Genomic DNA, 72,089 nt, shown 5'->3' with positions numbered 1-72,089 from the left:
TGCACAATTTATGATCTACAATAAACTTCCGGGGAACAAGGAAGCAAGGAAACATCTCGCCAGTCGATCATGTTGAAATTGTACACAGGCTTGTGATCACAGCCCCAGTATAGTTTGTTTTCGTTAGCACTTATAACAATATCACTAATTTGAGGTAATATTCAAATTACGAAATGTAAATGGAGTATCCTTGGCGGTTTTTGGATGGTTATTTATTGGATTTTATGGGCGAATTAGAGGACCTCCCATTGGCTACACTGTAAGCAGACTTTTTTTTTTTTACAAGTTACAATGCATTAAAAACAATTTCTTAAATCTATCCGTCGTCATTTTTTTCATCATGATTGTGAACAAAAGGCAAATTCCAAAAAAAGTGCAGTTCCTCTCTATAGTCTATAGTTCACCCTTAGGTCTTGTTGCTCCCATAAATTCTGGAGCATGTAAATTATATATTTTTTTCATTATAAATATCCAATAAAAACGATCAAAATTCAGCTTACAATGGAGATTAATGGACCCACTCTATTCTGCCTATAAAGCCCTTAAAGAAAATTTAAACTTCTTTATTAAGGTTTTATATACATGATGTAAATACATATGAAATGTTGAAACAGGCACATTTTTGTGTCGTTCTGGCCATTTCCAAGTCCTAAATGGCTGTCAAAGTGTACCAAGTTGTTGGAATACCTACTCAAACTTCTTCTGTTCCAGTGATTTATGATCTACAACAAACTTCCAGGGAGCAAGGAAACATCTCGCCAGTCGATCATGTTGAAATTGTACACAGACTTGTGATCACAGCCCCACTATAAATAGTTTGTCTTTGTTGGCACTTATAATAACAATATCACTAGTACTTGGTTAATATTCCAATCAAGAAATGTAAATGGAGTATCCTCTGCAGTTTTTGAATGGTTATTTATTGGATTTTATGGGCAAATTAGAGGACCTCCCATTGGCTCTGCTGTAAGCAGACTTTTATTTACATTTATTTACAAGTTAGAATGCATATATATATATTTTTTAATCCATCCATCAAGTTATTCATAATGATTGTGGACAAAAAGCAAAATTCCAAAACAAGTGCAAACCTTAGGTCTTGTAGCTTCCCTAATTTCTGTAGCATGTAAATGTACCTTAGAAAAAATTTACTTTGAATAAAGGCTGACAGCACATATGCATTTATCACTCATTTCTGACAAATACACAATGAGCAGGAATTCACTTATTATTCACTTTGTCAGAATTGCATAATTTAATTAGCATTTTCTTTTCAAATAAGCAGAAACAGAAAATCTATTTCAACAAACAAATGGTCACTTCTTTAAAAATAAGCAGCAATCACAAAGAAAAAAGACTTTGAGGCTCTGAACTAATCTTTTCAGAGATTTGTGTACTGGTTTAAGTTTAGATAAACAACATCTTAAGCAGACTAGTTTTGTCCAATAACAGAAATCCACCGTTTAAACAATATCAATGTGAGCTTTCGCAGCCTTGGGAACTTCAAACCACTCAGGTCATGTCAAGTCAGTTGGAGTTATTTTGTGCCAATACATAATAAAACAAACAAATAAGTTGCCAATGATGACAGCAACAATGGCAATGGTCTGCATCCAGCGCCACATTAGTCTTGCCACCAACGATAACGAGCAGAAGTCTTGAAAGGGCAATGGTGCTTTTGCAGAGAGCACAAACCAATCATCACCGTTTATTTCAAACTGTATGAGGTATCCACACTCAGAGATTTGTAATGGATATTGTAATAATTTTTCACCAATCCTGCACTGAACTTGCTTGATTCAAGGACTTCCAGGATTCTAATATACTTTCCATTTGCACGTTCAGGCAGCACAATATTTGATTGTAATCAAAGTAACATCTTTCGGTCTACGCTACTACAAACCATGATGTACCGCTTTACTGTATAAATCATTTAATCAAACATGAATTTAAATGTACTCCATAACTTTGTCCTCACTGATAACCTGCAGTCCGTTTGTATGTTTTCTTCTTCTTTAGCTTTAATGCAGGGTACAAGAGGGTTCACTCTGTGCATCAATCTCAGCACCTGAGCGTGTTCATTCAATAGCAGAATTAAATGAACAGAGTGAATCCTCTTGTCAGTCAGCTACAATCTTTGTCTCACACACATAGAAAGTGCAGCCAGGAAGCCTCGCTGGTCGCGACTAACTCGTGACAAGCAGACAATAATATTGTTTATCAACAATAATTTGTGAGACAATATATAGTCCAGCAAAATGTCCTTAACGGCCCATGACTAGTACTATAGCACTTATTCAATTTGTTGATTATTGCAAAGTAAACAACTGGTAGTATGATTTTAGCATTTTGACCAAGAAGCTCAGTGTTACTCAAATAAAAAGTATTTATAGTTACATTCAAAGGGAAGAAAAAAAAAATCCCAGAAGAAGGTAGAAGAATTTGAGGACCAAGTTAATCTCCTTTGGATCTTTTACATAATAGCCTACGTCATGTTAAAACAATTTGCAAAAAAAAAGCCACAATTCAGTCCAGTTAGCTCTAACATGACAAACATCAGCTAACTCAGCCTCTGGAACCCGTCCCCCATTTACTCTACACCATTTAGAGTGTACTTGATACTGATACTTTACAATTAACTTTGTTTACTTTTGATTTACACCAGGGGTGGCAAACTCATTTTAGATCGGGGGCCACACAGAAAAAAATATACTCCCAAGTGGGCCGGACTAGTAAAATCACAACACGATAACTTAAAAATAAAGACAACTTCAGATTGTTTTCTTTGTTTAAAAATATAACAAACACATTCTGAAATTGAAATTGTGCAAATCATACTGTTGTTTTTTTTTACACTTGCATGTTACTGTCAATAGTACTCTATATCTATTTGTCGTTATTTATATTTTCTGAATAAATTGTGTGATAATGTTCATCAGTCAACTCATTGGTGTTAATTTTCAATCTATCAAGATAAAATTACAGTATGTTATTTGGGGTGAGTTTTTCCTTGCCCTTATGTGGGTTTTACCGAGGATGTCGTTGTGGTTTGTGCAGCCCTTTGAGACACTTGTGATTTAGGGCTATATAAATAAACATTGATTGATTGATTGATGTAGTTTATAATGATAATAGTACATTTTACTTATAAGGCGCCTTTCTGGGCACTTAAGGACACCGTACAGAATTAAAACAATAAAATCAATTGGATAAAAACAACAACAAGAACAACAACATTATCGATAGGATTTACAGTGAATAAGCAGTCAGGAATAGGTGTGTTTTGAGTCTTAATTTGAAGAGCGATATTAAGTCTAAGTTACGGAAGTCTGGTGGTAATTAGTTCCAAAGATGAGGGGCAGAGCGGCTGAAAGCTCGGGCACCCATGGTGGACAGTTTAATTAAGTTTGATCATTTTCCTCGACTAGTGTACTAAAATCATGTGGTATATTTTGTACTATGTAGCATCATCTACAAATATACAAATAATTGCTCTTTGGACATCTAGTGGACACATTTAGAACAGCACCTTATTTCATTAAAAAAATTAAGGTTCATTTTTATATTTAGCAAAGTCATCCCGCGGGCCGGATAAAACCTGTTCACCTGCCTGATTAAAAAAAAAATAAAAAATTATTGAGACAAATATTTATGTGTTTAACTATTGTTCACTTACTACGGTATATTATTTGTTTATTATTTATTTGTTCACAGTTATATTTCACAGAACAAGGATATAGGATAACATTGATATGGTATGAAAAGGGGTTGGATTAAATAAGATCAGCTTCTTCCTACTCCTTTTCGGACGTGCCGTAATTATACAACTGGAAATTTTTGATAAATTGCATTGTATCGTATGCTTGTTCAAAATGAACTGAAACTGAACTGAACGTTTGATACCCCTAAATACTCATGATTGGGAATCTTTAGGACTACACTGCAACAAAACATGTACCATATTTTTTGGGATTATAAATCGCTCCGGAGAATACGTCGCACCGGCTGAAAATGCATATTAAAGAAGGAAAAGAACATATATAAGTTGCACTGGAGTATAAGTCGCATTTTTGGGGGAAATTTATTTAATAAAACCCAAGACCAAGAATAGGCATTTGAAAGGCAATTTAAAATAAATAAAGAATAGTGAACAACAGGCTGAATAAGTGTACGTCATATGACGCATAAATATCCAACTGAGAAGGTGCCTGGTATGTTAACGTAACATATTATGGTAAGAGTCATTCAAATAACTATAACATACAAAACATGCTAAACGTTTACCAAACTGTCACTCCTATTCGATAAATCCGATTAAATCTTCTTCCTCGGATGTCGCTTCTAAACAACTCTGTCAACTCCGGAGGTATGCGCCGCTTCTTCTTGTCGTTTTCTGCTGCCTATTTCAGTACGTCCAGCTTGTAATCTGCAGGACATGATTTCCTTTTCGGTGCCTTTTTTGTTCAGCCCTTCTCAGTTTTTTATAAGTTACCGCCAACAATGAAATGATCCATTTTAAAAGCTACGGCAGTAGCATATAGCATACAGTAGTTAGCATTCCGTGACCCACAATGCACTTCTGCCATGACCCTACCCCGCCAAATTCTTATTGGTTGACTTGTATGTGACGATTGCTGACGTGTGTATGATGATTGCTGACATTTTCTTCGTCTCTTCCGCGAATTAGATAAATATTTAATATTTTACGGTAATGTGTTAATAATTTCACACATAAATCGCTCTGGAGTATATGTCGCACCCCCGGCCAAACCATGAAAAAAACTGCGACTTATAGTCCGAAAAATACGGTACTGTACTCTACAAATTCTTTCAACCAATAGAAAAGTGTTCTTAGTCATACTTCCACACAACTTTTTGTGGTCAGAAAGCCTTTCAGTCTTATGTTTTTTAAAACCATCGCACACTCCACCACTTGGTTCCCTCACTCCGGAATCTACTTGCCGCCGGAGACTTTCATGTTTCCTCCACTTGGCCTTTTTGCTCTGAGGACATCCTTCATGGGCCTATTCCTCTTGCACTCCATTAATATCCTGCTCTCTCTGCCAATTTCACTGTTACTACTTACTGTAAGCTAACGTTAAAAAAAAAATTAAATAAGAACCCCGTCACCTTATGTCATCAACCCTATGACCTTTTCTTCCCTTTGCTCTGAAGCGACAAATAGAGCCGTTTTTCTCGGGCTTTACAACTCTGTCAAGAACCGTTTTTAACAGTTTAACCCAAACCTCCCCTCCTCTGTAATTAGACATCACACAGGAGGGCAGTGGGAATGTTGGGGGGTGCCGAGCTGTGATGTACCCCTCCTCTGTGCTAGGCTTCCCTGAAAAGAGAATCCGAGGTAAAGCCAGAGGGAGACTCGGCGTTGCTTTCGGGCTGGTCGGTTGTGTGAGAAAATATGGTGGCCAGATGATGCTGCATTTGGGACGAAGCAGCGAGGGGATAAATCATTACTGCTCTGTCACTTTTCATGGAAGGGGGAGAGGGTGTTTCGTCAGGACAGGATGCCAGAGGGCTCGGCGGTGGGAAACAAACCGTCCTGATGATGGAGCAAATGCGGACACAAGGGGCTTCGCAGGAAATGGAGGGGGCAGAGGGCCGCCACCTGCAAATATCACACTACAACTGGACAACACAGCCATTTGCTGTATGCTTGTCAGCTACTGACCACCCCAAGGCAAAAAAACGGAACTTTCCTCCAAAAAGTATTTTGTGATGTCAGATGAAACCAAAATTTAACTGTTTGGCCACAATACCCAGCAATATGTTTGGAGGAGAAAAGGTGAGGCCTTTAATCCCAGGAACACCAACCCTATAGTCAAGCATGGTGGTGGTAATATTATGCTCCGGGCCTGTTTTGCTGCCAGTGGAACTGGTGCTTTACAGAGAGTAAATGGGACAATGAAAAAAGAAGGATTACCTCCAAATTCTTCAGGACAACCTAGGTGCAGATGGGTGTTCCAACAGGACAATGACCCAAACACACGTCGAAAGTGGTAAAGGAATGGTTAAATCAGGCTAGAATTAAAGTTTTAGAATTTCCTTCCCAAAGTTTTGACTTAAAAGTGTGGACAATGCTGAAGAAAACCAAATAATTTAGCTGAACTGCACCAATGTTGTCAAGGGGAGTGATCAAAAATTCAACCAGAAGCTTGTGGATGGATACCAAAAGCGCCTTATTGGAGTGAAACTTGCCAAGGGACATGTAACCAAATATTAACAATGCTGTATGTATACTTTTGACCCAGCAGATTTGGTCACATTTTCAGTTGACCCATAATTAATTCATATAAGAACCAAACTTCATGAATGGTTTTTTGTGACCAACAAGTATGTGCTCCAATCACTCTATTTAAAAAAAATAACGGTTGTAGAAATGATTGTACACTCAAGACAGCCATGACATTATGTTCTTTACAAGTGCATGTAAACTTTTGACCATGACTGTACATGGTATGACAATATCAACCCCAGATTCTCTGACACTCATTGATACTTTAACTTTAATAAAGAAGGCCTCCCCAGGGAGGTGTTTAGGCGCACATTCAACCGGTAGGAGGCCATAGGGAAGACCCAGGACACGTTGGTAGACTATGTCTCCCAGCTGGCCTGGGAAATCCTTGCGATCCCCCGGGAAGAGCTGAACGATAGATAGATAGATAGATAGATAGATAGATAGATGGATGGATAGATAGATAGATAGATAGATAGATAGATAGATAGATAGATAGATAGATAGATAGTACTTTATTTATTCCGTCAGGAGAGTTCCTTCAGGAAAATTACAATTTTCAGCACAATCCCATTCAAGATCAGACAAACATTATAGGGAGACAGAACAGGATCGCTGACGGGTCTGCCGGCTTCCAGCGCCCCTTACAAAAAAGATGACATACAGGTAAACAAGGGGGGGTAGAGAGAAAAAAATAGAAGATTAAAATAAAATTAAAAAATCGGTCTTAGCCTGGGCCCTGGAGTGGGGGTGCAGACTGAGGCCAAGGGGAAAAAAAAAAACATCAAACATCAAAGAACACAGAGGACATTGAAGACATTAAAGCAGCAGATACAAGCAGACACTTCTACATACAGCTATGAATAAAAAGTAAAAGAAACATATCCACTGTGGTGGCCTCTGCGGTGTTCCACACCATCGTCTGCTGGGGTGGAGGGAGCATGGCCAGAGACAGAAGCAGACCCAACAAGACAACCAAGACAGCCGACTCCACTCTCGGCCAGTGTCCAGTGCGCATGGATGAGCGAGGATACGTCCAAGGTGACTGAGGTGTCCGACACCTGCTCACCCAGTCAAGACACCGCGAAGCCTCTCCGTCCCAGTAGCTCAGTGCTAGCTCCACAGTCCTGTCCCTTCATCCGCATCTCCTCCAGTACATCCAAACAGACTCTGGTGTAGCAGAGACCCTGCAGCTGGTCTCCATGGCCAAAAGGCTCCCGGGAGGCAGATCCAGAAGTCCACAAAAAAAGCACCACAGAGGTCACGAAAGTGCCACCCCTTGTCACACAGTCCCAAAGGGTCCCGGACCAAAATGCGAAAAAAATATAATACCACATGAAAACAAGAGGGAAACACAAAAGGATGACACAAGAGCACAGAGCTCCTGCCTACAGCAGCCACTACAGCAGCGCCATCTTGGAAAAAAAATGTGGCTGGGGAGAAGAAAGTCTGGGTTTCTCTACTTGGGCTGCTGCCCCCGTGACCCGACCTCAGATAAGCGGAAAAAGGATGGATGGATGGATGGATGGATGGAAGAGAAACCATGGTTCAGTGCTCTTTCCTTTGATGCATATGTCACACAGTGTATGAAGGTGGCATTTTTCTCAAACTGATAGCTGCTGGGTTCGATACCACCGCCCCCCCCCCCCCCATCCTTTGCCAAGACACTGAACCCCCAGTTGCACCTGCTGCTGCGTCATAGGTAGGTGTATGAGGAAACAGCGTCCAAGCAAGTACCTCACAGGTAGCTGGATGGTCTTTTTTCCATTGGCTACAGGACTGAATTGCTTGACGTCTACAAATAAAACAAATCTGCTAGAAATGGTATTTCAATTTGACAAACATGTACAATGAATCGTGTTTTCTATTAAGCTTACTGATTGTTGTCCCATTTAAGTCTGAATGGCTTATAACAGGGCTGTCAAACTCATTTTAGATTGGGGGGCCACATGGAGAAAAATCTACTCCCAAGTGGGCCGGCCTGGTAAAATCATGGCACGATAACTTAAAAAAAAAGACAACTTCAGATTGTTTTCTTTGTTTAAAAATGGAACAAGCATATTCTGAAATTGTTGTTTGTTTTAGACCTACATGTTGCGGTAAACTCTGCCGAGGAAGACCGCAGGGGGGCAGTCCGAAGCCCCTGCATCACGTAGGGGTCACCAGTGTTGCGTTTGTAATGCGAAAGCAAGACAACTTGAAGTATCTTTGACACACAAAAAACTTGTGCACCGTTTATTCCATCAAAAAGAAGACTGAACGACTGCGTACATCAAAGAGACTCAAAAAGGCGGTCACAAAAAACCCCCACCTTTGGGTAAATCTCCTGACGGTCCCTTAAAGGGGCCACACCGGCCTCACTCTTAACTGCATACTGTATATGAATGCTGAAAAATAATTACATTGTTAAGTGCACAATACAACAATGATGGTGAATAATGACGACAAAGTCAAATAAGCCGGTGTGGTGTATTATGTCCTTAAAGCAACCGCAACACAATATACTTTGTCGTTTTTTATATATTCCTAATAAATTACCCCCCTATGCAACTGGCTCCTTGACTTCCAGTCTGTGAGAGTGGGCAACAACACCTCCAGTGCCATCTCCCGGAGCACCTGCTCCCCTCAGAGCTGCATCCTCAGTCCACTGCTGTTCACATTGATGACCCATTACTGCTGCACCAGGTTCACTACTAACAACATTGTGAAGTATGCGGACGACACAACAGTAGTGGGCCTCATCCGTGACAACAACGACATGGACAACAGGGAGTAAGTGAAACATCTGGTTGACTGGTGCAGAACCAACAACCTGGTCCTGAACGTCGACAAGACCAAGGAGATCATCAACTACTTCAGGAAGCACCAGTCCAGCCACGCTTCACTCTTCATCAATGGCACAGCGGTGGAGATGGTAAGCAGCCCCAAGTTCCTGGGGGTGCAGATAACTGACAATATAACCTGGTCCCCCCACACAGCTCTTGTAGAAAGAGCTCAGCAGCCCATGCACTTTTTGCGTCGGATGAAAAGAAAACCGCTCCATCCCCCCATTTTCACCACATTCTACAGAGGCACTATAGAGAGCCTGCTGACCAACATCATCTCTGTCTGGACTGGAGCCTGCAGTGCCTCAGACTGGAAGTATCTCCAGAGAGTGGTTAGGATGGCGGAAAATATCATCAGGACTCCTCTTCCTCCTATCAAGGAGATCGCAAAAAGCCGCTGCCTGACCAGGGTTCAGAAAATCTGAAAAGACTCCTCCCACCACCACCAAATGGCTGTTTTCACTGCTGGACTCTAGAAAGAGCTTCCACAGCCTACGAAGCAGAAACACCAAGTTCTGTAACAGCTTCTTCCCCTCAGGCCGTAAGACTCTTGAACGCATTATAATTATCCCCTCAATTCCTCCCAAAATGGATTAACTCACTGGAATAAAAAGACAATACAACATATCGTATTTTTCGGAGTATAAGTCAAACTTGCCGAAAATGCACAATAAAGAAGGAAAAAAAAAACATATATAAGTCGCACTGGAGTATAAGTCGCATTTTTGGGGGAAATGTATTTGATAAATCCCAACACCAAGAATAGACATTTGAAAGGCAATTTAAAATAAATAAAAGATAGTGAACAACAGGCTGAATAAGTGTACGTTATATGACGCATAAATAACCAACTGAGAAGGTGCCTGGTATGTTAACGTAACATATTATGGTAAGAGTCATTCAAATAACTATAACATATAGAACATGCTATACAGTTACCAAAAAATCTGTCACTCCTAATTGCTAAATCCCATGAAATCTTATACGTCTAGTCTCTTACGTGAATGAGCTAAACAATATAATTTGATATTTTACAGTAATGTGTTAATTTCACACATAAGCCGCTCCTGAGTATAAGTCGCACCCCTGGCCAAACTATGAAAACATTTAGTGCACACATTTAGAACAGCTGTTTTTTTTTATTCAAAAATGTTAGGTTATTTTAATACTGAGCAAACTCATCCTGCAGGACGGAAAAAACCTGGTACCGGGCCTGATACGGCCCTTAAGCCTTATGTTTGAGACCCCTGGCATATAATTTATACCATTCAGACATACATTATATATTACATGCATAGATTCCATTCACCGATGGATTAGCACCCTTCTTAGATGAATATTTAAAACAAGAGTGTCAAGATTGGGGGGTCGCAGCTTGCTGTGGGGTTGTTCTCCCAGGAAGGCAGACGGACTACTCAGAACATGGCGTGCAGGTAAAAACATGATTTAATCTTTAACTCAGAAGCGATAAAAAAGTACAAACAAAAGGCGCGCATAAGGCGGAAACACAACGTAGACAAAACTATGGACAATAAACAAAACTTACTTGACAGGAAAACGAGCATGGATCTATGGCATGAAGTAGCAGCATGAACTTTGGGGTGAAAAAACTAGCAATGTCACCAGGCCGACCGACAGACAAAGACAAGTTTAAATAATGCCTCTGATTAGTGCTCGGCAAGCAGGTGAGCGGGTGAGCACTAATCACAGGCAGGTGAACACAATGAGTAACCACGGTGACAAAGCAAAAAGGGAAGTGCAAAAACTGGAAGCAAAACAGAACAAAACTTAACAAAACATGATCACAAGACATGACACAGAGTAAATATTCAAAGCGCTCTTTTCGAGTAATTCTCTTAATTATGTGTCAAACTTCCTGGTCCTACAGGCATGTATCCTGCGAATCCTGCCCAGCAACAAGAATCCTCCCTTTTCCCTGCATATAAATGTCACATATTAAACATTATATATGTATGAAGTCATATTCCCAAGCTATTTTGCCTTGCTTTGTAAGACTTAGACATCTTAAAATAACATTACTTTGCAATCTGCCATTTCTAATTTCCACTTCTGTGACTTTTATTCACCAGCCTACCAAGAACAGTATGAAATTACATCATTTTTGGCCAAGCTCTGGCAGGATAAATGCCCGCCCTCCCCAATTTGGAACAGTAGCATCCCACCGGCACACCTACTCGCAAGTCGCTCGTGGAAGGAAAAACGGCAACTTTTAAAACTTGATCAAGTTGAAGACTTGCAAACTCACATGTTTTTTTTAAGTATTGTCACACTCAGCAGCCATCGCTTCCAAGATAAAGACCAGATGGAAACAATGAGATGAGAATGAAGGCTTTTGTTGTGTAACTGAAAACAGTCCTTCTTGTTAACAGTTTCCAAAGACTTGCTCCATCCGTCCATCACGGGCCAGATGTTCTTTGGGGCCTTTCTCCTTAACTCCTCAATTGGGGCCGATCCTTCTGGAAATTAATTTACTTCTCATTTCAGGCCACAACATAGGCATTCATGAAAACATTCATAAAACACGTATATATTCAATCAATTATTGATAGGTGACCCCACAAGAGCATATGTTAGTTTTCTTCAATCAAGAAATATTTTTGACATTCATCCATCCATTTTATATACCATCCATCCATCTTCCTCCGCTTATCTGAGGTCAGGTCGCGGGTGGCATCCTGACCAGATGCCTAAACCACTTTATCTGGCTCCTCTCGATGTGGCGGAGCAGTGGCTTCACTCTGAGCTCTTCCCGGATGGCAGAGCTTCTCACCCTATCTAAAGGAGAGACCCACCACCCGACGGAGGAAGCTCATTTCGGCCGCTTGTACCCGTGATCTTGTCCTTTCGGTCATAACCCAAAGCTCATGACCATAGGTGAGAATGGGAATGCAGATCGACCGGTAAATTGAGAGCTTTGCCTTCCGGCTCAGCTCCTTCTTCACCACAACCCTGCCTTTCGATCTCACGATCCTCTCTTCCCTCACTCGTGAACAAGACTCCGAGGTACTTGAACTCCTCCACTTGGGGCAGGGTCTCCTCCCCAACCCGGAGATGGCACTTCACCCTTATCCAGGCCAACCATGAACTCGGACTTGGAGGTGCTGATTTATATACCGCTTGTCCTCATTAAGGTCGCAAGTAAGCCGGAACCTATCCTCGCTGACTTTGGATGAAAAGTGGGGTATACCCTGGACTTGTCTCCCGCAAATCGCAGGACACATATAGACACCAGGGGTGTCAAAGTCATTTTAGATCGGGGGCCACATGGAGAAAAATCTACTCCCAAGTGGGCCAGACTGGTAAAATGACGGCACGATAACTTAAAAATAAAGACGACTTCCGATTGTTTTGTTTAAAAATAGCACAAAGAGCACATTCTGAAAATATACAAATCATAATGTTGAGGGTTTTTTTTAACACTTACATGTTACGGTTAATAGTGATCTATCTTTTGGTCCTTATTTATACTTTCTGAATAAACCATTTGACAATGTTCATCAGTCAACTCATTGGTGTTAATTTTCAACCTCCATCCATCCATCCATTTTCTACCGCCTATTCCCTTTCGGGGTCGCGGGGGGCGCTGGCGCCTATCTCAGCTACAATCGGGCGGAAGGCAGGGTACACCCTGGACAAGTCGCCACCTCATCACAGGGCCAACACAGATAGACAGACAACATTCACACTCACATTCACACACTAGGGCCAATTTAGTGTTGCCAATCAACCTATCCCCAGGTGCATGTCTTTGGAAGTGGGAGGAAGCCGGAGTACCCGGAGGGAACCCACGCATTCACGGGGAGAACATGCAAACTCCACACAGAAAGATCCCGAGCCTGGATTTGAACCCAGGACTGCAGGAACTTCGTATTGTGAGGCAGACGCACTAACCCCTCTGCCACCGATAAAAAAAATAATATCAATATAAAATTACTAAGGGCTTCACGGTGGGAGAGGGGTTAGTGCGGCTGCCTCACAATACGAAGGTCCTGAGGAGTAAGGGTTCTATCCCGGGCTCGGGATCTTTCTGTGTGGAGTTTGCATGTTCTCCCCGTGACTACGTGGGTTCCCTCCGGGTACCACGGCTTCCTCCCACTTCCAAAGACATGCACCTGGGGATAGGTTGATTGGCAACACTAAATTGGCCCTAGTGTGTGAATGTGAGTGTGAATGTTGTCTGTCTATCTGTGTTGGCCCTGCGATGAGGTGCCGACTTGTCCAGTGTGTACCCCGCCTTCCGCTCGATTGTAGCTGAAATAGGCACAAGCGCCCCCCGCGACCCCAAAGGGAATAAGTCCTTTTCAACCCATATTCAATTGAATGCACTATAAAGACAAGATATTTGATGTTCAAACTCATTAACTTTTTCTTTTTTTTTGCAAATAATAATTAAATTAGAATTTCATAGTTGCAGCACATGCCAAAGTAGTTGGGAAAGGGCATGTTCACCACTGTGTTACATCACCTTTTCTTTTAACAACATTCAATAAACGTTTGGGAACTGAGGAAACTAATTGTTGAAGCTTTGAAAGTGGAATTCTTTCCCATTCTTGTTTTATGTAGAGCTTCAGTCGTTCAACAGTCCAGGGTCTCCACTGTCGTATTCTACGCTTCATAAAGCGCCACACATTTTCGATGAGAGACAGGGCTGGACTGCAAGCGGGCCAGGAAAGTACTCGCACTCTTTTTTACGAAGCCACGCTGTTGTAAAACTTGTCTTGCTGAAATAAGCAGGGGCGCCCATGATAACGTTGCTTGGATGACAACATATGTTGCTCCAAAACCTTTATGGACCTTTCAGCATTAATGGTGCCTTCACAGATGTGTAAGTAACCCATGCCTTAGGCACTAATACACCCCCATACCAGCACAGATGCTGGCTTTTGAATTTTGCGCTTATATCAATTCGAATGGTTATTTTCCTCTTTGTTCTGGAGGACAACATGTCCTCTGTTTCCAAATATAATTTGAAATGTGGACTCGTCAGACCACAGAACACCTTTCCACTTTGCATCAGTCCATTTTAGGTGAGCTCGGGCCCAGCCAAGCCGGCGGCGTTTCAGGATATTGTTGATAAATGGGTTTGGCTTTGCATAGTCGAGTTTTAACTTGCACTTACAGATGTAGCGACCAGCTGTAGTTACTGACAGTGGTTTTCTGAAGTGTTCCTAAGCCCGTGTGGTGATATCCTTTACACACGGACATCTGTTTTTGATGCAGTACCGCCTGAGGGATCAAAAGTCCGTAATATCATCTCTTACGTGCAGTGATTTCTCCAGATTCTCTGAACTTTTTGATGATTTTACGGACCGTAGATGGTAAAATACCCAAATTCCTTGCAATAGCTCGTTGAGAAATGTTGTTCTAAAACTGTTCGACAATTTGCTTACAAAGTGGTGACCCTCGCCCCATCCTTGTTTATGAATTACTTATTATTTCATGGAAGCTGCTTTTATACCCAATCATGGCACCCAACTGTTCCCAATTAGCCTGCACACCTGTGGGATGTCCCATATAAGTGTTTGATGAGCATTCCTCAACTTTATCAGTATGTACTGCCACCTTTCCCAACTTTTTTGTCACGTGTTGCTGGCATCAAATTCTAAAGTTAATGATTTTTTTTTTTTAAATAAATGTTTATCAGTTTGAACATCAAATATGTTGTCTTTGTAGCATATTCAACTAAATATGGGTTGAAAATGATTTGCAATTCATTGTATTCCGTTTGTATTTACATCTAACACAATTTCCCATCTCACATGGAAACAGGGTTTGTAGCTTGCTAATTTTCCTCGACTGATGCACTGACATGTGGATTATTATTTGTGTTTTACTGTATGTAGCATTATCTATAGAGATAAAATAATTCCTATTGTGACTTGACACATATAGAAATGCAGTTTCTTTCATTCAAAGATTTCCGCTTATTTTTATACTTAGCAAACTCATCACTCAGGCAGGATAAAACCTGTTTGTTTGACACCCCTGATCTAAACTCTCATTCATGTCTATAGCCAAAGTTTGGCCAGAGTGACAATTTTCCGCCACCAAGTGGTTTTGTTTTGCCTGCCAAAGGTTGGCTCCCTAAATGTAATACATATTCATACTGATCAATTTTAAACTCACACAATCTTTGATGGCAATGTTTGCAAGAATAAATATCTGCCATCAATGGATCATGATGACCTCCACTAACTCATTTATGGTGGTGTGAGACTAAACTCCTCACTCATTGTGCTGCTTTATGCTTGAAATCACTGTGTTTGGCCTGCGGCCAACTGGCACATTTTCACTTTGGCCCTTTTCAGGGAAACAAGTCTGGGCACCCCTGATTTAGTCTCCTATTAGCCTAACATGCATATTTTTGGAATATGGGAGGAAGCCAAAGTACCTACAGAAGACCCACACACGCACAGGGAGAAATATGCAAACTCCACAAAAGATGCCTAAACGGAGAACCCAGATCTTCTGATTATGAGGCCTACATGCTAACCACCGGGCCACGGTGTGGACCCTACTTTTAACATTGAAGAATTAAATGCAAAGTGAAAAAAGGCTGCAAAACTTAAGACTCCAGGCTAATCTCCGCTGGATGTGTCTGTACTAATTTACAAACCCCAAAACCAGTGAAGTTGGCACGTTGTGTAAATGGTAAATAAAAACAGAATACAATGATTTGCAAATCCTTTTCAACCGACATTCAATGCAATAGACTGCCAAGACAAGATACTTAACGTTCAAACTGAAAAACTTTGTTATTTTTTGCAAATATTAGCTCATTTGCAATTTGATGCCTGCAACATGTTTAAAAAAAGATGGCATAAGTAGCAAAAAAGACTGAGAAAGTTGAGTAATACTCATCAAACACATATTTTGAAAATCCCACAGGTGAAAAGGCTAATTGGGAACAGGTGGGTGCCAAGATTGGGTATAAAAGCAGCTTCCATGAAATGTTCAGTCATTCACAAACGTGGATGGAGCGAGGGTCACCACTTTGTCAACAAATGCGTGAGGAAATTGTTTAAGAACAACATTTCTCAACCAGCTATTTCAAGGAATTTAGGGATTTCATCATCTAAGGTCTGTAATATCAAAAGGTTCAGAATGTCTGGAAAAAAATAACTGCACGTAACATTGAATGCTCTTGAACTTGGATCCCTCAGGCGGTCCTGCATAAAAAAGCGAAATCAGTGTGGAAAGGATATCACCACATGGGCTCAGGAACACTTCAGAAAACCACTGTCAGTAACTACAGTCCGTCGTTACATCTGTAAGTGCAAGTTAAAACTCTACAATGAAAAAGTGAAGGTCATTTATCAACAACACCCAGAAATACCGCCGGCTTCGCTGAGCCTGAGATCATCTAAGATGGACTGATGCAAACTGTAAAAGTGTTCTGTGGTCTGACGAGTCCACATTTCAAATTGTTTTTGGAAACTGTGGATGTAGTGTCCTTCGGAACAAAGAGGAAAAGAACCATCCGGATTGTTAAAGGCTCAATGATTATTTGCAACAACAAAAAAATAGCTTCTCAGTTTGAACATTTAATATATTGTGTTAGCCGTCTATTCAATTGAATATAAGTAGAAAAGGATTTGCAAATTACACACCGTGCCAACTTCACTGGTTTTGGGTTTTGTAAAACCACCATAGGTTATCAATTGTTTATCGATGTTAATTAGTTCCGTGCCTGACCGCCGTAAATTGAATATTTTCATATAGCTTGGGCATGAAAAAACCTTCTAAATACAGGTTTTCACTTTATCAGTGCTCTTTCAACATGAAGTAGCACCCACTTATTCACCTTCACACTATTTCGGTCTAATACAGTATTGATGCTTGAGGCTGTGAGTAAATCGGTGGCCACAATACTGAACAGTGTACTATGACTGGTTTGGTCCAATCAAGTGGCTAATATTGTAGTATAGAACTTCGTACCTGATTGAGCCATTTGTGCTTGAAAATGCTTATTTTGGTCAAAAATATGTCAAATATGCTTACGGTATTTCGGAAAAAAATATCTGCGATACAGTTGAGCCGCAGACTTCAAAGAGCGATGGATATCTTTAGCTTCGGCAACCTCAGTTCACACACTTCATTTTGACAGATTTATACCATGAACATTGTAATGTTTTTTGTTGTTGTAAACAATGCTTTCTGTCTCTCTTTTAGCAGCATATTTGCATGCAGCCCATCTAGGCAACAAACTAGCTGATTCTTGATAAAATGATTGGTTCTGGCCAAATAGCGACACCTTGCTGTCAGACAAGTATTCTACACAACTAAACCCTAAGAAAGAGGTATCGTTTGTATTTTATACTGAAACGCTTAGAGTTATTTAATTTTAAAATTGTTACCATTAACATGTGTAGGGAGAATATACCTCTATCACAAAGGTTGATTGCACTTAGCTGATTTTTTTGTATACTGATGATTGCACAGTGATTGTCTGCTTTACTTGTACTATTCACAGTGGGTCAGTCCTTCTCAAATAGTTGGGCGGGGCCCCTTGGGAGGTTGGGGAGGCGTGTGCGACCTTGGGGAACATGCTTTTGTTTGCCGTACCAGAATATGATGAAGCATGCGTAGCACTTGGCTTCATTGTAACCACGGTGGGAGACTTAAAAAGTTATGCGGAAGTATAGTTATAACAATTTCATAGACAAATTAGACTATTCATAGTCCTGGTGGAGCGTGGGGAGGGTGCAAAATATTTTCTTCTTCCTGGGGTGGGGGCGTAACAGAAAATATTTGCGAAACACTTCAGTATGTCAACATTTTGGGCAGCACGGCTCGGTTGGTAGAGTGGTTGGCATTCAACCCAATGGTTGCGGTTTCGATCCTCAGTCCCCCTGTGCCTATGTCAAAGTATCCTTGAGCAAGATACTTGTGATGCTGCTTCTTCAGTAGGTCCATCCATCCATTTCCTACCGCTTATTACCTTTGGGGTGGCGGGAGGAGCTGGTGCCTATCTCAGCTACAATCGAGCGGAAGGCGGCGTACACCCTGGAAAAGGCGCCACCTCATTGCAGTTCATCAGTAGTTGAATGTGGTAATTATACACCTTATTATCTAGAGCCACTCAACATCCATTACACTGGTCGCCCAGGGGTTCCCCACATCTGGGGTCCCCTCCAAAGTTTCCCATTATGGACTGGACTCTCACACTATTAACTAGATCCACTCGACGTTCATTGCACCGGTCGCCCAGTGAGAAACGCTCCAAGGTTTCTCATTTGAGTTTTTTCCTGCCCTGATGTGGGTTCTGAACCGAGGATATTGTTGTGGCTTGTGCAGCCCTTTGAGACAATTATGTGATGATCTGTCACTTCATTTCTGTTTGTTTCCTGGTTTTTGTATCCCATTGGGTTGAGTTTTTTTCTTGCCCTGATGTGGGATCTAAGCTGAGGATGTCGTTGTGGCTTGTGCAACCCTTTGAGAGAATTCTGTGACGATCTGTAACTTCATTTATGTTTGTTTCCTGGTTTTTGTATTTACTTCCCGTCAGTGTTCTTATTTTGTTATATTTCCTGATTGTTCCACGGATCAGTGTTTTTCCTCATTTGTCCGTTGATTGGCAGCCGGCCCCCACCTGCTGCCAATCAACATAGGTCTATTTATGTTTTCACTCAAGCACTCCTCAGTGCTCGATGATAAACCTATGTTTGGAACATTTTTGCTAGACTGGTTTATTTTCTGTTTTTGATGAGTATTAAAGTCATCTTACCTGCTCTCACCTCTCCTGGTTCTCGCATCACTGGGGTAACAAAACGGCAGTCATGCTGTTTCATAACAAATTCGTGATTAAGGGTTATGTAAGTCAACTTTGATGGATTGGTTGATAATGGTGTCAAAGAGCTTTGTGTACCTTGAAGAATAAGGTAGAAAAGCGCGATACAAATCTAATCTATTTACCGTATTATCAGACAAGCCATGTACTGTGACTCAAACAGTACAGACATTAGCTTCCTTAACACTCGGAACCTCATTCCATTTTCTAGTTTAAATGCACTATATTGCTACATGTTTGATAAGGATTGCCGTTTCTGTTGTTGTAAATAGTTCTTGCTTTATTACGATCTGCTGGCAATTTGCAGTGTAGTCCGTGTAGGCAGCCAACTCGTTGAACCTAAATAAAAGGATTTGTTGTTACCAAAAAGACACAATTTAGGCCCGTGACGTGAACGCTACACATGACTTTAAAGGGGAACATTATCACAATTTCAAATGGGTTGAAAACAATAAAAATCAGTTCTCAGTGGCTTGTTTTATTTTTCGAAGTTTTTTTCAAAATTTTACAACTCCCGGAATATCCCTAAAAAAAACTTTAAAGTGCTTGATTTTCGCTATTTGCGATGTGACTGTCCATTTCCCTGTGACGTCATACAGTGCTGCCTATACAAACAAACTATGGCGGATACCACAGCAAGATATAGCGACATTAGCTCGGATTCGGACTCGGATTTCAGCGGCTTAAGCGATTCAACAGATTACGCATGTATTGAAACAGATAGTTGGAGTGTGGAGGCAGATAGCGAAAACGAAATTGAAGAAGAAACTGAAGCTATTGAACGAATAGCTATTGACGCTATTCGGCCATAGCATGGGTGTACCTAATGAAGTGGCCCATAGCATGGCTGTCTTATTAGCATCGCCGGTAAAATGTGCGGACCGAACGATCAGGACTTTTGCGTCTTGTGACACTGGAACAACTTAAATCCGTCGATTGGTAAGTGTTTGTTTTGCATTAAATGTGGGTATCTAGTTTCAAATGTACATACAGCTAGCGTAAATACCATGTTAGCATCGATTAGCATAGCATGTTAGCATCGATTAGCTGGTAGTCACGCCGCGACCAAATATGTCTGATTAGCACATAAGTCAATAACATCAACAAAACTCACCTTTGTGATTTCGTTGACTTTATCGTTGCAAATTCATCTGCAGGTTATCCATACATCTCTGTGCCATGTCTGTCTTAGCATCGCTAGTAAAATGTGAAGACACTCGGGCACATTCAATGGGGGTCTGGCGGCAGATTTCTTGCCAGTGGTGCAACTTGAATCCCTCCCTGTTAGTGTTGTTACACCCGCCGACAACACACCGCCGGGCATTATGTCTCCAAGGTTCCAAAAGATAGTCGAAAAAATGGAAAATAACAGAGCTGAGACCCGGTGTTTGTAATGTGAAAATGAAAATGGCGGCTGTATTACCTCGGTGACGTCACGTTCTGACATCATCGCTACAAGACCGTTAAACAGAAAGGCGTTTAATTTGCTAAAATTCACCCATTTAGAGTTCGGAAATCGGTTAAAAAAATACATGGTCTTTTTTCTGCAACATCAAGGTATATATTGACGCTTACATAGGTCTGGTGATAATGTTCCCCTTTAAAACGGTGCAATCAAATCCAAGAGACGTTGACCGTTTACATGACTCTACTCCACTCGATCCTGTCCGTCCATTGGAGGCTGCTTTCAAGATTTAAGTGGGGACCATTTCCTTGAATAAACAACCGAATTTGTTTCCTTTTGCTGCCAACTTCCTTGAGAGAATTCCAGTGGAATAATTAAAAGTAACACTGGAAGAGAAGTGGAATACTTGTTGTGTTTTAGCAGATCCTTTTTTCTGCAAGATTCCACACTGCTGCACAAATCAAGGGAATGGCGTGAGAGCCCTCCCAAGAACCACTCAAGGTATGCCATTATGTCACCCACAAAGGAAGGTTTATTCCATTTAGGGTCAGAGCCACAGGGCACTTGGCCCACACACGCAAATCACAAGGGGTTGGACTTTCAAAGACCAAAAACACAAATATAGAGACCTATTCTTCCCTCACGCTGACCCCTTGTCGAACATGAAAAAGGGGAGCCGGGACCACTTGTTGATCCCTGGTCTCTGAAGTGATGGCGGCGGGTCACTGCAGGGGAGAGCGAATATGCTGACTCAGCCTATGTTTGAACACATGCTAACTATAGAAAACCTGACATTGCAAGTGTCAGCAATAGGGGTTGTCCGTGCCCATCTATTATAATAAAGGAAGGATTTTTGGATGCCAATATACCAGTTTAAGGCGGGCAATATTTCCAAGCAGGACAAGTGTCAATGGTGTTAAAATGCTACCTCGCAGGGCACCCATAAAATTAAAGAATAATATTTTTTTTCCCCCTTAAAGATGCTGAAACCAAAATAATCTATGTCAAGATATGCTAAGCTGTCTGAATAAAACACTGACAACTCTGTGTTGTAATTGACACAGCAAATAATGATTCAGTCTGATGTCTTATGATACAAACACAGTTGTGGTCAAAAGTTTACATGCTGTTATGATCCGCTGCTCGAATCATAACATGATTACTTAGGTGAATCTATTGAGTCACTATGGAAACAGAACAAACCAGGAACTAAGGAAGTCAAACACTAACAGAATATAATACAAAAACAAATCAAAACCAGAACATGATATGATCCGAGCAGCGGATCATAACACATACATTTGTAAAGAACATAATGTCATGGCTGTGTTGAGTTTCCAATAATTTCAAAACTCTTACTTTTTAGTGATAGAGTGATTGGAGCACATACTTGTTTTTCACAAAAAACATTCATGAAGTTTGCCTCTTTTATGAATTTCTTATGGGTCTGCTGAAAATGTGAAAAAATGTTGGAAACTCAAGACATTATGTCCTTCACAAGTGTATGTAAACTTTTGACCACGACTGTAAATAAAGATTAGTTCATACAACGTTCAGAATATGTCGTGGACCAATAAAAAACAACAAGCTGCCGGCCAAAAATGGCGACCGGGCTCTTTGGACACCACTGCACTAATGCTACAATTATGTTTCAGTTCCTTGAGGTACAACCTACTCAAATATGAGACACCTAGTGCTCCAAGGTGTGTGTAAAGTGTGCATCCTTGGAGGGTGCTATCTCAATGACAAGTCATTGTACCCTGGAAGCTACAACCATGTTTTAGCCCTTCAAGACACAACCTAAGAATAATTACTGTACTCCAAAGGCTCCACCCAACCATTAAACTCTGAAAGCAACAGCCATTTTTCAGTCCCCCAAAGCACAATCTTCAATAACGTGAGACTGATTTCAGCCATCCAATGTGTATCAGTTGTAGATTCAAAAAAAGGTACAGGAATGTTTGCAAGTTGGAAAATTGTCAATGTGCTGTAGTGGTACCTTTGAAGGTGCTACCCTAATAACAAGCCATTGTACCTTTGAGGCCCCAGCTATATTTCAGTCCCTCAATGTAAAATCTATACAAGACTCATTATTGGATTCTGAGGTCTGAAAAACTTGGTGAAATTAGGTTGCATAAATCCATTCTGATCCCACTGATATTAGAGGACTGATTATTGGACTCCAAAGAAACAGTTTACACCAGTTTCTCTGGGACAGAAAATGTACAGGTATGTACCCAGACTAGAAAAGTGTCAAGGTGTCAAGTACTATTCTTTAAAGGTACCACCCCAATAACAACTGATTGTACTGCTAAGTCACAAGCATTCCGCAAGATATTCTAAGGTAACAGATTGAATATTTCATCCCAAAAATATGTCAGGTATGTCATTATGTAGTAAAATTGGGCATTTTTCAATGTGACTTTAAATAGCAATTATCATCCTTCTTCTTATGTTGCTGTATCGATCAGAACTGTCTTACCTGTGCCCAAACCGTCAAAAGAACCAGTCCAGTTGCTTCCCAGTTGCCCCCCTTCATTGCCCCCCCTGAATTCCCCCCGCTTGCAGACTGAATGAAGACAGTGTCTCTTGTCCCTGAGAGTGCCGCTGGTGGTTGAGTGATGGGAGCGGGTTAGAACCCCCTCAGCTCAGCTCCACGCCGCACTCCGGCACCACTGAAACGACCGTCCTCAGGCTCAAAAGTGGCAGGGCAAGCAAGACGTGACATTTCCAACAAGCCGGTCCGCTTGCAGATATGTTGTTCCCGGTGCAAACACGTTGCTGCTAAATTTATGTTTGCATACCAGGCGTGCGTCAGGAAAGAGGGGGGAAAAAAAGAAAAAGAAGGGGGCTCAACCCAACTGACATTCTTAAAGAAACACACGCGCCTTACGCCCTGACAGGTTGCACAGTTTAGAACTTGCATGCATTATTTCCTATCCACTTCCATTCCAACTCATTCATCAAAGTTTTGTTTTCCTTTTAAAACTTCTATCTAGTTTTAATTTGATTATTTGCGTCTCCTCCCCGTGACTGCATCCCTCCGGGTCCCCCGGCTTCCTCTCACCTCCAAAAACATGCATCTGGGGATATGTTGATTGGCAACAATAAATCGGCTCCAGTGTGTGAATGCTGTCTGGCTATCTGTGTTGGCCCTGCAATGAGGGCCGACTTGTCCAGAGTGTACACCGCCTTCCGCCCGATTGTACCTGAGATAGGCTCCAGCGCCCCCCTCAACACTGAAGGGAATAAGCGGTAGAGAATGGATGGATGGATGGATGGATAATGTAACATTGAAATCGATAAATTTTTTTAGACAAAAACAATTGTAAGAAAAGTTGCATGGCATTAGGCAAAATAGCATAATGAAAATGTAGATTTCTTTTTTGAATTAATGCATTTGATGTTGATATTATAATAAAATGTTAGAAGTAAAATAATAGTTGGATGCAAATTATTAAATTGAATTAATCATGTATCATAAGTCATATACAAAGTTTCCAATATTTTAACTCCAATGTCGCAGAATAAGGTGAAACCCAAAATAGTATCTTTGTATTTTTTGTTGGTACAACATCCAATGTTTGAATCTGTTTTTTTAAATGAATTTAATACTGAAGATTGTCTGGAAATATGTAAACAGCAATAATACAAATAATAAATATACAATACATATTTATGCATCTTATAGGGAAAACTGTTTCAGATATTTGTGACTGTAAAACTACACACCCTGGTAAATGAGTGGAGGATGTTCATTCAGTTGTTTAATTTTGTAGAAAAAAAAAACAGACATTACACGAAACTATGGTAACTTTTAATTTAAGAAACATTAAAAGCAATCAAGGAAATAAACTGTGGTAGTCAATAATTGTTTAATTTTCAGATCAGAGTGAAAACATTATAAAGTCGCTCAATTCAGAGGGAAAAACTTTGGAAACTGTTACCTATCTTTGTTTTGGAGCCTCCTGCTGGCATAGTCTCTCCACTGTGCCTTTTTCTGTTTCAGTTGCCATGGTACCCAAGGGAAGGAGGGAGTGACGAGCACAGCTGTAGGCAATTTACCTCTACCTATTTTGTCTAGCTTCACGCTCTTGTTTGTGCCAGATCTTTCCACGTCATCCCCACTCGAGACTCCACGCCTATTTAGCTCGCTTCCAGTTCCTCAAGCTTGTCGAGTATATTCCTGTGCAATTTTCCAGTTTGTTACTTTTGTATTTGAGTGCTCAGTCCTCCCGTTTTTCCCTTGTATTCTCCTTTTCTTTACTTGTTTTCATTGTACATTTTTTTTGTCACTGGCTGTTTCCCTCCAGTAATGTTTTTTCGTTTCACCTTCCAAACCTAGCGTAGTCAGCAGTCTTTTATGATCCTGCCCTTTTCTATCATTGCTCCAACGCAAGAGTTGCCAACTCAAACAAAGGAGAGGATTATCAAACTTCAATCATCACACAATGCTGATTGTTCACAGTCAGCTGTGTCTAAAATCTGGACCAAGTACAAACAAAATGATAAGGTTATAAAAAGCAAGTATACCAGGGAAAACATCAAAGCGTCAGGACAGGAAACCGAAAGCAATATATCTTGAAAACAGAAAATGCACAGCAAAACAATTGAGGAACAAATGGGCGGAAACTGGAGTCACTGTCTCTGAACGAACTGTAAGAAACTGCCTAAAATAAATGATATTTAAATACAGAAATGCTAAAATGAAGCGCTAATTAACATCCAAACAGAAATAAAAAGGTAATAAAGTGATAAAGAAAAGCAATCGTGGACTATGGGTGACTGGGTGAAAGTCATATTCAGTAATCCATTCATCCATTTTCTACCGCTTGTCCCTTCGGGGTCGTGAATCACAAATCTGCATTGTGCAAGGTGATGATGCTGGTAGGTTTTTTTTGGTGCCGTTTCAGGGAGATTTATGCTTAAATAATTGAGTTGAGTTTTAGTTTATTTTGAACATGCATACAATTACAACATGATACATCACATGCTTTTGGTGGAGTAGGAATTACAGTGCGGGGTTGTTTTTTTTCAGTAGTTGAGCTTGGCCCCTTAGGTCCAGTGAAAGGATCTTTAAATGCTCCAAAACTTTTTGAACAATTCCATGCTCCCAACCTTCTGCGAACAGTTTGGATCAGGGCTTTTCCTCTTCCAACATGACTGTTCACCAGTGCACAAAGCAAGGTCCATAAAGACATGGATGACAGAGTCTGGTGTGGATGAACTTGACTGGCCTGAACAAAGTCCTGACCTAAACCCGTCAGGACACTTTTGGGATGAAATAAACGTAGACTGAGAGCCAGACCTTCTAGACCAACATCAGTGTGTGATCTCAATAATGCGCTTTTGGAAGATTGGTCGAAAATTCCTATAAACACAGCCTTCCCAGAAGAGCTGAAGCTGTAATAGCTGCAAAAGACGGACCAACATCATATTGAACCCTATGGGTTCGGATTGTGATGGCACTTCAAGTTCATATGTGAGTCAAGGCAGGTGGCCAAATACTTTTGGCAATATATTGTACCTTTCAGGTGGACCCAAGAAGCGTAGGCCGCCTTTCTTCACTTAAACAACCTTTACTAACGCACTGATACTTCTGCACTTTACAATTTTTTGTTGTGGTTGATGCATTGGATACAGGGGTTGGAGCAGTCCTGTCCCAGCGTTCCCCGGTCCAACTCCAGCTACCTCCATCCATCAAGTGTCACACGATGGTCCATGTCTTCAACCTCAAGCCTGTCTCCTTTAGTCCGCTGTGCTCTCCATTTACACCTCCACCTCCTTTTGCGCATCATCGATGGCCAACCAGCTTACATTGTGAAGGCCATTTGAGACTCAAGAAGGTGGGGCAAGAGTGTTCAACATCTAGTCGACTGGAAGGGTTGCGGCTCTGATGAATGGGTAATGTCATGATCTGGCAGCCGATCTCTTTTCTTTAAAGGCCTACTAAAACCCATTACTATCGACCACGCAGTCTGATAGTTTATATATCAATGATGAAATCTTAACATTGCAACACATGCCAATACAGCCGGGTTAGTTTACGAAATTGCAATTTTAAATTTCGCGCTAAGTACCCTGTTGAAAACGTCGTGGTATGATGACGCATGCGCGTGACTTCACAGATTGTAGCGGACATTTTGATCCAGCACCGATCCCAGATATAAGTCGTCTGCTTTAATCGCATAATCACACAGTATTTTGGACATCTGTGTTGCTGAATCTTTTGCAATTTTTTCAATTAATAATGGAGACGTCAAAGAAGAAAGATGCAGGTGGGAAGCGGTGTATTGCGGCCGGCTTTAGCAACACACAAACAGCCGGTGTTTCCTTGTTTACATTCCCGAAAGCTGACGGTGAAGCTTTACTATGGAACAGAGCGGTCAAGCGAACACGGTTCCCTACTACATGTCAACCGGCAGGTTTCGGTGAGAAAATGGTGGCAATAAGCCGGCTCTTACCGTAGACATGAGCGAAAAGTTTGCGTCATTCTTCCTGCAGCTGCGGACTCTCTTGCCTCCTCCCAACGGCTGTCCCCGACCGTCGGATGCTTACACAGTGGAGGAGGGGAAAAAAAAAAAATCTCAGCCTGGCTGCCTTGCCTCGTCGAGACATGTGGCTTCCCATGGACACACTGGTGGCCACACCCCTCCGACTTTCAGGTACGACCATATAATCTCACTAAAACACTAGTAACACAATAAGCAGATAAGGGATTTTCCAGAATTATCCTAGTAAATGTGTCTAATAACATCTGAAATCGCTCCCACTGCCCTCGTCTTTTTTTCTTCTTTTTTTTTCTAGTCCTTCACTCTCACTTTCCTCATCCACAAATCTTTCATCGTCACTCAAATTAATGGGGAAATCGTCGCTTTCTCGGTCCGAATCGCTCTCACTGCTGGGGGCCATGATTGTAAACCATGTTCAGATGTGAGGAGCCCTACAACCCGTGACGTCATGCACACATCGTCTGCTACTTTCGGTACAGGCAAGGCTTTTTTATTAGCGACCAAAAGTTGTGAACTTTATCGTCAATGTTCTCTACTAAATCCTTTCAGCAAAAATATGGCAATATCGCGAAATGATCAAGTATGACACATAGAATGGACCTGCTATCCCCGTTTGAATAAGAACATTTAATTTCAGTAGGCCTTTAATTAGTTTATTAGTTTTTAAGTAGTTTTCATTTAAGTAGTTAAGTTTACTCTTTTGGTATCTTTTGCACATTATTGAGGATCTGTATGATGTTTTCCCACAGACATGTAAGCCGGTCAAAAGCAAGATCAAATGTCAGCTTGACCCACTTTAATAAATCATAAGCCTGTGATAAGACCAGTTTCTAATAATTGCCTTGTATTCTTGCATTGTAAACCAAAATTCCTCAACCCATCATTAAAACCTATGGACGATTTTTGAAGCAGTCGGGCTTTTGAAGTCCAACGGTGCCAGCGTAATGACAAGGTGTCTTAATAACACAAAGTCATGTCCTCATTTTTACCTCAAAGAGGCTCACTATGGTGAAGGTATGTGTGGTATGGCTTACCTGAAACGCTGCCTTACACATAGAGTTCCATTCGGGTTAATCGCCATCTCTAAACTGGGCGCAGTTAGTGTCCCATCGCATTGTGTTGTGCTTTGCAAACTAAAAGACAATTTAGTTGCTGATGCAAAGGTTAGCATACCAAAATTCCCCAAAAAGTGCGGTTCCCCCTCAAATAGGTCAGCATCAAGTATCAATAGTTTTGCACACAATCTTCTACAATCCAATATCGGTACAGTTCTATTGTATAATAGTAATAAATATTGGTGTACAATTAGAAGTGCACAACTGCACTGGTATGTATGGTATGAGCTACCTGAATTGCTGCCTGACACGGAGGCACCAATTTGGGTTAATCTCCAATAACAAGCCGTGCGCTGGAATGCGAATGTTTATTTCGTGTGGAAAAAGGGGTGGGGAAAAAACGAGCTAAAGTCATTAAAAAAAACATCAGATGACCTTTGACCAGCTAATATTGTGAATAGTTTACATTAAAACGGAACGCGTAGCTAAGTCGCCGCCTCGCGTCACAAAGAGAGATCATGGGTGGCTCGAAATTAACTTTCCCCGGTTTATTTTTAGCCGGTTGAGAGGCTTAATAGCTGTTTGCAATCGTATCCTGGCGTTTATTTTAACGCCACTTTACACGGGCTGCACTATGTACGGGGCATGCTTGCTAAACATTCTCCTCACAGGTCAGCGCCTGCCCCCTCAGCTCCTATAGTATGTGAGTATCCCCTTGTCTTCCCCCACATACTGTAGGGCCACACCAAACAGAGAAGTTTTGAGCAGTCTGAGTCAAAGTGTTGCTTGTCGCAAGTGTTCAAAGAAATATGTGTGCCTACAGAGGACATTGCTTGGTTTGTTTTGGCGCCATCAGCCATGTTGGACGGAGACGTGATTAAAAACTAAAGCTCCCTGTTTGGTGTTGTATTCTGACCAAATAACATTTTGATATGACGGAAACAAACCTGCGTTATTTTAGGCTGACCATATTGTGAAATCCCAAAAAGAGGACACATATATGACTGCTAAGGCAGGCAGCACGCCAAGGCCGGGACTAGGTGAACATTTGCCAATGATTCTCGAACTTGCTTTATAAATAATGTATTTATTTAAATAAAGCATTTTTTTTTCCTCTGTTGACAGCAGTTTTAGCGCTAGGAATTTTCCAAATGGGGTCCCATGAACCCCATCAAGTCATTAAAATGGGGTCCCACGGTAAATTTTTGGGGTGCCACTTTATTGTAAGCGTTTTGAAAATAAATGAAAAACGTATGCATTGTTCTGTTATTTGTCATATTCTATATTGTGTTTTGGAAAAAAGGTGGTCATAAAAATGACTTCATTCATTAAAATAAATAATACAAAACAAAACTCATTTTTATGCATATGTAAATGTATTCAGTTATAAATATTCATTCACTTTCTTCTTTCCTTCGAGGATCTAAACTTTACCGCTGCTGGTAGTTTTTTCTACGTTCGTATTTAATAAGTTGTAGGTGTGTTTATTTCAGTATAAAAGTGTAAAAAGTGTTTTGCTTTGGCCATGAAATGATGATAATGGTGTGCCAAGGCATACATACATTTTATATTTAACGCTTAAATCTCTGGAGTCTACATCAACTTCAGATCCATCCCTCATTCCAAAATGTTTGTTTTTTTAATGTTTTTTTTTTTGCTTGTTTTCCGCCCTTTTTTGTCAAACAAAACTAGTTTTTTTTTTGTATGGCAAACACCAAATATGTAAAATCTTCCACCAAAAATATTTTTTAAAGTGAAATATTTGATGTGACATAATCAGGTTTGAGGTGGGGGGTGTATATTGTAGCAAGGGGTTCTGTGTATTTGTTCTGTTGTGTTTATGTTGTGTTACGGTGCACATGTTCTCCCGAAATGTGTTTGTCATTTTTGTTTGGTGTGGGTTTCCAGTGTGGCGCATGATGGCAACAGTGTTAAAGTTGTTTATACGTCCACCTTCAGTGTGACTTGTATGGCTGTTGATCAAGTATGCTTTAAGTAATCCATGACCTGCTCTCTCTGTCTCTGCCCCTCCCTCACGAATGTTGCTGCGTGCGCTCACCTTCATAATTTGTTTTGTTTTTAACCCCTTCTTAACCCTGTACGTACATTGGAAACTCACGCAACCCTGACTCAAAACGCCAGACATTTGAGGCATTTAAGAAATCCCACTTGGACACCCCAGACAGCCCCACAAAAGGGGACATGTCCGGGGAAAAGAGGACGTATGGTCAGTCTACGTCATTTCTAAAAACTACATACACTTGCTCTGTATCAACACAACAGCGTCAACTTCAGCCGTACAACTATGGTAGGACTAATTACCAATACTAAAATGCCTGATACTGTCATCTCTTACAGATAAAGGATTGAATAAAAAAAAAAAACAATATTGTCAATGTACTAACCAGGGATTGGACGAAATACGTATACGATGACGTGCGAATTGGGGACAAAATGTCAAAGGTTGCAATGTGTAGCATGTAATGTTCATGATACATTATCAAAACAAGTATCAATAGTGATGCTGTACAATTAAGGGTGGCGCAAAATATCAATATTGTCACTGAACATCAATGGGTGAGGGGGGGGTATCCATTGATTGTTTGGAGTACAGCATTTAGTGTCAAATGATTAATATGATTAATATGCATAATCAGATTCATCACACGGTTAATTTCAAATAATCAACATTAAATATGAATAAATTATCTAAGTCAAACACTCTACTTTTGCATATGAAAAGAGACTCAGTTAAGAATGTTAAACACCTTTCACATCAAGTTCATGTTAATAAAACAAAACAACAGTGTATTTCTGATTAAAAATGCACCCACATTATTGACCCCTTACTCCATCTGTTTTATTACCCGTGCCTCAATTTAAGAGTACCTTAAAGGGGAACTGCACTATATTATTGGAATTTCGTCCAAACGTGCATTTCCTCTTTAACCTATGAGTACTTTGGTTCACAAGGTTTCTCTCTATTTGTTATTTTTTAAATCACAAGCTATGAGTCTCCAAGCTGCTAAATGACGTCCGGTCTTACTTGCTAGCATTAGCACATAGCAAGACATCGTAATAACTTTTGTTTTCCAAGCATTGAAAAGTAAACCTTCAGCAGCAGTCCACCTTCCACAAACTTTCTGCTGCTGAAGCCTGGTCCTCCAACCACGGCCCATGTACTTAATATGCACGCCCGAAGCTGTTCTGGTGTTTTGGGGTCTCTTCTTTTGCCGAACTACGAACCGCTGGTATTGTCGCCGTTCCCGCTGCTGCCTAAAAACTCTTCCAGGACATAAAAACATTTAATCTTCTCTACCACAACACTGACTTTGGGAGCTGAGGTAACTACGAATATTCGCTTTTTCAACACCTTTACTCGCTGCCATACCGGCCTTATTGATCAGCCGTCCCTCTACGGTTACTTTGCTCATGTAAATGTTGGATGTAGCGGGGCGGGAAGATAACCTGACTCTAGCCAGATCCTTGTAGTTTGCTGAGCTCCACACAAGGATCTGGAACTGTATGTATTTCAGAAGGCGGGGCCTTGTAAAAAAAATCCTTGTATGTGATTGGATAAACCACTTGTCCGTTATCTTGACTGACGCGCTACTTCAACCATTCCCATCGAAATCAACCCATGACGCTGATAAGAGTGATGCTGGGGAATCCGAAACAAAACAGTCGACATATTGGATAACGACAAAGCGAAAAGTTAGGGAACTTTTACTGAAACAACGCAGCAATATCAGTAGACAATCGATGTTTTTTGTGCGAAGAAAATATGTGAATAAAGGGCTTCTTTGGGAACAGCAAAAAAATATTTCACAAAATCGCCAATGAAAAAAGCATAGACGAACGTCTAACAGAACTTGGTTTGAAACTGGTGAATCTACAGGAGAGACCGTGTCGAATACGCTTTTGCTTGATAGAGAAACTCAAAGACAATTTTAAAAGATGGCAAAAAACTGAAGAGAACAGTCATGTCCTGCAGCGGCAGCCACATCAGAGAGTGCAAAGGTGTCTGTCGCACATAAACAGGACAGGGTGCCAACTCTATTTGAAATTGTGTACCCCTCCCTTGACACCCACTGCTCCCCCAGCTCCTAAACTACTGAGGCCAACAAGTGAAACCAGAGCACGACAAAGTGTTACTGAGGTAAGACAAAATGGTGAATTGCAAGACATGTAGTAGCTAATGATGTAACCCAGTGCAATGCAAGCACAATATAAACAGTTCTCAGTTCATCCTTTTAAAGAATTAATATTCGATAGATTCGACAAAACATTTGCAATAGCAGAACTAATGTCAGCACACGAGTCCTCGCTGCGTGCCGCCCTTGTTGTTTGGCGCTATGTCCCATCTATGAAATCCCGCCCGGCAATCCTGATTGGGTTCATTATTTTTTGCTATCTTGAAGGAGTTTGCATTGCCCTCAATCCCAAATCTGTGTGTGGAGCTTAGCGAACTACAAGGATCTGGCAAGAGTCAGGTAAGCGGGAAGATGCCAATCAGAAAAAACTAAAAAATATTTGAAAGTCCTCTTCATCCATCTATCCATTTGCTTTAAGATAAGAGTATTGGCTTTTGTTGTGGAACACAATGTGCTCATAGGTTGAGGTACGACCGTATTATAAACTGTAAGTCCATCCATTTTCTACCGCTTATTCCCTTTCGGGGTCGCGGGTAAACTGTAAGTGATTCGGCAAATTAAAAAAAACACCTTCCTGCAGAAAGGGTACTACTATATTTTGTCGATCGACTGTTGCGTCACGTTTATTTACTTTTTTCAAGATGACCAACTTGCTGTTTAGCATATTCCATTATGAGTTGGTTCTGCAGCTTGTGAGATGTTGAGTCATTTTTTGCTGCAGATTGGTTAATTGTGGATAGGCAGCATGGCGGAACAGGGGTTAGCGCATGTGCCTCACAATACTAAGGTCCTAGGTAGTCCTGGGTTCAATCCCGGGCTCGAGATCTTTCTGTGTGGAGTTTACATGTTCTCCCCGTGACTGCGTGGGTTGCCTCCGGGTACTGCGGCTTCCTCCCACTTCCAAAGACATGCACCTGGGGATAGGTTGATTGGCAACACTAAATTCAATGTCAATCAATCAATGTTTATTTATATAGCCCCAAATCACAAATGTCTCAAAGGACTGCAGAAATCATTACGACTACAACATCCTCGGAAGAACCCACAAAAGGGCAAGGAAAACTCACACCCAGTGGGCAGGGAGAATTCACATCCAGTGGGACGCCAGTGACAATGCTGACTATGAGAAACCTTGGAGAGGACCTCAGATGTGGGCAACCCCCCCCCTCTAGGGGACCAAAAGCAATGGATGTCGAGCGGGTCTAACATGATACTGTGAAAGTTCAATCCATAGTGGCTCCAAGACAGCAGCGAGAGTCCCGTCCACAGGAAACCATCTCAAGCGGATCAGCAGCGTAGAGATGTCCCCAACCGATACAGGCGAGCGGTCCATCCTGGGTCCCGACGAGCGGTCCATCCTGGGTCCCGACGAGCGGTCCATCCTGGGTCTCGACTCTGGACAGCCAGTACTTCATCCATGGTCATTGGACCGGACCCCCTCCACAAGGGAGGGGGGGACATAGGAAAAAGAAAAGAAGCGGCATATCAACTGGTCTAAAAAGGAGGTCTATTTAAAGGCTAGAGTATACAGATGAGTTTTAAGGTGAGACTTAAATGCTTCTACTGAGGTAGCATCTCGAACTGTTACCGGGAGGGCATTCCAGAGTACTGGAGCCCGAACGGAAAACGCTCTATAGCCCGCAGACTTTTTTTGGGCTCTAGGAATCACTAATAAGCCGGAGTCTTTTGAACGCAGATTTCTTGCCGGGACATATGGTACAATACAATCGGCAAGATAGGCTGGAGCTAGACCGTGTAGTATTTTATACGTAAGTAGTAAAACCTTAAAGTCACATCTTAAGTGCACAGGAAGCCAGTGCAGGAGAGCCAGTACAGGCGTAATATGATCAAACTTTCTTGTTCTTGTCAAAAGTCTAGCAGCCGCATTTTGTACCAACTGTAATCTTTTAATGCTAGACATGGGGAGACCCGAAAATATTACGTCACAGTAATCGAGACGAGACGTAACAAACGCATGGATAATGATCTCGGCGTCTTTAGTGGACAAAATGGAGCGAATTTTAGCGATATTACGGAGATGAAAGAAGGCCGTTTTAGTAACGCTTTTAATGTGTGACTCAAAGGAGAGAGTTGGGTCGAAGATAATACCCAGATGTTTTACAGAGTCACCTTGTTTTATTATTTGGTTGTCAAATGTTAAAGTTGTATTATTAAATAGAGGTCGGTGTCTAGCAGGACCGATAATCAGCATTTCCGTTTTTTTTGGCATTAAGTTGCAAAAAGTTAGCGGACATCCATTGTTTAATTTCATTAAGACACGCTTCCAACTGACTACAGTCCGGCGTGTTGGTCAGCTTTAGGGGCATGTAGAGTTGGGTGTCATCAGCATAACAGTGAAAGCTAATACCGTATTTGCGTATGACGTCACCCAGCGGCAGCATGTAGATGCTGAAGAGTACAGGGCCAAGGACCGAACCCTGGGGAACTCCACACGTCACCTTAACATAGTCCGAGGTCACACTGTTATAGGAGACGCACTGCATCCTATCAGTAAGATAAGAGTTAAACCATGACAGGGCTGAGTCTGACATACCAATTCGTATTTTGATACGCTCTAATAAAATATTAGAGCGTATCGGTATCGAAAGCAGCGCTAAGATCGAGGAGCAGCAACATAGATGACGCATCAGAGTCCATTGTTAGCAATAGATCATTAGTCAATTTTGCGAGGGCTGTCTCAGTTGAGTGATTTGCCCTGAAACCGGATTGAAAGATTTCACATAGATTGTTAAACGCTAAGTGCTCATTTAGCTGCTCTGCAACAATTTTTTCGAGGATTTTCGAAATAAAGGGAAGGTGAGACACCGGTCGGTAGTTTACCATGAGGTCAGGATCGAGGTTACGTCTTTTAAGGAGAGGATGAATAACCGCTTTTTTGAATGCAACGGGAACAGTGCCCGAGGAAAGTGATAAGTTTATAATATTTAGCACTGATGGACCTAGTAATACAAAAAGCTCCTTGATAAGTTTCCCAGGAAGTGGGTCAAGTAAACATGTTGTTTGTTTTATTCCATTTACACGTTGTAACAATCCTTCTAATGTTATTTCATCAAAACGAGAGAAACTATTTTGGATAGGCCCTAGTGTGTGAATGTTGTCTGTCTATCTGTGTTGGCCCTGCGGTCCTCTCCAAGGTTTCTCATAGTCATTCACATTGACATCCCACTGGGTTGTGAGTTTTTCCTTGCCCTTCTGTGGGCTCTGAATCGAGGATGTCGCTGTGGCCTGTGCAGCCCTTTGAGACACTTGTGATTTGGGACTATATAAATAAACATTGATTGATTGATTGATTTACATCTAAGAGTGGGACAAAATATAACATTGGCATGACTCTCTTTATATTGAATTAATGTTAGACTTCCTCCACATCCATTGCTTTTGTCCTCTCCAAGGTTCTCATAGTCATCATTGTCACCGACGTCCCACTGGGTGTGAGTTTTCCTTGCACTTATGTGGGTTTTTCTGAGGATGTCGTAGTGGTTTGTGTTGTGGTTTGTGCAGCCCTTTGAGACACTAGTGATTTAGGGCTATATAAGTAAAGATTGATTGATACACTAAAATAAAATAATTATAACATCACAGTACAAATAAGAGTGGGACAAAATACTGATATCCCAAAGTATAAGCTGATTGTTATCTCTTATAATGCAGTATTGACGTATAAGAATTCAATTTTGCGGTATAACTACGAGTGGAGTAAAATAATGATATAGCAATTAAATGTTAGTGTACAAGCAGATGCTAGCATATCAACGAAATAATCAGCTATTATTTTTATGTAAACAGTGTAAAAAAAGACTAACTGTGAATGATTGCTCTGTTATGGCTCAGTTTGTAATGTCTAAGGCGGGGTCAGCAACCCACGGCTCTTCAGCACCGTTCTAGTGGCTCCATGGAGCTTTTTCAAAAATGGATGAAAGGGGGAATAAGGGGGGAAAACATTAATTTATTGTTTTAATATTATTTCTGTATGAGGACAAACATGACAAAAACCTTCCTATCTATTTAGAAATCCCACCGTTCAAATCAAACATGCTTTACTGATGAGTATTTGACGAGCGCTGTTTTCTCCTCCAAATGTTGGTGTTTTTTTAACTCACCATAGTTTGTTTATATGTACAACTTTCTCCGACGCTGCCTCAGAAAGACGTGTTTTATGCCATTCCTTTTTTGTCTCTTTTTGTCCACCAAAGGTTTCATGCTTGTGCGTGAATGCACAAAGGTGAGCTTTGTTGATCTTATTGACTTGTTGGAGTGCGAATCAGGCATATTTGGTCAATGCATGTCTGCAAGCTAATCAATGCAAACATGCTATTTAATAGCTCTACGCACATATTGCATCATTATGCCTCGTTTGTAGGTATATTTGAGCTTATTTATTTACTTTTACTTATGTCCTCAGGGTATTTAATTTTTATTTGCATTTCTCATGACACATTATCTGTATGTAATTATTTTTTGCATTTGTTTGGGTGCCATGCTGTTCCAGACCACAGCAAACGTTACACAGCTTGCAAAGATTGTAATAAATCCACTAAAAGAAGACAACCTGCCCTTTCCTTCAACTTAGACAAACACATCTATACCTTTTACCATTGTAAGACTTTCAGGAGTTATTTCACCCTCCATGGAGCCTTAATTTTTACCTACTCAGTGGCCTAGTGGTTAGAGTGTCCGCCCTGAGATTGGTAGGTCGTGAGTTCAAATCCCGGCCGAGTCATACCAAAGACTATAACAATGGGACCCATTACCTCCCTGCTTGGCACTCAGCATCAAGGGTTGGAATTGGGGGTTGAATCACCAAAAAAGGATTCCCGGGCATGGCCACCGCTGCTGCTCACTGCTCCCTTCCCCTCCCAGGGGGTGATCAAGGGTGATGGGTCAAATGCAGAGAATAGTTTCGCCACACCTAGTGTGTGTGTGACAATCATTGATACTTTAACTTTAACTCTCACTGTTTTCCAATGTTGTAGAATGTGTAGAAAGTTCAACATTTCTGTCAGCAAAGATGATTTGCGTCCGCCTGCGACAGTCATTTTAATAGTAGGCTGATATAGACACTTACATGCGTTGCCTTCTCTATAACACTTTAAATTTTTTTGCAGCTCCACACAGATTTGTTTTTTGTAGTTTTGGTCCAATATGGCTCTTTCAACATGTTGGGTTGCCGACCCCTGGTCTAAGGACACACCTACAGTACATGGTGCTTGCTCCTTAGCATAGCACACAAGACAGTATGAGACGTGAGAGAAAGCAGAAAAAAGGGTCTTTTTTTTTTCATTTTTATTGCCTTCACGTTGTTCTTGGCTTCTGCTTGCCCACCGGGGGCCTTAAACGAATACTTCCAAAACAAAGAGATTGCCTGTTTAGGTGCCTGAAAATGCACATAAAAATGTCATTGTAAGTCCCTCTAAGTGGCTATTTAAGAAGCTGTTTTCCGTAAACATTGACTTAAGTCAACAACAATCCCTTCCAAGATGAATTGATGCAATCCAAAAGCCTGTACAAGGGCATTCATTAAGGTGGACCCATTTTTGCTTCTTTAAAAGGCAGCTCATTTGGACACTTTTCCATCAAAAAGTCCTTACCACTATACAAGTGGGGTCACCATGCAGGAAAAAAAAAATCCTGTAGATTAATCCTCTGCAGTTGGGAAATGTGTACAGTTAACTCAGAGTCTTTATTTAAGGATTACAACAACTAACAGGTGCACAAAGCCCTAAAATACACACTTGCCATTGTTTACTAAAGACTGTTAGCAATTTTAAAATGCAGACTTTTATTGGTGCAGTATTTCTAGAGAAAAATATTATTTTTTACCTATGGACATCATTATTGTTCGGACTACAAACACTGCACGATAAATAACAATTGCAAACTCACACAAGCGTAATCTTGGAAACATTTACAGACTTCAGCAGCAGGGTGCTACATTGCATTAATAATATGTTGGTTGCAGCCTTTGCAGCTTGTAACTCTCAATTTTCTTTGAAGTTACCCAGCTGAATAAGGGAATCTCCACCGGAAACACTTTCCAGTACTCCTTCGAGGGAATCCACAAATGCAGGGTACTCTGGGCTGCTGCTTGGTAAGCACAAACAACAGTCAGGACCAGAGGAAAGCTACCCTCTCGTCAGCTGTGTTTTAATCCAAAGTACAGACATTGAGCCTTGGGGCAACAAGAATTGCCACCCTAGCCCGTTGCCGCTCATTGCGGGCAATACTAGAATGGAAGAGAATCCAGCCCCTCTTGAGAGGACTGGTTCCAGAGCACTTGCTGTGCGTCGAAGTGAGTCTGACTTTATCTAACCAGAACTTTTCTACCTCCCACAACACCACAGGCTCCTTCCCCCTCAGTTCCAAGGGCTAGCTTCTGCAGCCGAAGATCGAGCCGCCAAGGGCCTTGCTTGCGGCTGCCGCCCAGCTCGCGCTGCACCCTACCTCTACGCCCACTCCTACAAGTGGTGAGCCCATTGGAGAGGGGACCCACTTTGCTTCTTCGGGCTGTGCCTTTCGGCTGCTGCCCAGTGCAAACTACACCCGACCTCTACGCGCCCTCCTACAAGTGGAGACCCCATTGGAGGGGAGACCCACTTTGCCTCTTCGGGCTGTGCCGGGCCCCATGGGGACAGAGGGGGGCCCCAGTGAACCACCTCCGGGCAAGGGAAATCTGGGTCCTTGATTTTCACTTTCCATAGAGGTCTTCGAACTGCTCTTTGTCTGGTTCCTCACCTCGGTCCTGTTTGTCTTGGGAGTCCCTTTCAGGGGGTATAGAAGCCCCCGGACAACATAGCTCCTTGGATCATTGGGACATGCCAACTCCTCTACCACGATAAGGTGGCAGCTAAGAAAGGATGGTGTCTATTCCATTGCATAGTTAGATTTTATGCTCATATCTGCTTTTTAAAGGAAGATCTAGGGCCCTTACGTATTCAGAAAACTGTGCGCCACTTGCTGCACAAAAGGTATCTTAGCATGGTTGACCACCACTGTTTTTCACATCAGGGAAGAAATCACTTGACGGAATACAAGCAATTGAATCTGATATAGGCTCAAGCACCCCCTGCCACCCCAAAATGGACCAGCGGTAGAAAAAGGATGGATGGATGTGATACAATCATTCAGATATTCTGTTCTCCCCATATCTATTCTACTCTTTAACTATGATCTTGAGAGTCCAGAAGTATCATAAGCTGTTGTGACAACAACAGCAGCAGTGTTGCGTAAACCAATGCATACCTTTGTACCAAAGCCATGTCACCGGCTTTCTCCAATTATATAAAAGTTAATCTATGTGGCTGCACCACCTCTGACGGGAGGGGGCGAGAGGCTTACTTTCCCAGGAGATATCCATTACTCTTTTAAGTGTCCTTGGCCTGAAGCCAACAGTTCATAACGCTGCTTCTAGTGGAAACAGGAGAGCAGAACATCAATAGAGTTTTTTTGGTACACCATTTTTACTTTTTGTTACATGCAGTAGCACCACGTGACAAATTGGAAGGAGACAATTGTGTGCTTGACAAATCGGCTATAAGTAAGTGAATTTATTTGTTGACCATTAATTAAAAAAAAAAGATTATTACAGGAATGCACACTTACATGTATTTAACTTTTCCTGCCTTTTAAAAATGTCCACTGGAGGGGCCGTACATTCCAATATTTGGGGGCATCTGATTCAAAGACTCTATAAACTTTACTTTTGAATTTTGTACGCAGTACAAAAAGCAAAAGGCGGTCAGCAGACTGCAGTGACCTAACAGGACAGTGAAAAGACAACAGTTCTACCAAGTAAGCAGGTGCTTGACTATTGATTACCTCGTACATAATAGATAACATATTGTATTGTATCCTGAAATGAACAGTGTTCTGAACTATTTGCAGTTGAGTTATAGATGTTTTGTTGGCACAGGTGTAGAGTGAATTTGCAATAGGCAAGATGAAAGGAAAAAAACGGCATAAATGATAATTTAATTCAGAATGAATAAGATAGTATAGATCTGAGTTTGGAAATATTTCTGAGGTGGAAAAAGCAGGTGCGGGATATACTTTTGATGTGCTCATCAAAAAGTATGGCGTGGTTAAACGTATGTATATATATGTAAATATAAATGTGTGTATATGTCCGTAAACTTACAGTCAGGTGTCACTGCTATCATTGTTTTTTAAGAGAAATATATAAATAATTGGAAGAAGGTTACCATAGGATTCATGATAGCTCAGTGGTTAACACTACACACTCTCAATAGTTGGATTTGTAATAGAAAATCCAGGGTAGCTGAGGTGTTAAAACCATTAGCTCCCAGGAAGTAGTACTGGTTTGTAATTCCTATCGGCTCAGTGGTTAACTGACAAACGTCCAGTGTTTTAGTGCGCTAGGTTCTTGACTAAATATGTCATTGGAACCAAAGTTTTGGAAGGAGACTCAGGATAGCTGAGTGGTTAACATTGTTAAATGCTAAACAAAAAATACTGAGTTGAAATCCCAGCCAGGGAACAAAGCTCTAGCCAAAAGAGTTAGTGTTTTCGTCATTGGGGCTCGAAATCTTATCTCAAGAAGACCCAGTATAGCTGAGTGGTTAAAAACACTGCTTTGCCAACAAGTGCTACTGGGTTTGAATCCCAGTCTGACCCGAGAGGTAACTTACAAATCTCCATTTGGAAGAGCGTGTCTTTTATCGCGTCCCCAGCTTAAGTTCACAATTAAATATTGGGGCCTGAAATCTTGTCTCAGGAAGACCTACGATAGATGAATGGTTAAGGCCTACTGAAATGAGATTTTCTTATTCAAACGAGGATAGCAGGTCCATTCTATGTGTCATACTTGATCATTTCGCGATATTGCCATATTTTTGCTGAAAGGATTCAGTAGAGAACATCCACGATAAAGTTCGCAACTTTCGGTGTTAAGAGAAAAGCCCTGCCTCTACCGGAAGTCGCAGACGATGACGTCACATGTTGATGGCTCCTCACATATTCACATTGATTTTAATGGGAGCCTCCAACAAAAAGTGCTATTCGGACTGAGAAAACGACAATTTCCCCATTAATTTGAGAGAGGATGAAAGAGTCGTGTTTGAGGATATTGATAGACGGACTAGAAAAAAAAACAAAAAAAACGCGATTGCATTGGGATGGATTCTGATGTTTTTAAACACATTTACTAGGATAATTCAGGGAAATTCCTTATCTTTCTATTGTGTTGCTAGTGTTTTAGTGAGTTTAATATTATAATATTATTTAATAATATAATATCTTGACGTTAATGTCTCAGGGGAGTTGACGGCAGCTATGGACGGCACAAGCTCAGCTTTTCTCCGGTAAGAAGCGACTTTTAAACCACAATTTTCTCACCGAAACCTGCTGGTTGACATTCCGTCGTGATTCATGTTCGCTTGACCGCGCTCTGATCCATAGTAAAGTTTCACCTCCAGGAATTTTAGACAAGGAATCACTGTGTGTTTGTGTGGCTAAAGGCTAAAGCTTCCTAACTCCATCTTTCTACTTTGACTTCTCCAATATTAATTAAACAAATTGCAAAAGATTCAGCAACACAGATCTCCAAAATACTGTGTAATTATGCCGTTAAAGCAGGCGACCTTTAGCTGTGTGTGTGCGCAGCGCTCATACTTCCTAAAAACCCGTGACATCTTGCGTACACGTCATTATTAAGCAACGTTTTCAAGACGAAACTCCCGGGAAATTTAAAATTGCAATTTAGTAAATTAAATGGCCGTATTGGCATGTGTTGCAATGTTAATATTTCATCATTGATATATAAATTATCAGACTGAGTGGTGGGTAGTAGTGGGTTTCAGTAGGCCTTTAAAGCAGCTATCTCCCGATCAAAGAGAACTGGGTCCAAATCCCAGTCACGTCGACCGGTAACGAGGAAAGCTCCAGCCAGAGGAGTTAGGGTTTTATGTCATAGTTTACTGAGACAGGTTCTCAATTAAATATGTTTGTTATTAACTTATAGTTAAAAATGTAAGTATGGGTAATAATAATAAAAAATAGTCCAAAACTCAAAGCTCTGGGCTTAGCTCCTCCTGTGTGCCAAGACTAAAGTTGGTAAATGCACCACCATAATTCCTAGGCTGGAATTTACCGTGTGTTGAAGCTGTTCCTGAAGGCATCACTTTCTTTACTCTACTGTCATCTAGTGGTATAAATCTTTACATACACTTAAACTTTAAAGTTATAATTGCGTGTTATGCCCTTTGTCAGCTATTTACATACATGTACATTTAAATACATGTTTTTTTTTTCAATAAAAACTTTGCTTTAACTTGTTTTGATTACACTGATGCTGCCTTTACGGAGGCACGTAAAATTCGACAATATCAGTAGGGCATTTAACTTGAAAAAAACAAAAACAAATACAGTATAGTGACTGTAAAATAAATAGATTGTGTGACAAAACTACATTAATGCTAAGATAATTAAATTATTTATTGACATTTTCAGAGTCCCAAGCGTCACCGCAAATCACTTCCGGGTTGGTAGCGTCTCGCTCTGTTTAGTCGCTTTGGCTGCCAGCTTTTACCACATATAAACGATACAATTATTATGAGCATAAAATAAGCACTCTAGCGAAACATGAACCGGTTAAAACATGTTTCCGCGTGATGTTGCGTGGGGTGCAGCGACTGCAGCCTATCAAATTGAAGGTATGTAGAAAAGCAGGACAAACATTCGAATTCGGCGTCCATCCATCTATCCGTTCTACCGCTTGTACTGCGTCATTTTCAACATCATTTAAGGTAGACTATTCTTAAGGCTCTCGATTGCATATGTGCCTATCAGACTTAGTTACTTTATGTTTTTTTTTGCGTTGTTTAGTATGAGTTGTTAACTTGTTACTAAATTGTGCTCGTTTTTTTTTTTTTTGGTGGTACCTTCCTTTTTAAAATGTTTATTTATACATTTCAACAATTACAAACAGTAAGTCAAAGAACAATATAAAACATTATGAAAACAGCGCCAGGGGGTTGTAAATTAAAAATAACAAAAATAAAATACAAATATATATATATATAATAAACAAAGTGCAAAGCCACAGGCTCATTCAGATTCATGAAATAACTTAAATTTGGAGCACAGCATCATCGTTTTCACAGCTTTTTTGTTGTTAGATGTAGAGAGTGTTTTAATGTAAAGTTCAAAATCTTTTTTAAAAGGCACAAAAGATAGGATCGGGTATTGAGAAACTTACATTTATGAATATAAAACTTAGCCAATAGAATAATGATGTTGCGAAGGTACAATTACTTTTTAAATTTTTGTTCATACAGTGTAAAACCAAAAATCACATCTTTAGAGCAAAGCACAAATTTGTCATGAATATTGATTGTCCAGGATGAAGCGACAGATGCCCTGCCATAGTGATCGAGTGTTTTCACAAGTCCAAAACAAGTGGTTAACAGTCTCTGGATGCATGTTACAAAAGGTGCAGGTAACATCAATGTCCTTCTATCTAACCATTACAGTCTTTACAGGGTAATGACGATGAATGATTTTAAAATATATCTCTTTGACATTGTTATTAGGAAGGGACCACGTTTTGACCCAACAGATGTCATTTACAACATTATTCCAGAGGGCAATTACATAGGAGACAGACACACAGTCATTTTGGAATAAGATGCAGATTTTTCAGTTTTTCTGATCAAAGCAAAGTTTCCCCACAGTAGTGTCAAGTGGATCATTCACAATTTTTACAGCAGAAAGAGGAGGGTGTAAGCCCTGTACAACATAATAACATCTGTTGGAATGGCATCAAATACGATGGCAAATTGTTTGGGAGTCACAGGTTAAATTGCGCTCGCTAACATGTGGGAAACCTGGCAGTGAGACATTACAACACAAACGGGAAGTAAACCGGACGTTGAAGGTGTTATTAATCTTTTAGACATATGTTTTTTTGTTTTTGTTCGTTCGAGGCAGCTAGGACGCAGACTTCTCAGGCTTTGTTACTTTATGGTTTATTTGGCGTTGTATAACATTAGTTGTTAACTTGTTATTAACTTGCGCCAACATGTGGGAAATTGCTAGTGACGTCACAACAGAAACGGGAAGTAAACCGGACGTTGAAGGGTTATTAATCTTTTTGACATAAATATTTTTGTTTTTGCTCGATTAAGACGGCTAGCAAGCAGACTTATTATTAGATTTAGTTACTTTATGTTTTTTTTGGCGTTGTTAACATCAGTTGTTTACTTGTTACTTAACTTGCGTTAACGTGGGCAACCTGGTAGTGACGTCACAACACAGACGGGGAATAAACTGGACGTCGAAGGTGTTAATATTTTTGACAAATGTTTTTTTGTTTTTTTTAGTTTGAAGTGGTTGGCAAGCAGACATATTAGACTTAGTTACTTGATGGTTTATTTGGCATTGTTTAATCAGTTGTTAACTTGTTAATGACATGTTGGTAACTCGGTAGTGACGTCACAGCACAAACGAGAAGTAAACCGGATGTTGAAGGTGTTTTTAATCTTTTAGACATATGTTTTTTTGCTTTTATTTGTTCGATGCGGCTGGCACGCAGACTTATCAGACTTAGTTACTTTATGTTTTTTTTAGCGCTGATGAACATTATTTGTTAACTTGTTCCTAACTTGCGCTAACATGTGGGCAACCTGGTAGTGACTTCACAGCACAAACAGGAAGTTAAACGGACGTCGAAGGGTTATTAATATTTTTGACATAAATGTTTCTTGGATTTTGTTAGTTCGAGGTGGTTGGCAAGCAGACTTATCAGACTTGGTAATTGTATGGTTTATTTATTTTTATTTATATCCTTTGAGGCACACAAGTTTTACTACTTGCGTATAAAATACTACACGGTCTAGCTCCATCCTACCTTGCCGATTGTATTGTACCATATGTCTCGGCAAGAAATCTGCGTTCAAAGGACCGGCTTAGTAGTGATTCCCAAAGCCCAAAAAAAGTCTGCGGGCTATAGAGCTTTTTCATTTCGGGCTCCAGTACTCTGGAATGCCCTCCCGGTAAACGTTTGAGATGCCACCACAGTAGAAGCATTTAAGTCTCACCTTAAAACTCATTTGTATACTCTAGCCTTTAAATAGACTCCCTTTTTAGACCAGTTGATCTGCCGTTTCTTTTCTTTTTCTCCTATGTCCCACTCTCCCTTGTGGAGGGGGTCCGGTCCGATCCGGTGGCCATGTACTGCTTGCCTGTGTATCGGCTGGGGACATCTCTGCGCTGCTGATCCACCTCCGCTTGGGATGGTTTCCTGCTGGCTCCGCTGTGAACGGGACTCTCGCTGCTCTGTTGGATCCGCTTTGGACTGGACTCTCGCGACTGTGTTGGATCCATTATGGATTGAACTTTCACAGTATCATGTTAGACCCGCTCGACATCCATTGTTTTCCTCCTCTCCAAGGTTCTCATAGTCATCATTGTCACCGACGTCCCACTGGGTGTGAGTTTTCCTTGTCCTTATGTGGGCCTACCGAGGATGTCGTAGTGGTTTGTGCAGCCCTTTGAGACCACAGATTTAGGGCTATATAAGTAAACATTGATTGATTGATTGATTTGGCGTTGTTTAACATTGGTTGTTGTTACTAACTTGTGTTAACATGTGGGCAACCTGGTAGTGATGTTACAGCACAAACAGGAAGTAAACTGGATGTTGAAGGGTTATTAATTTTGTATGCATGTTTTTTTTTTTTTGTTCGTTCAAGGTGGCTGGCACGCAGACGGCAAGGGTCCAAGTATCTGGGACACTTTCTGCCATGAGGGGAGAGTGTGTGGGGGGCAAACTGGCGATGTATCCTGCAACAGCTATGAATTGTGGGAAAAAGATTTGGCGTGCATCAGGCAGCTTGGACTGACCCATTATCGTCTGTCTCTGTCCTGGGCACGCCTCCTTCCTGATGGGACCACGGGGCATGTCAACCAAAAAGGTACGAAGTATAACGCACAGTTAAAGGCCTACTGAAATGAGATTTTCTTATTTAGACGGGGATAGCAGGTCCATTCTATGTGTAATACTTGATCATTTCGCAATATTGCCATATTTTTGCTGAAAGGATTTAGTAGAGAACATCGACTATAAAGTTCGCAACTTTTGGTCGCTAATTAAAAAGCCTTCCCTGTACCGGAAGTAGCAGATGATGTGCGCGTGACGTCACGGGTTGTAGGACTCCTCACATCCTCACATTGTTTATAATCATAGCCACCAGCAGCAAGAGCGATTCGGAGCGAGAAAACGACAATTTCCCCATTAATTTGAGCGAGGATGAAAGATTCGTGGATGAGGATAGTGAGACTAAAGGGGCAGTGAGAGCAATTCAGATGTTATTAGACACATTTACAAGGATAATTTTGGAAAATCCCTTATCTGCTTATTGTGTTATTAGTGTTGTAGTGAGATTTTAAAGTCATACCTGAAAGTCGGAGGAGTGTGGTGACCGCCAGTGTCTCTGATGGAAGCCATGGAGGAGCCAAGAAAGTCGCAGCTGCCTCATTGACAGCTGCTGCAGGAGGACGCAAGCTCACTCTTGTCTCCGGTAGGAGCCAACTTATTACCACAATTTTCTCACCGAAACCTTCCGGTTGACATGTGGTAGAGAAACATGTTCGCTTGACCGCTCTGTTCCATAGTAAAGCTTCACAACAAACAAGAAAAAAACGGCTGTGTTTGTGTTGCTAAAGGCAGCTGCAATCCACCGCTTTCCACCAACAGCATTCTTCTTTATAGTCTCTATTGTTAATCGAACAAATTGCAAAAGATTCATCAACACAGATGTCCAAAATACTGTGTAATTATGAGATTATATCGGACGACTTTTAGCCGTAAGTGGTGCTGGGATAAAATGTCCGCTCCAACCAATAGAGTCACAAGCACGCGTCAACATAAGCGTCATCATTCCGCGACATTTTCAACAGGACACTTTGCGCGAAATTTTCAATTGCAATTTAGTAAACTAAAAAGGCCGTATAGGCATGTGTTGCAATGTTAATATTTCATCATTGATATATCAATCAATCAATGTTTATTTATATAGCCCCAAATCACAAATGTCTCAAAGGACTGCAGAAATCATTACGACTACAACATCCTCGGAAGAACCCACAAAAGGGCAAGGAAAACTCACACCCAGTGGGCAGGGAGAATTCACATCCAGTGGGACGCCAGTGACAATGCTGACTATGAGAAACCTTGGAGAGGACCTCAGATGTGGGCAACCCCCCCCCTCTAGGGGACCGAAAGCAATGGATGTCGACCGGGTCTAACATGATACTGTGAAAGTTCAATCCATAGTGGCTCCAACACAGCCGCGAGAGTTCAGTTCAAGCGGATCCAAGACAGCAGCGAGAGTCCCGTCCACAGGAAACCATCTCAAGCGGAGGCGGATCAGCAGCGTAGAGATGTCCCCAACCGATACAGGCGAGCGGTCCATCCTGGGTCTCGACTCTGGACAGCCAGTACTTCATCCATGGTCATCGGACCGGACCCCCTCCACAGGGAGGGGGGGACATAGGAGAAAGAAAAGAAGCGGCAGATCAACTGGTCTAAAAAGGAGGTCTATTTAAAGGCTAGAGTATACAGATGAGTTTTAAGGTGAGACTTAAATGCTTCTACTGAGGCAGCATCTCAAACTCTTACCGGGAGGGCATTCCAGAGTACTGGAGCCCGAACGGAAAACGCTCTATAGCCCGCAGACTTTTTTTGGGCTCTAGGAATCACTAATAAGCCGGAGTCTTTTGAACGCAGATTTCTTGCCGGGACATACGGTACAATACAATCGGCAAGATAGGCTGGAGCTAGACCGTGTAGTATTTTATACGTAAGTAGTAAAACCTTAAAGTCACATCTTAAGTGCACAGGAAGCCAGTGCAGGTGAGCCAGTACAGGCGTAATATGATCAAACTTTCTTGTTCTTGTCAAAAGTCTAGCAGCCGCATTTTGTACCAACTGTAATCTTTTAATGCTAGACATGGGGAGACCCGAAAATAATACGTTACAGTAATCGAGACGAGACGTAACAAACGCATGGATAATGATCTCGGCGTCTTTAGTGGACAAAATGGAGCGAATTTTAGCGATATTGCGGAGATGAAAGAAGGCCGTTTTAGTAACGCTTTTAATGTGTGACTCAAAGGAGAGAGTTGGGTCGAAGATAACACCCAGATTTTTTACAGAGTCACCTTGTTTTATTATTTGGTTGTCAAATGTTAAAGTTGTATTATTAAATAGAGGTCGGTGTCTAGCGGGACCGATAATCAGCATTTCCGTTTTTTTGGCATTAAGTTGCAAAAAGTTAGCGGACATCCATTGTTTAATTTCATTAAGACACGCTTCCAACTGACTACAGTCCGGCGTGTTGGTCAGCTTTAGGGGCATGTAGAGTTGGGTGTCATCAGCATAACAGTGAAAGCTAATACCGTATTTGCGTATGACGTCACCCAGCGGCAGCATGTAGATGCTGAAGAGTACAGGGCCAAGGACCGAACCCTGGGGAACTCCACACATTACCTTAACATAGTTCGAGGTCACACTGTTATGGGAGACGCACTGAATCCTATCAGTAAGATAAGAGTTAAACCAAGACAGGGCTGAGTCTGACATACCAATTCGTGTTTTGATACGCTCTAATAAAATATTATGATCGACGGTATCGAAAGCAGCGCTAAGATCAAGGAGCAGCAACATAGATGACGCATCAGAGTCCATCGTTAGCAATAGATCATTAGTCAATTTTGCGAGGGCTGTCTCAGTCGAGTGATTTGCCCTGAAACCGGATTGAAAGGTTTCACATAGATTGTTAAACGCTAAGTGTTCATTTAGCTGCTCTGCAACAATTTTTTCGAGGATTTTCGAAATAAAGGGAAGGTGAGACACCGGTCGGTAGTTTACCATGAGGTCAGGATCGAGGTTAGGTCTTTTAAGGAGAGGATGAATAACCGCTTTTTTGAATGCAAGGGGAACAGTGCCCGAGGAAAGTGATAAGTTTATAATATTTAGCACTGATGGACCTAATAACACAAAAAGCTCCTTGATAAGTTTCCCAGGAAGTGGGTCAAGTAAACATGTTTGTTTTATTCCATTTACACGTTGTAACAATCTTTCTAATGTTATTTCATCAAAACGAGAGAAACTATTTTGGATATTTGCAGTATCCGCTGTATATACAGTCGTATCTGTGTTACTATAACCCAGTTGTAGCTGGGACGCATTGTCTTTAATCTCCTTTCTAATAAGTTCAATTTTCTTATTAAAGAACTTCATAAAGTCATCTGCCGAATGGGTGGAGCTACTGGAAGGAGTCCCTTGTTGGGTTAGCGATGCTACTGTACTAAACAAAAATTTTGGATCGTTTTTATTAATGCGGATGAGATTTGAGTAATAATTAGTTTTAGCTAAGGTAAGCATGCGTTTATAAGTTATTAAACTATCACTCCATGCTTGATGGTGCACCTCAAGTTTAGTCGTGCGCCATTTGCGTTCCAGCTTTCTACATAATAATTTCTGAGCTCTAGTTTCTTCAGTAAACCATGGCGTACGCCTTTTTGGAGCCTTTTTTGACTTCAGCGATGCTATACTATCAATGGTTTCGCGCATGGCGTTGTTAAAGTTGTTAGTGAGGTTATCAATAGAGCCCACATACTTTGGGAATGGTGCCATTACCGAGGGCAGTAGGTCCGCAAGAGTCGTCGTTGTGGCAGCATTAATGTTGCGGCTGCTATAGCAGTTATTATTATTATTAGCTTGCCGAACATGAGTCTGAACTTCGAATTTTATAAGGTAATGATCGAACATTACTTTAGTATACGGGAGTATCATAACTTTGGAAACGGTGATACCTCTGACAAGCACTAGGTCTATTGTATTACCGCTGCGATGCGTCGGTTCATTTATTATTTGTGTAAGACCACAGCTATCAATTATAGTCTGGAGCGCCACGCACGGTGGGTCCAATGGGGTATTCATATGGATATTAAAGTCCCCCATTATAATTATATTATCGGCGTGCGTCACTAGATCAGCAACAAACTCTGAGAATTCACTAATAAAGTCCGAATATGGCCCTGGGGGGCGGTAGATAACGGCCAGGCACAGAGGCAGAGGTGTGGCAGACTTCATAGAGAGCACCTCAAACGATTTATATTTATTATTTAAGTTAGGACTAAAGTTAAAGTTTTTGTTGCATATTAGTGCGACACCCACTCCCCTTTTGAGGTGACGGGCAATATGCGCATTCGTATAGTTAGGAGGGGATGCCTCATTTATCGCGAAAAAGTCGTCTGGTTTAAGCCAGGTTTCGCTAAGACCGATGACGTTAAGGTTGTTGTCTCTAATGACCTCATTGACTAATAACGTTTTGGGAGACAAAGATCTGATGTTTAAAAAGCCCATATTATAGGTAGTGGGCTGTTTTAAGGAGTTGTTGATAAAATTATCCGTAGTAGCAATATTAATAATGTTGCGTTTATTATGCGCAGTGTACTTAAAATAATTACGACCATATCTAGGAATTGATATGACGGGAATTTTCAGATTGTCTACTTGGCGCTGCGATAAACTGAACGCATCATAATTTGCCACCTCAGTAGAACGCATATCTAACTCTGACGTAGTCATAGACACAGCAGAAAAAACATTTTGTGAGTTGTGTATTATTCTACAAAAATTGCTATGTGTACAGGGATCATCCAGCCTGGCGCTGGCTAGTTCTAGCTTAACTGACTCCATACCCAGGCTAGCAGGCTCATTGCCTCTCCCAGGCAGGGGGCCAGAGACAATTACTCGATGCCTGGACATCTTTCTGGCGAGATTACAAGCCCTGGCTATGTTTCTCTTTGTAATCTCTGATTGTCTCATCCTAACGTCTTTGGAGCCAACGTGTATTACTATATTCGCATAACTAGTGGTGCGGTTAGCCTGCTGTACGTGTTTACTAGACCTGTTGCGAGTTAGCTCCCTAAGATTAGCTTCAATGTCAGGTGCTCTGCCCCCGGGAATACACTTAATTGTGGCTGGTTTGCTAAGCTTTATGTTTCGGGTGATGGAGTCCCCTATGACTAAAGTGTGGTGCCCGGTAGACTGGGGTGTAGGACTAGCTAAAGGGCTAAATCTATTATGCGTCTCAACCGGTACACCGTAGCTTGTAGGCCGCTTAGGGCTGCTACAAGCTGGGCTAGTTAGCTCGCTACAGCTAACGCTAGCAGATGTGTCCGCAACATCTAAAGTTACGAAATTACACTGCTCTAACTGGCGGACACGGCTCTCTAGCAAAGCCAACCTATCCATGAGTAAAGTGCACGAAGCGCAGGAAGCCATCCTCACAGAAACTTTCCGTCGCCGAGTGGGGTGCCAGCTGTCTTCGGGAAGTGGTGGTCACGGTGGCGGGGGAGAAGCTTCCTTCAGACCGGCGCTGCCTTTCTCCGCTAGCCTCGTTAGCTTAGCAGCTAGCTAGCTGAGGGCGAAGTGGTGAGACAGAGATCAGGTGATTTGCAAGTTAAATTGAACTATTAAATATGTTCGAGAAGTTGTAAATAAAGCTGCAAAACAGTTAAAATCACACGGATAGAACGATACTTAGCTTTTTTGCAACAAGAGCAGTCAGCGAGCAGTCATTCACGTTGATATATAAACTATCCGACTGCGTGGTTGGTAGTAGTGGCTTTCAGTAGGCCTTTAAAGGGGAACCCTATCACAATTTCAAAAGGGTTAAAAACAATAAAAATCAGTTCCCAGTGGCTTGTTGTATTTTTTGAAGTTTTTTTCAAAATTTTACCGGTCCCAGAATATCCCTAAAAAAAGCTTTAAAGTGCTTGATTTTCGCTATTTGCTATGCGACTATCCATTTCCCTGTGACGTCATACAGTGCTGCCAATGTAAACAAACAATGGCAGATACCACAGCAAGATATAGCAACATTAGCTCGGATTCAGACTCGGATTTCAGCGGTTTAAGCGATTCAACAGATTACGCATGTGTTGAAACGGATGGTTGGAGTATGAAAGTATTGAAGAAGAAACTGAAGCTATTGAGCAAATAGCTATTGACGCTATTCATAGCCATAGCATGGCCGAATAGCTGCATTAGCATCGCCGGTAAAAAGTGCAGACCAAACGATCCGGACTTTCGCATCTCTTGACACTGGAGCAACTTAAATCCGTCGATTGGTAAGTGTTTTTTTCGCATTAAATGTGGGTGGAAGGAAACGTAATATTGTTGCAAATGCATCAGCAGGTTATCCATACATCTCTGTGCCATGTCTGCTTCAGCACCGCCGGTAAATAGCATGTTAGCATCGATTAGTGTAGCATGTTAACATCGATTAGCTGGCAGTCAACATCAACAAAACTCACCTTTGTGAATTTGTTGACTTTATCGTTGCAAATGCATCTGCAGGTTATCCATACATCTCTGTGCCATGTCTGCTTCAGCACCGCCGGTAAATAGCATGTTAGCATCGATTAGTGTAGCATGTTAACATCGATTAGCTGGCAGTCAACATCAACAAAACTCACCTTTGTGAATTTGTTGACTTTATCGTTGCAAATGCATCTGCAGGTTATCCATACATCTCTGTGCCATGTCTGCCTTAGCACCGCCGGTAAATAGCATGTTAGCGTCGATTAGCATAGCATGTTAGCATCGATTAGCTGGCAGTCACGCCACAACCAAATATGTCTGATTAGCACATAAGTCAACATTAACAAAACTCACCTTTGTGATTTCGTTGACTTTGTCACTGCAAATGCATCTGCAGGTTATCCATACATCTCTGTGCCATGTCTGTCATCGCCGGTAAAATGTGGAGACGCTTTGGTACATTCAATGGGGGTCAGGCGGCAGACACTTTCGCATCTTCGGGCCAGTGGTGCAACTTGAATCCCTCCGTTAGTGTTGTTACACCCTCCGACAACACACCGACGAGGCATGATGTCTCCAAGGTTCCAAAAAATAGTCCAAAAAACGGAAAATAACAGAGCTGAGACCCAGTGTTTGTAATGTGTTGAAAATGAAAATGGCGGCTGTATTACCTCGGAGACGTCACGTTCTGACGTCATCACCACATGAGCGATAAACAGAAAGGCTTTTAATTCGCCAAAATTCACCCATTTAGATTTCGGAAATCGGTTAAAAAAATATATGGTCTTTTTTCTGCACCATCAAGGTATATATTGACGCTTACATAGGTCTGGTGATAATGTTCCCCTTTAAGCCATTTGCTGATTAAATTGCTTACAGGTGTGCAGTACTACAACAAGGTCATTGATGATTTGCTGTCAAGTCACGTGCGCCCTTTGGTGACGTTGTACCACTTCGACCTGCCTCAAGCCCTCCAGGACCAAGGTGGATGGAAAGCGCCCCTCATGGCCGCCATATTTGACAGCTATGCCCGCTTTTGCTTCCAAACGTTCGGCGACCGCGTCAAACTTTGGCTCACTATCAACGAGCCGCACGTATGCGCCAAGCTGGGCCATGAGGACGCCGTCCACGCTCCGGGGATAAAAGAACCGGGAACAGCGGCATACCTGGTGGGCCACAACATGCTGCGAGCCCACGCCATGGCTTGGCACAGCTACCACTCCCTCTACAGGCCAACGCAAGGCGGAATGGTGTCGCTTGCGATCAATAGCGACTGGCTCGAGCCGCTACGCTCCGACTGCGCTGATGACGTCGCCGCTTCCAATCGCTGCCTAGTGTTCACTCTTGGATGGTTTGCCTGGCCGCTGTTTGTCACAGGGGATTATCCTGAAACGATGAGAGCTGCCATTGACGCTCAAAGCTGTAAGGTGGGATACAACGGCGACTCAAGACTTCCTACTTTCTCAGAACATGAACCTCCTGTGCTTGGCACTGCGGACTTCTTTGCCCTGAATTACTACACATCCCGAAAGGTCAAAGCTGAGAGGAAATGCAAGAAGGGGATGTCCATGAAGAACGACCGTGATGTGGAAGAAGTCTTTGATCCTGATTGGACTATTTGTGGAGTGTCATGGCTGGCTGTGGTGCCTTGTGGCTTACGGAAGCTCCTGAAATACATTAAGGTAATGGAAAATTGAATACACAAAGTGCCTAAATTACTAACGGTGTGCGTGTGCTAAAACATGTGCAAACTTGATGGCCAACGCAAAGCTGATTTACTAAATGTGTGCAAAAGGGATTGCGTCTGTTAAGTGAACAGAATAACGTTAAAGTCCCAACGGTAGTCACACCCACACTAGGTCTTCATTTGACCCATACCCATGTTCAGGGAGGTGAGGGGAGCAGTGAGCAGCAGTAGTTGCCACGCTCTGGAATCATTTTGGTGATTTAACCCCCAATTCTGACCCTTGATGCTGATTGCCAAGCAGGTAGACAATGGGTCCCATTTTTATAGTCTTTGGTATGACTCGGCCGAGGATTGAACTCACGACCTTCCAGTCTCTAGGCGGACACGCTAACCACTGAGCAAAATAAGGCGTGCAATCCAATTTGCGTCTCTGTCTTCATTTAAATGCAAAATATATGCTGATCATAAAAATGCCCACAACAGAGTAGGGATGTTACGATATAAAAATTTCACGATACGATACATTTTTGATATTGATCTCACAGTACAATATTTATTGTTATATTATGGAGAGGTATTGTTAAACAGCTCACAATACTGTGTTTGTGACAATAATAGCGGAAAAATACTGAAAAAATTCTGCTTTTGCCAGTCACCAGTCGGATCATGCAACACAAAACGCTGATCACTTTGTGCTTTTTAAAGTGCAAGTTGTTGTCAGAAACATCAGAACCCTTCGTTCTACTTGTTTGTACGTTTGGACAGCCAGAAATAAAATAATATCTTCAGCAACATCCTTTTATAATTTCATAGCTGCTTGATCACTTAAGGAGCTGATTAAAACTAAGTCAGTTGATGCATTTTATTGTCATTTATTCTTTTTTTAATTAATTTTTTTCACATACAATATTCATTAAGAACATCCTATGTAATAAAAACGTATTTAAGTGTGCATTTTTTTGTGTCTTGACCACAGTAGTGCAGCCTCTCTCCAGTGGTAAATAAAAAAAAATAAAATAAGTAATGTCATAATGAATGCACCGCACAACTGCTTTTAAAATGCCCAGAAAAAGTGGTACAGGTCAACTGCTTGTTTGAAAACATAGCAAAATGCCACATGTAAGAGCATGATAACATGAGTGTGCAGCCAATTAGCGTGTCTCTGTGGTAATGCCTCGTAAAGTACACACAAAATCCTCATTTAAATAATGCAGTCTGCACCATTTGTCAATTGCACACGCAGTTTCAGGAGATCACACGCAACACGCCCACTTATAGTACACACTATTAAGATCTTAATATATCAGGTATTTAGATCTTAATATATCAGGCCTTAAGATGGCTATTTTTGTTTTTGACCTCACAGGACACTTTCCGTAACCCGGCGGTCTACATCACTGAAAACGGCTTCTCTCAAGTGGGACCGGTGGTAATGGAAGATGCTCAGCGTGCTGACTTTTACAAGGACACAATCCAGGAAGTGGAAAAAGGTACATCATAGTTTAGTACATCATACCTGTTTTATATTGACTTACTAAGGTTGATGTGATCAATCTAGCAATCAGAGAAGACGGCGTCGACGTCCGCGGATACTTTGCATGGTCGCTCCTGGACAACTTTGAATGGGCGGAAGGATTCAGCAACCGCTTCGGATTGTTCCACGTGGACTTTTCCGACGCGGGGAGGAAGCGGACGATGTACCGCTCAGGCTTGGAGTATGCAAAGCTAATCTCAAAATACAAAGCTGTGCACCCTAAATAAATTTAAGGAACAAATAATTAAATAAAAAAAATCAGTCAATTCAAAATCTTCTGTGGCAATGTTTAAACTATTTTAACATTGATAATGATATTTAAAATTCGCGATATATTTTAAATCATCAAAATTAGTATTTTTTTTCATAATGTAAAGGGTATGGAAACCTTGATTACAAGTTAACAGTTAATCATTTATAAATATAACGTAATTCAACAATTTTCCACCGTAATTTATTGCAATGATTGTAGGTATGAAACAATTGATTATTATGATTAGACAAAAAAACATACATTTGTATTTAGTTGCAATTAACTAATTAACAAATTATATTGTTGATTATAATGGTTATGATGTGTTGCACTCCACGTGCAGGCCAATAATAAAGATAATCTTTAATTTGGTAGTTTGACCACCCTCTGCAAAATATTCCATGGTTTATACTGCCATCCTGTGGCCACACCTGCAACTGCATTTTTAAACAACACTTGCAAACGCTTTTTTATTATTCACCTTAATAAAACACATGTCGTCTGTTTACCCACAAACCACCGGCACTACGTAGCATCAGAATACTTAATATTCATTCTCCGACTTGCGGAAAAATATTAATATTCCTCACGGCAAGACTTTGTTTGCATTCATAAGCACAATTGGAAATGCGTACTCCCCCATTTTAATTTTTTTTCTTGGAAAGACTGAATAATGCCCCTGTGGCTGCTCTCCATCTACGTCAAAGCCAGCAAGATTCTCCTTTGTCTTATGATGAATGGCAACGCTATTGTGGCGCCGTGAATAATCCAACTTCTTTGTCGCCACATTTTCATATCCGAGGCCCTTTTAGTAAACACGGAAACCACCTGAAGTACGGCGCCTGGCAAAAGCTGCAGAAATAATTGAAATAATTAATTCCTGCAAGTACACATCATTATGACGAGGGAAAGAGAAACCATTTCCAAAGCAATGAAGTGGCAGATACATCACGTTGCTTTTGAGGGGGATTTAGTACATTTAAATAGTAACATTCAATCACCCCCCAAGGAACATTCTTGTATCAAATATTCAGGATCCATCCAGCACTTTGGAAAATGGGTTCAATAATTTACAAGTGATTTGGGAATGAAAAATTCCCATTTTTTTCCCAAATAATAATTACCCTTTCCTATTTACTGATTACCCTCGTTTACATATTCCCAAGAGAACGGCTATCATTAGATTGTTACCAGATGAAGAGACGACACAGATACCCCTCCGTACTCCCACGACTCTATCCGTCTTAGTCACATTGCCATTGACGAGGAGAGGCGAGCGGCTGGGAGAAAAAACTTCCCACCGACCTACTTTGCCAGATGTTTGGCTCGGAATTCACACCCGCGCCAAAGAAGATTGAATGTTTGGGCGCCGATTCCAACACATCCCAACCATCAAAAAACAGCAGTTTGGATTTAATTAGGTGCACCTGCATAATCTGATCAGACCCTTTGCGCAATGCTAATCTCACCATTATAATGCTACCATTGTATAGACCTGAGTGTAAAATGACGTTCAGTATAACACAAGCCCAGTTTTTACAAGACCTGTTTTTGGTTAAGACAAAAACAAGAACAAAAAAAAAAATCAGTAAAATACCAGTTATGGATTTAAGACAACTGGCCTGTTTTAGACTGTTTCCCCAGGGGAAAACAACACTGTCTTGTATTTATGTCAATGCGGTAAAAATAAAATAATAAACATAATGTACAAGACAAGCCTACACTTCCTTTCATCCAACCATTCATTGTTGACCGCTTGTCCCTTTTGGGGTCGTGGGGGGTCACTGGAGCCTATCTCAGCTGCATTTGGGCGGTAGGCGGTGTACACCCTGGACAAGTCGCCACCTCATTGCAGGGCCAACACAGATAGACAGACAACATTCACACTCACATTCACACACTAGGGCCAATTTAGTGTTGCCAATCAACCTACCACCAGGTGCTTGTCTTTGGCGGTGGGAGGATGCGGAGTACCTGGAGGGAACCCACGCATTCACGGGGAGAACATGCAAACTCCACACAGAAAGATCCTGAGCCCGGGATTGAACCCAGGACTACTCAGGACCTTCGTATTGTGAGGCAGATGCACTAACCCCTGTTCCACCGTGCTCCCCCCACTTCCTTTCAAAACCTATTTTATAGAAAAGGATTTTTAAGACAAAAAACACATTTTCAATATAAGTATCAATAAAGTAACAGTTTCATTTCATCTGTTTTTTATTTCTATAGAGGAAACAATGCTTTGAAACGGGGTTTGTACATATATAACATTAATAGTCGTTTGTTCCTTCCATCCATCCATTTCCTACCGCTTATTCCCTTTGGGGTCGCGGGGGGCGCTTGTGCCTATTTCAGCTACAATCGGGCGGAAGGCGGGGTACACCCTGGACAAGTCGGCACCTCATCGCAGGGCCAACACAGATAGACAGACAACATTCACACTCACATTCACACACTAGGGCCAATTTTAGTGTTGCCAATCAACCTATCCCCAGGTGCATGTCTTTGGAAGCGGGAGGAAGCCGGAGTACCCGGAGGGAACCCACGCATTCACGGGGAGAACATGCAAACTCCACACAGATTGAACCCAGGACTGCAGGACCTTTTGTATTGTGAGGCAGATGCACTAACCCCTCTCCCACCGTGAAGCCCTTATTTGTAAATTATGGTGGAAAATAAGTATTTGGTCAACCACTCAAAGCTCTCAGTGATGGAAGGAGGTTTTGGCTCAAAATCTCACAATACATGGCCCCATTCATTCTTTCCTTAACACGGATCAATCGTCCTGTCCCCTTAGCAGAAAAACAGCCCCAAAGCATGATGTTTCCACCCCCATGCTTCACAGTAGGTGTGGTGTTCTTGGGATGCAACTCAGTATTCTTCTTCCTCCAAACACGACGAGTTGAGTTTGTACCAAAATGGATACATGGATGATACAGCAGAGGACTGGGAGAATGTCATGTGGTCAGATGAAACCAAAATAGAACTTTTTGGTATAACAAAAGCTGTAATTGAACTATAACATCGAACATTGTTGATAATCATTATGATTTTGTAACAGTCCACTTATTTATTAACATCCTGAAGTTTAGCATATTAAAACATTTTAACATCATTAAAACATACCAAATGTTCGACCACAACCAGGGTTCCAACCCAAGATCTGCTGCTTTGCACTTCAAGCACTAATGGCGTCCTCCACCGTGCCACCGGAAGTGATGGAGGACATTTTGACTTCATATTTTAATCAGTAACAGAGCACGACGTGGCTTGGAATACCTTCGGGGTAAAATATTATATAAAGCGCGTTGTCATTCAATAATTTACATTTTAATGCCCTCCTTAATGCAAAACGAGGCCCCCGTCACTGATCGCGTGGCCCCACGCAGAGCGCGTGTTCTGCATTTAGGGCGGGGCGGCACCTGACTGACACCATGACAGAATTATACAGACAGCGTTTCACATGCAACATTAGTTACAGCAGTGTGATTTAATGTTAATGTTATGTTGGCAGCACATTTTGGATCAGATGATGTTTACAGTAAAAGTGGACTTCTTTGCGTAACGTTGTTGGAGTTGTAGAGGGTTGTGCATGACCAAAGATTGTGTATTGAGAGAGGATGATCTACCGCATGGTGATGTACAGCGCACACAATGTCCTATACAAAGCATATTTGCAGTCAGTCATATCATCATCCTTTTGTCACCTAAAAAACAAACACACACACATATACTTATAAACTATATTTACATATATACACAGTATATATACATACATATATATATATACATACATACATATACATATATATACTGTATATATTGAACACTAAATGGCCCCTAGTGTGTGAATGTGAGTGTGAATGTAGTCTGTGTTGGCCCTGCGATGACAGATTTTTGAGTGTCCTGTGTAATGTTCTATATTTACAATGGAACATTTAAAGTGTTGGTGTTGTTACCTGGCGTCATCTTGCATTTATAAGTATCTCTTATGTATGAGTGCCATCTACTGATCAGACAAATCATTACACTTTGTACCAAATGAAATTGCTTTGAGGTTGGTAAGCACAACCAGAATTATGCCGTACATTAGGCGCACTGTCAATTTTTGCGAAAATGAAAGGATTTTAAGTGTGCCTTATAGTCCAAAAAATACACTACATATACATATTACGTCAGTAAAGCAACTGGTACAAATATAAAACGAGACAAAGCCATCCGTTTCAATGTTTCAGGTCTTTTTCTATATGGAAAAGTACTGGTTTTATTGGGATCAATATGCTAATAATTATATTACGGTATCAAAACAATGGTAGCCTATATATTGTAATCAAGAGCATTGCATGCAATTCTTACAAGACAAAACCTCAAAAAAAGCCCCCAAAGCAATAACAATTTAGTATACATTTAACATTTTATTAATTTGGCATCAGTGTGATATCATTATCATCCATCCATCCATCCAATTTTTACCGCTTATTCCCTTTGGGGTCGTGGGGGGCGCTGGTGCCTATCTCAGCTACAATCGGGCGGAAAGCGGTGTACACCCTGGACAAGTCGCCTCCTTATAGGAGGGCGTCATTATTAAAAGGGCCTTTTTTTTTTTAGCTTGGTGGAGCAGAGTAAAGAAAGGCAATCCAAATTGTTTCTTTTTCAGTCATTCCCCGTTTGACAATGCAGATGACCCCTGCTAATGATAGAGGGGGAGGTTTGTAGACCTGCCTGAAAAATTGAAAGCTTCTGGAATATTCAAGGTAGAACTGGAATTGGTATTCAAGGTGGAAGAGAGACACCTGTGTGTGTGTGTGTGTGTGTGTGTGTGTGTGGTGGCAAATGAGCCGAGTCTCATGGGAACAATGGCATCAAGGAAAGTGTGAGGAAAGCCAGTGCCAGGAAAAGAGACAGTTTATAGGACCTTGTTGTTTGTATTTATCGAGGTGGAATCGGAAAACGAATGACATGTCACGTCCCACCATGAAACACCTCAGAAAGCCATCGTATCTTTTTTGATAATGGCTTTTTTTTGTGGGTTCCATACAATCACCCACTGTAAGGGACAACCCAGGGCACCGCCTATGTTACTTCAGCGCAAACATTGGTACTAACTCAGTGCAAGCTCACTAAAAAGATCAAAATATGATTATTTCTCATTTTTTTAAATGCATGTATTTGTTTGACTGCTGGAATTAGAACAAAAGCTAAATTGCATCCATTGTCCTAAGGCAGGTAGAAAAACACTCACCAGACTGAACCAAACCATTTAAACCTCAAGTATGGCCTTATAAAAGTTTAAAGTTTGCCAAGTTAGATTTACAATGTTAGGTAATTTTTTTAACATGGTGTTTGAAAGTTGAGTTTGAATCGGAAATTACTCCAAAATATTTAAATTGTTGTACCACCTTTAAATGCTCTCCATTGACCAGAACAGATTGCTGTTTCCAAAATTTTTGAATGGGGGGGCCGCATTGGAATAAAAAAAAAATTCGTCGAGGGCAGAAAGTTTACTGAATGTAAAGTACCAATATATTTATATACACATATATCTTATAAATCAGTGGTTTTCAACCTTTTTTCAGTGATGTACCGCCTGTGAATATTTTTTAATTCAGTTACCCCCTAATCAGAGCAAAGCATTTTTGGTTGAAAAAAAAAGATAAATAAGTAAAATACAGCACTATGTCATCAGTTTCTGATTTATTACATTGCCATGGTCGGCTCTACGCAGGGGCAAGAGGGGGCAGAGCCCCCTTAAATAAATGTCTTGCCCCCTCAAATCAAAATTTGCGAAAGCAAATTTTAATAAACTCACAAAATTACTACATTACAAGTTGACAAAATTATCTGCACTAGCGGTAAAATCCGCCGAAAAAGGGACACACACGATATAGTAGTGTCGGCTTCCCTCCCCTCCCTCCCTCCGCTGTGCGTGTATTCACCATTCCACAGGCTGCGCAGCAGACACACACCCGCACACACCCCTCAGCCCTCAGTAAACATCCAATCACTCTTGCAGTATGAAAGTAAAAGAAAAGGAAAAGTTGTCTACATTTATCATATACTTGTTAGGATGGGTGTATTGGTGTAGTCTTATCTGTCGAACACGTTTATCGTCGCGGACTTTCGGTGCTACGTAGTTCCTTTTTTTTTTTACAACTTGACGAGAGCAGTGACAGCGGAGGCTCTGAGCAGCAGTGGTTTGAAAGGCAGAGAGCCTCCACTGTCCCTGTAACAAGCTACAAGTCATTTATGATGCTGCTAATGACGTTAAAAATGATACATAAGGTATACAGTCCTCCTCTGCTGTCCTCTGTTCAGAGCGGAGTCCCTAGCAACGGCCTGTTTTACTTAGCAACGGTCTGGCAATCGACTGCTGGAATTCTTTTTCTGTTGTTTTTCTTGTAATTCTGCATAGTCAACCTTTTAATGTTTCAATCTACATTTTGTAATAAACACATTATAAGTTTCATTTGTTATGACCAAGACACCTAAAAACAAAAACACAGCAGTTTTCATCAATTTACAAGCAAGTGGGCAACACACATACATTGGAGTGAATGAATTTTGTGCCCAGATGAGTGCCCACGTCCACTGCATGTGACAAACTGAAGACAAGTGACCTGTGTCTAACAGACCCCTACGTAAAGCCCCGCCCCAGGCTGTAGTCCTGTACTGTTGTTGTTTTTCTTCATATAATCACAGCGGGTTTTTTCTGTTGTTGTTCAAGCTTACTTATTTTCTGCTCCAGCTTCCAGCAGCTCACAAAGAGAAAGTTAATGCTCTGTAATCCATCCATTTTTCAGAGCATTTAAAAAGTCTAGTCCTGCTCCTGCATGTAGTAGTAGCAATGATAGTTTGAGATTCTTTTTTATCATTATTCATCAGACTACCTTTCAGTTTTGTAAATATTGACTGTAGTGTGTGAAGTCCTACTTTGGGTCAAAATTTATTTGAGAGTTAGGCCATCCAGTTAGGATAAATGTTATGTTGTTGGTTGATAAAATCTGGATGAAGGATGTTTTATTTTATTTTATTCATTTATTTTTATTTTTATTTTTCAGTTTCCCCCCCTGAGGGATTGCCACCTTATTGTGGTCAGGGGGTTTGCGTGCCTCAGTGACCGTAAGAGCTATACCAGCAGGAGCTTAGTCTTCAAGTGGGACACCCAAGTTGGACAGGTCTGAAGGTAGAGGCCTGACAAAGTGCAATCCACTACTCCAGGTTGGGGTTGGACACATAGCTAAAGACCCATTTCAATGAAGAAAGCATCGTTACTATAAGCACAAAAAAAAGTGCTGGAGCATGATGTGTACACATGATGCCCCCTTCACATTTCTGACTGCCCCCTCATATAAGCATGCCTAGAATCGCCCCTGACAACAGTGCGAAATATTGCTCATTTGTAGTGGTCTTTCTTGAACTATTTGTAAAAAAAAAAAAAAAATAACTAAAAACTTTTTTAAAAATAAAAAAAGTGATTCAATTATAAATAAATATTTCTATACACATAGAAGTAATCAACTTAAAGTGCCCTCTTTGGGGAATGTAATTGAGATCCATCTGGATTCATGAACTTAATTCAAAACGTTTCTTCACAAAAAAAGAAATCTTAAACATCAATATTTAATGGTTCATGTCCATAAAAAAAATCTACCTGTCAACACTGAATATTGCATCGTTGCATTCCTTTGCACAGTTTATGAACGCACATTCATATTTGGTTGAAGTATTATTCACTAAATATATTTATAAAGGATTTTTTAATTGTTGCTATGTTTAGAATATTATTTTTTTTAAATCTCACATACCCCTTGGCATACCTTGCAGTACCACTGCTATAAATAATAATGTGTATATATTCATGTATATATACATTAATATATTATATACATACATCATATATTAATATAGGTATATGTCATGAACCTGCATGGCTGCGGTTGTTGTGTAACCCCAAGATGCAAGAAACAGGAGAGTGATGAGCAGGTACGAGTCTTTTAATATACTCACTCAAGAGAAGCAGTCGTGCATGTAAACGGTCCTTGACATAAGCACAATCCTCGAGCACTGAAGAACAGGCAAGGCAGGCATAAATAGCAGCCTGATTGGCAACTGCAACCAGGTGTGCCGGGCTGCTAATCAGGGACAGGTGAGGGAAACAAGCGCTCAGGGAGAAAAGCAGGAAGGGGAACAAAAATAAGAGCGTTGACAGGAAACAAGGAACCACCACCAGAATGAAGTGACAGATTGTCACATTATATACATATATATATATATATATATATATATATATAAAACCACCACCAGAATGAAGTGACAGATTGTCACATTATATACATATATATATATATATATATATATATATATAAAACCACCACCAGAATGAAGTGACAGATTGTCACATTATATACATATATATATATATATATATATATATATATATATATATATATATATATATATATATATATATATATATATATATATATATATATGCCAACATGTAAAAAAAAACAAAAAACTGTGTTTAGTTGTACTGTGCAGGTTTGAAATAAATAATTCAATTCAATTCAATGTCCTTAACAAAAAAAAAGGTGAAATAACTGAAAACATGTTTTATATTCTAGTTTCTTCAAAATAGCAATCTTTTGTTCTGATTACTGCTTTGCACACTCTTGGCATTCTCTCAAAGAGCTTTAAGAGGTAGTCACCTGAAATGGTTTGCACTTCACAGGTGTGCTTGAATCTTCAATGTAAATACTCATGAAAATAAAGAAAACCCATTAAATGCGTAGGTGTTTCCAAACTTTTGGCCTGTACTGTATATATACAATATTCACATTTATACAATTCTGAAGTATGTTTACATATATATATATATATATATATATATATATACACATATTGAATATATGTGTTATGTAATTAAATAAGGATCTTAATACATTTGATCACTACTCTAACTTCAGTTTTTTATTATCATTATTAATCACAACTATGTGTGCTGTCTCAGAGTGAGCTGTTTTAGTGGCGATCACAATGCTAAGTCTGAAAATTAATTTTATACCAAATCGAGTAGAGATGTTTGCATGTCCACTGTTACATGGATGCGCACCCGCACACACATAAACACGCATACACTAATACACACATTACGTCACTTTTTTTCGCCACACAGGAGAGCGTTGCATGTGACGTAACAACAATCTTTTGTACCAAAATAAGACTTCAGTTTGCATTGAGTTAAGCAAACTATAACAAACTGGACCACACATAACTTCAACTACTTCAACTTTAACAATGCGATATGTGGTATAAACCATAAAACATTGAATATCAATAGCATGTGAAAGTTCGACTCCTACCTTGTTTACTTCCCTGGCGACCTCCTTAAAGTTTTGAAATCAATCAGAAATATCAAGCAGCTAAAGTGCGGAGATAGTCTTTTGCATATCACCCATCATCCGCCACAATAGATTTACATGAGTAATTTTGTATTTGTTTTCCCATTCTTGCTTGATGTACAGCTTAAGTTGTTTAACAGTCCGAGATCTCCGTTGTCATATTTTAGGCTTCGTATTGCACCACACATTTTCAATGACAGGTCTGGGCTAGTACCCACACTGTTATACTACGAATATATGCTGAAATAAGCAGGGGCGTCTATGAAAACGTTGCTTGGATGGCAACATATGTTGCTCCAAAACCTGTATGTACCTTTCAGCATTAATGGTGCCTTCCCAGATGTGTAAGTTACCCATGCCTTGGGCACTAATACACCCCCATTCCCTCTATAACAATTTGGATGGTTCTTTTCCTCTTTGGTTCGGAAGACACAATGTCCACAGTTTCCAAAAACAATTTGAAATGTGGACTGGTCGGACCATAGAACACTTTTCCACTTTGTATCAGTTCTTTTTAGATGAGCGTGGGCCAGGTAAAGCTTTGCATAGTAGAGCTTTAACTTGCACTCACAGATGTAGCGACCATCTGTAGTCATTGACAGTGGTTTTCTAAAGTGTTCCTGAGCCCATGTGGTGATATCCTTTACATGCTGATGTCGCTTTTTATTGCAGTACCGCCTGAGGGATCGAAGGTCCGCAATATCATCGTTTATGTGCACTGATTTCTCCAGAATTTCTGAAGCTTTTGATAATATTACGGACCGTAAATAGTGAAAACCCTAAATACCTTGCAATAGCTCATCGAGAAATGTTGTTCTTAAATTGTTCGACAATTTGCTCACACATTTGTTCACAAAGTGGTGACCCTTGCCCCATCCTTGTTTGTGAATGACTGAGCATTTCATGGAAGCTGCTTTTATACCCAATCATGGCACCCGCCTGTTCCTATTTGGCTTGTTTACCTGTGGCATGTTCCAAATAAGTGTTTGATGAGCATTCCCCAACTTTCTCAGTCTGTTTTGCCACTTGTGCCAGCTTTTTTGAAACATGTTGCAGGCATCAAATTCCAAATGAGCTAATATTTGCAAAAAATAACAACGTTTTCCAGTTTGAACGTTAAGTATCTCATCTTTGCAGTCTATTCAATTGAATATAATTTGAAAAGGTTTTGCAAATCATTGTATTCTGTTTTTATTTACAATTTATACAGCGTGCCAACTAGACTACATTTAGGGCAAAAACACATCATATCTTCTTGTTTAACTTGTGATGTCTCGAGAGTCGCACTTGACCCGTGGGTCGTAATTTGGACACTCCTGATTTACGTGTAAGCAGGAGTTCTGGAGCCTGGCAGAAACTCTTGCTGGAAGTAACCAAAAAAAGCTGTACATTTTCCCAAGTGTCTTTAAGAAGGCCGATCTGCCGTGGATCTCCATTCGGAGGTCATAGTCAAAATTAGTCCTTCTACTTGAAGGAAGTCACAAAAGAAAGCTGTAAATTTACCTAAGTGTCTAGGTGCATGTCCCTTTAAGAAGCCCGACCTGCCTTGGATCTCCATCTGGGTCGGGAATTCAAAATTAGTCCCTCTATTTGCTGGAAGTCACCAAAAAAAGCTGTACATTTGCCTAAGTGTGTGTCCCTTTAAGAAGGCCGATCTGTCGTGGATCTCCATTCAGAGGTCATAATCAAAAGTAGTCCCGCTACTTCATGCAAGTCACAAAAAAAGCTGTATATTTGCCTGTCTATTATGCAATTCTTTAATTGCAGCTGCATTGGCTTTTGTTTTGGCATCCGTTTACAAAACTGTATCCTCAGCAAATAATTGTATTTTACTGTGTTGCAAACCACAGGTAAGTTATTTCCATACAGTCTAAATAATATTGGCCCCAAAACTGAGCCTTGGGGACTCCAGCAGGGCAAGTGAGATAGGATGAGCAGGACTGTTCAGTTTGTACTGCTTGTTTTCTGTCAGCGAGATATGACTCCATCCAACAGAGGGCACTTTCTGAAAAGTTGAAGAATGTTAACTTGGCCAGGAGAGCGTTGTTATTTATGGTGTCAAAAGCACGTTTCAGGTCAAGGAACGCAGCATCCACAGAGCCACCTTGATGAGATTCAATGCTCAACCGTTGACCATAAAGCAATAAAACCATATTGATCTGACTTTACGACGACTATGTATATACAGTAAAAAAAACATTCTTTTAAAATACCTTTTCTTCAGACTTTTCTATACCAACTGAACAAAATAAAGTCTATTATACGTTTTATGTTGAGTTACTGTTGGCGCTAGTACTGACTGGGTACACGTTCACAATCCGATGAGATCTAATGCACAAACATGGCTCTTATAATGACAATGCAGTATTGACCAGAGTATAAGAAGACATTTAAACCTGTGTTTGGGAGAAATATATATTTAATATAAAATGGGTGCGTGAGAGAAAGGAAAGCTTTCGTTTAGGAAGTACAGTCGTCCTTTGTTATCGCCATTGGTTCCGATAAACACATTTCCACGAAGTACGAATCGTAAATTATGAATCTAATATTTTCATATCCTAAAGCACAAAACAGCTATCTACAACCTTTTAAAAACATTTTTTCAACATTATTAGAGCCTACTTGACATGAAATAACACCCATTAGTCACTGCTACTTTCTTTTAATCCGATATCATAGTGCTACCTAAGGCTGAGCCAATCAGTGACCGCGATGCTGAATAGCACGCTTTGTTTGGTTTTGTCTCTTCTTGTGGCCAATACTTATGCAATATCTACAGTCCTGGTCAAAAATGTACATACACTTATAAAGAACATAATGTCATGGCTGTCTTGATTTTCCAATACTTTCTACAACTCTTGTATTTTTGTGATAGAGTGATTGGAGCACATACATACTTTTTGGTAAAAAAAGAAAACATTCATGAAGTTTGGTTCTTTTATGAATTTATTATGGGTCTACTGAAAATTTGACCAAATGTGCTGGGTCAAAAGTATACATACAACAAAGTTAATATTTGCTTACATGTCCCTTGGCTAGTTTCACTGCAATAAGATGCTTTTGGTAGCCATCCACAAGCTTCTGGCAAATTTCTGGTTGAGTTTTCAACCACTCTTCATGACAAAATTGGTGCATTTCAGCTAAATTTGTTAGTTTTCTGACATGGACTTGTTTCTTCAGCATTGTACACATGTTCAAGTCAGGAGTTTGGGAAGGCCATTCTAAAACCTTAATTCTAGCCTGATTTAGCCATTCTTCTCCCACTTTTGACGTGTGTTTGGGGTCATTGTCCTGCTGGAACACCCAACTATACCCTAGACACAACCTCCGGGCTGATGATTTTAGGTTGTCCTGAAGAATTTGGAGGTAATCCTCATTTTTCATTGTACTGTTTAATCTCTGCCAGTTCAATTGGCCGCAAAACAGACCCAGAGAATAATACTTCCACCACCATGCTTGACGGTAGGTTGGTGTTCCTTTGAATTTCCCATTGTCACATTTGTAACCGAGACCAACGGCATCACATGAGCCCTATTTAAATGGGCTCACAGATGTCAAATGGTAAATGGGTTGGACTTGTATAGCGCTTTTCTACCTTTTTAAGGAACTTAAAGCTCTTTGACACTATTTCCACATTCACACACTGATGGCGGGAGCTGCCATACACAGCGCTAATCAGGACCCATCAGGAGCAAGGGTGAAGTGTCTTGCTTAAGGACACAACGGACGTGACGAGGATGGTAGAAGGTGGGGATTGAACCAGTAACCCTCAGATTGCTGGCACGGCCACTCTCCCAACTTTGCCATGCCGTTGCGTCAACAGCAGTCGTCAATCGTAATCACTCACATGAAGTTAAGAGGCCATGCCATGAAGCTAATCGGATTTGATTGTAACTTTTCTACATGACCAAAATTGATAATGTATGTTGCTGTATGTATACTTTAGACCCAGCAGATTTGGTCACATGTTCAGTGGACCCATAATAAATTCATAAAAGAACCAAACTTCATGAATGTTTTTGTGACAAACAAGTATGTGCTCCAATCACTCTATCACAAAAAAAATAAGAGTTGTAAAAATTACTGGAAACTCAAAGACAGCCATGACATTATGTTCTTTACAAGTGTATGTAATTTTTTGACCACAACTGTATGTATTTTGTATAATGAGCCATTTTATGCTTAAAAAATTCAAATTTAGGTTATTGTGATTTTGCTCAAAAGGCCCCAAATGGCAAAAAAAGTGCTTAAAAAAAAATAAAAAAAAATCACAATTTCGTGAAGGCATAATATTGGAAACGCTAAGATGTGGGGTACTGCTGTAGTTATGTGGCACCATGTGACCTGTTTTGTAGACATTTATTTTGAAAAATATCAATATTTCTGTAAGTGACCAAAAGAAAACTTTTGGGGGCCACCTGTTCGTTGGTTTGCATCTATAACATACTTCATCGATCAAAACTGCTGTATGTCACGGTGAGTGTTGTAGGCTTAGAGGGCGCTGACATTGGAAAGAGCCGTTGTTATTGTGTCTTCCTGGTTCAAACCATCTATGCCAAGGATTTCAAACATACAACCCAAGGGCCGGATCAGGCCCATGAACAGGTTTTATCTGGCCTGGGGGATGAGTTTGCTCAGTATAAAAATGTATACTTAAATTTTTAAATGAAAGCAATGGCTGTTCTAAATGTGTCCATTGGATGTCGCAATCAGTCGAGGAAACTGATCAGACTACGCTTTGAAGGAAATTCCTTATCTTTCTATTGTGTTGCTAGTGTTTTAGTGAGTTTACCAGTACCTGATAGTCGGAAGTGTACGTCTACGGCCGGGTGTTGACGCGCAGTGTCTCGGAGAAGTCGACGGCATCTGTACGTGAGGCGCAAGTTCAGCTGATATCCGGTAAGAGGCGACTTTTTAACCACAATTTTTTCACCGAAACCTGCTGGTTGACATTCGGTCGGGATCCATAGTAAAGTTTCAACTCCGTGAATTTTAAACAAGGAATCACCGTGTGTTTGTGTGGCTAAAGGCTAAAGCTTCCCAACTCCATCTTTCTACTTTGACTTATCCAATATTAATTTAACAAATTGCAAAAGATTCAGCAACACAGATCTCCAAAATTCTGTGTAATTATGCCGTTAAAGCAGACTACTTATAGCTGTGTGTGTGTGCAGCGCTCATATTCATAACAGCCCATGACGTCACGCGTACACGTATTCATTACGCGACGTTTTCAAGAAAAAAGTCCCGGTAAATTTAAAATTGCAATATAGTAAACTAAAAAGGCCGTATTGGCCTGTGTTGCAATGTTAATATTTCATCATTGATATATAAACTATCAGACTGCGTGGTGGGTAGTAGTGGGTTTCAGTAGGCCTTTAAAGCTCATCAAAGACAGGTGTGTAGATTACTGATTGATTGCAGCCGCTGGCTGCAGCAGGAGACGAGCGCCCATGGGCGTGTCCCGAGGCGCGCTCCGAGGAGCTCATCGAGGAAAGCGCAGCGGCATGCGCTTGTGCCGTGACAACATTAAGATTTGTACAATTTCAGAATGTGCCTGTTCCATTTTCAAACAAAGAAAACAATCTGAAGTTGTCTTTATATTTAAGTTATCGTGCCGGGATTTCACCAGTCCCGCCCACTTGGGAGTAGACTTTTTTCCATGTGACCCCCAATCTAAAATGAGTTTGACATCTCTGTTATAAGATATGCCTCAAACAAAGCACATGCACAGCGAAAAAGGACAAAGAGGCAATGTTTGAAGTAGTTTGTAGTCTCTCCCGCCTGTTTAAGTGCAGCACGGCTGCCATTATATCCATTTTTCTGCGGCGCGGACATGCCCATGTAGCCGAAACAGCCGTGATTGACAGTCTTGAAAGCCAATTATTTATTTTGTGCCGAACGACAATGTTATCAAGCTGTTGCGATCCGCTACTTGGATCACCACATATGGTTTATACTTCCAGTTGTTGTATCACTGTTCTACACTCTTACTACCTGTTTAGTCAGTCACCATGGTTGCTCATTGATCCCACCTGCTAATCACGGTTTCTGCACACCTGTCACTTTTTGATTACTCCCCTATTTAAGCCCGTCCCTTTTCGCTATTCTTTCTGGGACTCTAATTTGCCTTCGAGCAACATTCACGACTGTCTACTACCTGTATGTATTTTCTCGCTAGCTCTTACGCTAAGCCACTCGATATTCCAGCTTTCATGCTGAATGTTTTTTGTTTACTCTTTTGTGTACTTCGTGCCAAGTATAGTTTTTGTATTTTCTATTCCTAGCTTTCATGCTTGCGCCCTTGGTTTATTTTTGTCTGTTAGCTCCAGTGTTTTTGTTCATAGTCTGTTTTTGTTAAGTGTAATAAATCATTTAAACTTACCGTTGCTGTGTTCATACCGACGCATCATCGAAGGGACCAATTTGGCATCACTATGCCAACCAGTCGTAACAGTAGAGTCCCAGCAAGAAAGAAAAGTTCCTTTGCGTCTGGCAACCATGAGGAGACCTTCGACGAAGGCACATGGAGGGTATTCCGAGCGATGGAGGCTGAAACTATCCGATGCAATCCAGACGACAGCATGATGTGGGACTTGGAGGGAAACCTGGTTCTGATCGGTGCTTCCGGGTTCGGTGATTTCCCTTCCCGAAACGCTCGCGCTCGTCGGCGAAGGCGGAAGCCGCAAGGAATAGCTTTGTCTCGCGACAGTGACTATTCCACTCCATGTCTCCCTCCTCATGAACACAGCTACCAACAAGCTGCACAAAAGACCCCTACACCGTTTTTTGGTGATCCGATAGCACACTTTGCTAACTGTTACACTGACT

General features: G+C 40.9%; 2 protein-coding genes and 1 long non-coding RNA gene across 5 annotated transcripts in view; 1 reads left to right on the top strand and 2 right to left on the bottom strand.

Moving 5' to 3' along the window:
* Positions 1–23,098, bottom strand: part of adamtsl3 (ADAMTS-like 3) — a 152,094-nt gene extending 128,996 nt beyond the window's left edge. Inside the window, exon 1 of the mRNA XM_061913551.1 lies at positions 22,774–23,098. Within this exon, the coding sequence (XP_061769535.1) occupies positions 22,774–22,830 (57 nt within the window). The 5' untranslated portion in view covers positions 22,831–23,098. The remainder of the gene's footprint in view (positions 1–22,773) is intronic.
* A 19,426-nt stretch (positions 23,099–42,524) lies between these two features.
* Positions 42,525–57,474, top strand: LOC133560712 (cytosolic beta-glucosidase). Of its 3 annotated transcripts, none has more exons than XM_061913550.1 (6): positions 42,561–42,700; positions 43,389–43,479; positions 45,740–45,961; positions 53,263–54,065; positions 55,437–55,560; positions 55,629–57,474. In XM_061913550.1, exons 2-6 carry the CDS (start codon positions 43,464–43,466, stop codon positions 55,829–55,831), a joined length of 1,368 nt encoding a protein of 455 aa, XP_061769534.1. In that variant the 5' UTR covers positions 42,561–42,700; positions 43,389–43,463; the 3' UTR covers positions 55,832–57,474. The 3 variants fall into 3 exon arrangements, with proteins under 3 accessions (XP_061769532.1, XP_061769534.1, XP_061769533.1); XM_061913549.1 differs by having other exon boundaries at positions 43,389–43,485; XM_061913548.1 differs by lacking the exon at positions 43,389–43,479 and having other exon boundaries at positions 42,525–42,700.
* Positions 57,475–59,328: 1,854 nt separating this feature from the next.
* LOC133560714 (uncharacterized) lies at positions 59,329–63,932 on the bottom strand. Its single transcript, XR_009808508.1, has 2 exons — positions 63,865–63,932; positions 59,329–59,564 (listed from the first exon to the last, which is right to left on the bottom strand). It is a non-coding gene; the product is annotated as an uncharacterized LOC133560714 (long non-coding RNA).
* Positions 63,933–72,089: the final 8,157 nt, after the last annotated feature.

The sequence above is a fragment of the Nerophis ophidion genome, linkage group LG10, assembly GCF_033978795.1.
Source record: "Nerophis ophidion isolate RoL-2023_Sa linkage group LG10, RoL_Noph_v1.0, whole genome shotgun sequence".
In the NCBI taxonomy this organism is placed as follows: domain Eukaryota; kingdom Metazoa; phylum Chordata; class Actinopteri; order Syngnathiformes; family Syngnathidae; genus Nerophis; species Nerophis ophidion.
This window is presented reverse-complemented; position numbering and strand designations above follow the sequence as displayed.

Bases quoted from the DNA above. Each gene is read 5' to 3' on its own strand.
- LOC133560712 (XM_061913548.1), top strand. From the start codon at position 42,646: ATGTTTCCGCGTGATGTTGCGTGGGGTGCAGCGACTGCAGCCTATCAA. The intron at 54,066-55,436 runs GTAATGGAAAAT...TTGACCTCACAG, and splicing joins AGCTCCTGAAATACATTAAG to GACACTTTCCGTAACCCGGC. The intron at 55,561-55,628 runs GTACATCATAGT...TGATCAATCTAG, and splicing joins AATCCAGGAAGTGGAAAAAG to CAATCAGAGAAGACGGCGTC.